The sequence below is a fragment of the Pogoniulus pusillus genome, chromosome 10 (genome assembly GCF_015220805.1).
Source record: "Pogoniulus pusillus isolate bPogPus1 chromosome 10, bPogPus1.pri, whole genome shotgun sequence".
Classification (NCBI taxonomy): domain Eukaryota; kingdom Metazoa; phylum Chordata; class Aves; order Piciformes; family Lybiidae; genus Pogoniulus; species Pogoniulus pusillus.
The window spans coordinates 15,204,566-15,276,654 of record NC_087273.1 but is presented as its reverse complement, the minus strand read 5'-3'; the positions used below and the strand labels follow the sequence as shown (position 1 = coordinate 15,276,654).

General features: G+C 40.8%; 1 long non-coding RNA gene across 2 annotated transcripts; it reads left to right on the top strand.

Annotated features, from left to right (window-relative positions):
• The first annotated feature begins 40,667 nt into the window (after nucleotides 1-40,667).
• Nucleotides 40,668-53,323, top strand: LOC135178998 (uncharacterized). 2 transcript variants are annotated; one of them, XR_010303831.1, is made up of 3 exons: nucleotides 40,668-40,716; nucleotides 52,997-53,057; nucleotides 53,237-53,323. It is a non-coding gene; the product is annotated as an uncharacterized LOC135178998 (long non-coding RNA). The 2 variants fall into 2 exon arrangements; XR_010303832.1 differs by lacking the exon at nucleotides 40,668-40,716 and adding an exon at nucleotides 51,078-51,205.
• The last annotated feature ends 18,766 nt before the right edge of the window (nucleotides 53,324-72,089 follow it).

Genomic DNA, 72,089 nt, shown 5'->3' with positions numbered 1-72,089 from the left:
CTAAGTGCCTCAGACAGGCTTTTCTTGAACACCTCCAGGGATGGTGCCTCCACCACCTCCCTGGGCAGCCCATTCCAATGCCAATCACTCTCTCTGGCAAGAACTTCCTCCTAACATCCAGCCTATACTTCCCCTGCCACAACTTGAGACTGTGTCCCCTTGTTCTGTTGCTGGTCACCTGGGAGAAGAGACCAACCCCCACCTGGCTACAGCCTCCCTTCAGGTAGTTGTAGACAGCAATGAGGTCACCCCTGAGACTCTTCTTCTCCAGGCTAAACAACCCCAGCTCCCTCAGCCTCTCCTCATAGGGTTTGTGTTCCAGGCTCTTCACCAGCCTTGGATGACATGAAGTGTTTCTGCTTCCAGGGCTTAAGGCATACTTACTGAAGATGTAATTGCATAAACATTGTCATTAAAGAAGTCATTTTAGTAATGAAGAAGCTATGAATGCATGAGATTAATAAAACAGAAAAAGGCTTTATGAGGTAGCTCAACATTTAGGGGGCAGACCAGAAAGAGGAGTGTGGTGTCATACACTTTTAAAGCCAGTGTGCTAGATCTGCATCTTCAGTTTGGGCTAATGAAGATAAATACAGACAATGAATTAAAGTAGATGATGATTGCTTTCAGAGAAAAGTACCAAGTAATTTAAATGTGATGTAAGAATTGTAAGGAATGGAGGCAAGTGTGCTGAAATAAAAAACGCAGCTGAAAGAAGAAATCAGTCATGCTCAGCATTTGCAGGCCCACACAGTAGAAAACATCCTGTGAGAATTTACCATCCTACTCTGCAGGAAACAGGTGGGAAGGAAGGGCACAGGCATTATTTAACTGTATAGCTTCACTAAAGGCACACAAACACAATTCCTCTGCTGACCATCACTGCTAATATAAAAGTCTCTGCAGATAATTAGCTGCTAATGTGTTTGCTGCTTTGCAGTTGAGGTGGAGGCCATCTCTGAAAGCTGCATACAGAGTCCTCAAAGGTACTCTTTAGCACAGATATTAGTGACACATCTCCTTTTTCTTCACCTGTTGTTAACCTCGGAAACGTCTTGTTTCCCTGGGAATTTCCAGCTGTCATTTTCACTCATACACTCTCATACATTGTTATACATCTGCTTATTTCCTGTTCCTGCATTTAACATCCCATCTGTTTTAAGTAATGCCCTTTACATGTGCCATAAAATACCACTTATTGTTTTGGTCCCACTATAGTTGTTTAGAGCTGTTGCTCTGAGTCAGTTGCACATTTTCTTCCTTTAACTCTCTGCTTTTGTATTTTTTGTGTTTAATCCTTTCCACACTGTTATCCTTTACCATACAATAATCGAGCTTCTTCCTTTGATTTAATTAACATGCATTCTCCTTCAGGCTTCTCCTTTATACTCTTTTTTGTTACCAGTATATCTATTTTCTGTGGTTTCAGTTCTTGGGCCTAACATTTAAACCAGTCAATGGAAAGGTTGGTCAGAAGTTAGTCTGTTGCCAAGTACAGACAAAATATCACCTGCAGCTGTACTCTGCACTGGTTAGACCACACCTTAAGTACTATGTTCAGTTCTGAGCCCCCCAGTTTAGGAGGGACGTTGAGATGCTTGAGCGTGTCCAGAGAAGGGCGACGAGGCTGGTGAGAGGCCTTGAGCACAGCCCTACGAGGAGAGGCTGAGGGAGCTGGGATTGCTTAGCCTGGAGAAGAGGAGGCTCAGGGGTGACCTTATTGCTGTCTATGACTACCTGAGGGGAGGTTGTGGCCAGGAGGAGGTTGCTCTCTTCTCTCAGGTGGCCAGCACCAGAACGAGAGGACACAGCCTCAAGCTACACCAGGGGAAATTTAGACATGAGGTGAGGAGAAATTTCTTCACTGAGAGAGTCATTGGACACTGGAATGGGCTGCCTGGGGAGGTGGTGGAGTCGCTGTCCCTGGAGCTGTTCAAGGCAGGACTGGACGTGGCACTTGGTGCCATGGTCTAGCCTTGAGCTCTGTGGTAAAGGGTTGGACTTGATGGTTGATGAGGTCTCTTCCAACCTTGGTGATACTGTGATACTGTGATACTGTGATACATGGCAAATCTCAGCTCAGGACTGAACACACACATTCTGCCAGTCTGAAGGCTGTTAGTTTAAAATGAGGATGTTGACATTAATTCATTCCAAGTTATAGAATGAAAATACTGGAAACAAGAAAGCTAACAGAAAGCAAATTGGCACATGTATCTCACTAACATCCCTCTATTGCCTTCCTATGCTTCAGTGTTTAGCATGTGTCCAGCTTCTTAAGCAGAAATGAAAATTGGAAACAATACCCTGAGTAAGTTATTTTCCAATAAATAGGAATGTCTTCTCTGATTAAAGAACAGTAACTGTCTGTTGTATGTTAACAGTGTGGCCCAGAGCAATTTCATAATAACCTTCTAAGTACTTGCAAAAGCTCCAGCAAAATGACTCTCCCTTTGAATAAACTAACAACACTTTATTACTTTCAACAAACGCAGTTACTGCATTTCTTAATTCATTTTAGTGAGCTGTCAATAAATTTTAGTCCATTAGACACAGAATTTAATTAGCCAGGATCATGATCTATGTGATTTCTGACTTGCTTGCTATTTACAATTCCTAGTAAACGTTGCCCTTGGCAAAATAAACATACTTGATTTATAGCCAGTGGTGAGCAATTAGTTTTCATTTTGGTGTCACTAAGTGTCACTAAAATGCTGTCTGGTTTAAGGTTGTAAATACACTGTTCCACTGCCAGAGCCTGCAAATGCGTTAGAGTGAAACTTCCCAAAAGTCTTTCCTCGTTTACGGAACAAATGGATATTTGCATCTGGGGATGAAACTTCCTGATGAAACTTCCATGGAGGTAAGAAGTGTCCATCACAGGAGGGAGCAGTGTGTGCTCAGAGGACAGGCAGAACACTCCCTACCATTGGAACGGATTCTGAGTGGTCCACTTTTGTTAGACCATTAAAGCTGTGAGCAGGTGAAACTTGAGGGCAATGAATAGGAAGTTAAAAAACGAAGGCAAAAATCAAATCTTTATCTGGAAAATAAATGTGAATAAAGATCGGTAAATATAGCAGATTTAGGAAATCAATATGGCTACAAAGGAAAGCTTTGGAGAAGGCTGTAGAAAACTGTGAGAGGAAAGATGTAGATTCAAGGATTTTTCAGAAGGAGAAGAGTCTGCTAAATATTAAGGTAAGAATCCTGCTTTTCTGCAACAGAAAAGAACTGCAGGGCTCATAGGCAGAGGAGATCAGGGAGTTCTTTGTATTTACCACTCTTATTCTCTGTTCAGGTAAACATGGTAATACAATTTTCTGACTGCATCATATTGAGTGAAAAGAAGAGGCTTGGGAGGAAAAATAAACCAAAACAAAACAAAACCAACAAATCAACAAACAAAAAACCCAGGCAAACCAGGGATCCTGCTCTGGGAGAACACACGGCACTGGTGTTTCAAGACCTGTCACAAGCTACACTGAGGAATGAAGACCTGAGGAAGATTACAGTGTGTCTTGAAACAGAAAATATAATATAGAATCTTCCTTTTTTTTCCCCTTTTAAGCACATCAAGAACAGCAGTGCATCATAAAGAAAAGACAGTATTAAATCCTCAAGAAACCAAATCTAGTGGAAGAGTATGAAAAATGCAGTTTTCTTTCCACACAGCAAGTGAGAACACACCAAAGTACAGGTTGCTAAACTGCTAAACTCAACAGTAAAATGATCCAAAAGACAAGGAGGAGAGAAGATAAGAAAAATATCATTATCGAAGTAATTTAAGATTTGTGCTACTCTGAACAGTAATATATAAGGAAGAAAACTGAAAAATAATTTAGAGGAAGACAATATTTAGTTCTCCAGGATGATGATTAAGAAGGCAGGAAGCAAACAGAAAGGAGTAGTTAGAAGGTGAGAGAAAGAAGAAAGTGTGTGGGGAGGGGATGGACTAGAAAGTCGTGTAGGGAGGAGTCCTTGAGTGTCACTTGAGCTTTTTGGGCTGGAGAAGATAAGACTCACAGGGGATCTAATCAATGTTTATAAATACCTGAGGGCTAGGTGTCAAGAGGGAGGGCACAAACTTTTCTCATTAGTGCCCTATAATAGAACAAAAGGCAATGCATATAAACTACAGCACAAGAAGTTCCACCTCAACATGAGGAAGAACTTAGTGACTGTAAGGGTGACAGAGAGGGAACAGGCTGCCCAGAGAGGTTGTGGAGTCTTCTTCTCTGGTGACTTCTCAGCCCTGTTTAGATGTGTTCCTGTGCGACCTGCTGTAGATTCTATGTTCCTGCTTTGGCAGAGGGGTTGGACTTGATGATCTCTGGAGATCCTTTCCAACCTCTAACATCCTGTGATCCTATGACTTGAGAGCCTGGTCCATTGGATGCTACAGGGCAGTTCCCTGGCTTTCTGGCAGCAGTAATAAGAGGTTTATTAGCCAGAGGCAAAAGCTATGATGTTTATCTGGAAGTTATGTGTGCAAAGAGAAATGTCTCTCAAGGGCTTATATAGGTAACTGAGAACTTTCATGTGAGTGAAAAAATGACATAAGCATTTAAATGAACAGGTAACAATTAAATCTAATAGTGTTTATATATTGAATAAAAAATAGTGTTTATATATTGAATAAAAATACGTAAAGTTATAGCAGGAGTTCTGTACAGACAGACTTGTAGTGAGAATTTTAAGAGAAAAAATTGATACACAATTTCTGGCCAGACAGGTAATAATTATTTCATAAGAGGTAACAGGTAATTTTACACAAGTTTTGTTAAGAATTATGTGCAGAGAAATAACCCCCAAAACAACAATTAAAATAATTACAGTATCTTACTTGTCACTTTACTAATTTGGAAATGGTGGTTGCTGCATGGATGCTTGTGAAAGGATATTCAGCAAAACAGGGTAGCAGAGCTACCTCTGTACCCCTGTATCTTCATTTTCTGCCACACCCAAAGACATTTGCACCACTGGATTGGTATTTATTGTGATCGATCACGCGGGAGACCTGCTTTCTTGGAAGAAAGGATTTTTATAATAGCCAAAAAGGAGAGACTAACTGCTCATAATACAGATCTGTTTAGTGAATAAATGCTGATAAAGGGATCTAGGGCAGTGTGCTGGCAGATAAATTAGAAAGCAGTTAGATATATGCACCTAGGTCAGCTGGGAATTCCCATAGACTATTTGCAGATACTATTAGGTGTCCTGGACCTGCTGTACAAAAAGTAGTTCTTTCATTTGAAGCAGAGGAGGTTTTTATTTGGGTAGAATGACAATATGCATACAGCACATTAGGCAGGCACAAGCTTTAGAAATGCTTTTGACAAGAACTCATAAAAAGTACAAATGTGGAACTTGAGAACTTAAAGTGCGTGCAGATTTATTGCTGAAAGGTATGGGTAGGAAAAGTGAGTAATGGGAGAGTCAGATGGGTGAGAGAGAGGAGCTGGAACAACAAAGAGAGGGATGGAAATCAATATGCTTATTAATTTACAAACTACATTACTGGTGATGACTGGCAAGCTGGAATGCATGCTACCAGATACTGATGGATTAGGTGTGTCTGAAGACTTCAAAGAAACCTATGAGAAACGAATCACAATAGCAACTCTTGAGATGAATGACACCAACCTGATAGCTTTTTGGTTGTGTCTGTGGGGATGTTTCAAGAGTGCAACTCTCTGCATTGTCTTGCATTCTGCAAATCTGGAAAGTAACATTACTCCTCCAGTCAGTAATATGGGTTCTCTTTGTGCTTAGTGCAGGTTCACCAGCTCCCAGTCATCCTAATCATGGGGCTTGTTGAGAATTTTCTCTTTCACTTTTTTAGTGGTGGATTTTTCTTTAATTTTCTCTTTTTTTTTTCCATTTGGTTTGTCCTTCATATATATTCTTTCAAGTTGTTACTACTCAGGACTTCTGCCACCTGAGTCTAATACCATTCTACATGGTTATGCTTATGTTCTGTATACAGTTATGTTACATTTTGGATAGTCAGATACAGTTTAAAAAGAGAAAGGCTCAACCCTGACTCCTCCTGTGATTAGATGTGTAACCCATTTTTATTTTTTGTAAGGTAAAAATTGTAAGGCCTGCCTTTCTCTACAAAAGCTTTGTTGCTTCATGGTTCGGAAAATGAGCTCTTAAAGCACTAATTTGTGAAACTTGTAGGAGAAAATCAGGTAAATATTGCCAAAACTTTAAAGGTAAAGATAGCAAATGGACTGATTACGTGCAGAGGTGGAGTCTCAGATGGGATTAGCTTTCTTTTCTTAGTTCAGTAGACCATAACTCATCTAATCAGCTTGCTTCATATTCTCCTTTTCATTTCAGGAGACCAGATGGTTTCTTTAACTGGAGTATGTCATTGCAGTCAAAGGAGTTGGAATATCTAGCCCTCTTATGCCTGTGAGGGACATGTGCATGTTTCTGTGCTTTCACAGACAGCAGAAAGGAATAAGCAGCATTAATTTGGTGTGTCAGGTGTTCCCTGCCTGCCTACTGCAGTGAGCTTATACACAAAAAATATGAACTCTCTTCAAAATTGGAAGGCAATAAACCACAGAAAGTTGGCATCTTTCTACCAAGGAAGGGTCCTATAGAGAAATTAAAATGTAAAGTACCTCAAAAATATTTTCAGGCTTTTTTTAGTGGAGGATGGATGAGCTGAGGCAGATGTCAAGAGAAGTGTATTTTACACCTCAAAAGCTGTCACAGCAGAAGTGCTAGCCTGTGGTTCAGTGATGGAATATGAAGATAGCAGATGGTGTCAGAACACAGATATCTGTCAGAACAGGGCTGGAGAAACAGAAAGCTTCAAATAAGTAACAGTTTTGACTGTGTAGGTTTTAGAAGTGAACCAGGGGAAGGCAAAATCAATATGCCACATTGTAGACAGTCAGTGAAAAATGCACAGTGAGTTTAACATCATCCTAACAGATCAGTCAGCAAACACCCAGGTTAGCATACTGCTGGCAAGGTGAAGAAATAGGCTGGTTGAAAACACATTTAAAAAGGAGTTCAGCAGATTTGTCCGTGTACCTGTGAGTGTAGGTTCTACAGCCACAAGGATGCTGAAACCGAACCAGGATAGAAATGGAAGGGATTTTTGTGCATCACATCCAGATCATTCCTTTCTTCATTGCTTTTTCGTCAGACTCCCCAGTTGTATGACTCTTAACAAAGCTTGGTGCTCTGAGTGGGCCTCTGCAATATACAGAGACAAAAATAAGTATTGAACTGAACCAGAAGTAATGCTTATTTTTCCCACACAAGATGAAAAGTAACAGACTCCATCCATGAGAACAAGCCACCAAGGCAGTCACTGGACTGGATGAATCATTAGACAAGGGCAACAAAGATGGTGAAGGGCCTGGAACACAAACACTATGAGGAGAGGCTGAGGGAGCTGGGGTTGTTTAGCCTGGAGAAGAGGAGGCTCAGGGGGCATCTCGTTGCTGTCTACAACTACCTGAAAGGAGGTTGTAGCCAGGTGGGGGTTGGGCTCTTCTGCCAGGCAACCAGCAACAGAACAAGGGGACACAGTCTCAAGTTGTGCCAGGGGAAGTATAGGCTGGATGTTAGGAGGAAGTTGTTGGCAGAGAGAGTGATTGGCATTGGAATGGGCTGCCCAGGAAGGTGGTGGAGTCACCATTCCTGGAAGTGTTCCAGAAAAGCCTGGCTGAGGCACTTAGTGCCATGGTCTGGTTGACTGGCTAGGGCTGGGTGCTAGGTTAGACTGGATGATCTTGGAGGTCTCTTCCAATCTGGTTGATTCTGTGATTCTATGATTCTATGGCCTATCCCTGGAATGTTCACCTCTCCCCTATGTCTGAGCTAGAAAATCTACCCCAACGGCCACAACGACTGTGGTCAATGCAAGATCAACCTTAAAGGATAGCACTGCCCAAGATGCCATTCTCATGTGAGTATCCCTAGAAAAGCAGCAGGATTGTTCCCCACTTAAATTCTCTAGTTGTTCCCATGGGAATATCTAGTCTTCACCTTGTAGAAGACTTGCTGTGTATGCTATTCCACAATGTTAATAATTTATCTCCCCCTCCCCCCTTCATCTATGTAAATGTCTTATCCTTCAGTAGACCTTTCAGAGGAAACTTGGTGTCTAAAAAGACAATAAACTCAACAGTAATGCTTTTTTTTTTAACCTTTAAGCATAACATAATATAAAGGTCAATGTATTTGTCAGTGTAATATTTAAATATAAAGGCAGTAATTTAGTTTCCTAACTGCTACAGGTTATAGTTCTTTATTATGTTAATATGACTTGATAACTAACTACCATCTATTATGTTCTAAATGCCATCAAATTAAAGATGTGTTGTACCAAAAAAACATGACAAGGTTATTTTAAAATTCATCATTTAGCTTCTGTTCCTTCTTTTTATATCTTCTGTTTTGATTATGTACAGGCAGGTAAAATGATTGTAAGTCTTCCTTAATTGTCATATGTGTTTCTTCTAAAGACTTCAAAGTGCTACTTAATTCATTCATGAAAAAGAAATGGTAATTAAAATATGTTTTTAAAAATATATGTTTGTGCTTCCACAGCAGTAGCAGCTTTGTCTAATTCTGTGCCCTTGAAATATTGGATGTCACTCATAATAGCTGAAGTGGATGCAGGGACAAGTTTTGCTTTGGGATAGTAGAGAACATTGTGGCAAAGTCTAGGAGTCTTAATTCCCTCCTGCATGGCATAGTACAGCATCCCAGAGCAGAAGTACAGAGCAGAACACAGTCATGGGGATGGTCACCATTTAAAAGCTTTTACAGACACTACTAAGTGGATGCAATTTCTGTTAGATGTTCTGATTTGAGGGGAGGTGGTGGAGTCACTGTCCCTAGAGCTGTTTAAAAGGAGACTGGATGAGACACTTAGTGCCATGGTTTAGTCAATAAGAAAGTGTTAAGTGATAGGTTGGACTCGATGATCTCAAAGGTATTTTCCAACCTGGTTAATTCTGTGATTTAATAGTAAATAGGTAGGGAAAATCTACAGTGCTTTGAAAATATAGGACCCAAAATCGGGAAAGAAATGGCCTTTTAAATATGAAGTAGCTTTATGTCAGCAAACACTTCAACTGCAGTCTGAATAATATATTCTGGACCAAGAAAACAAACTTCCTTCCCAATCAAGTCTCCTAGCCAAAGCTCCCTTTCAAATAAAATGATGAAAATAAAAAAGCAATTAAAATAAGTCAGCTCTCATCAGGAACCACAAACAACCTGACCATGAAGGAGGCCAGCATCCTGCACCGTCTGAGGCTCAGGCCAGCACTCAGCCCTCTGGAGGCACCATGACTGACAGAAAATGCTCCCTCGGGACTGCTGCCTCTGCTGCCAGCTTGTGCATCTAGCCGTAAGGTGCAGAGCAAATCTGTGTTGGCACAATTCCTGTGAAATTAATATCCCAGACATGAAATGGAGACTAGCTGGCAGCTGTGGCAACTCCTCTCTTATCTTGGGGCATTGTGAGCTTTCTTACTGCTCTTTGTGAAAGCTTCTGCTAGATGGGTGCCTTCTTTGCTTACCTAAGGATCCCTTTTGCTTTAACAAAAGGACAGACTTCTGTATTTAGGAAGAAAGTTTAGCGATGTGAATACTTGGAAAATCCACTTTAAGAAGACAGGAATTAGTTCCTTTATTAGTGTTAAGGACCTGTTAATGACTTGCTGGAAATATTTTCTGAGCCTTAACCAAAAGGGAACAAGTAAGACAGAGGAGGTGGTTGAGCCTTACCTCTAGTTCACTACTGCTGTCTTCCACTACAGTCATTATGCACCTCTGATTTATACCTAGCATCTACGAGCACCAGAGCTGTAGCCAGTTCCCTGTGCCCACTACTCCTGAGCGTGGTTGGATATAGCTCTAAGGTTCAATTTCAAGGTAGCATTAGCTGAGAAAATCAGTGGCAGCTTCTTGGAAGGAAAGAGTTAGCTCTGAACCCAAGAAGTGTGGAGCCAAGATATAACAGTTACAGGACAAGAACAGCCGCTTAGTGACAGGAAAGGGTCCAGGAGTGACATGAGGCCCAGTCAGAAAAGGTTCACACACTGCATAAAGCACTCCTACAGTGTTCATCTGCTGCAATAAACATTACAGGAATCAGAACTAAGTGACTACAGTACTTTCTTGTATATAACTTCCACTTTTAATTTTAAATCCATTTAATCTCACTATAAGAATTCTATCATAGGGGTAGAAAAAAAAATACTGGTCATATATGAGGACTTCTGATATGTTGTTATTCCTAATCTACCACTCCTAAAAGGGTTATATTCCTCCAATACATGGGTTACACTTATACTACTCTGTCATCAGACTCATCTTTTAAATTAAGCCATGATGCCCAAGTCTACAGGCTGCATTGGAGGAAAATCCACATTTGCGATTTCAGTCAATGCAAATACATCTTTTCAGTGTGATTTGTGTTTTCCATCTAATTTCCTCTCAAAGTCATTATTCCTAAGTGATACTGTTCTTCTATGATTATTCAACAGCTTTCAAATATCTAACCAGAGTCTAAAAGTGCAGTGGTTTGTTAGGTGTGTTCTGCTTGCGCTGAGATATATGTCTGCTTTGATTTAACGGGGATTCAGGAAGAATAGCTGCAAGAATAACCCTCTGTGCAAAGGTGAGAGAAATTTAAACTACTCCATTTATTTATAGCAAAGCTGTCATCCAGGCTGGCAAACTTTATCATCAGGAGAGACTGATAAGTGAAAACTTGGAAGATAAACATGGAAAAGACTTCACAGTTCTACAGAAAATTTCCTTGAGAGGGAGAATGAGGACATCTCACTCTCCTTGTACAGCTCTGTGTTTTTGTTAAGGAACTTGAAAAGTTGGTGAACAGTTTGGTGACCTATAGCTAAGATGCAGAAAGTTTTCACAGTACAGAGTGATTTAGGTACTTTAAATAGTAGACAGTAATTCAGCACTAGCAAAATTAACATAAGGAAACCTGCCCTGTGTATGCCATGCTGATATGCTGTTACTGCTTAATGAAAGTGTTGGGGAAATGGCTGGGGGCAATGAGAAGAAGGTCTATCAAAGCAATCCAATGATTCTATCATTCTATGAATTCAATGCAAGGACTTCATCAGGCTGTGAGGTTCAGTAAAGTAAAAAGTGGAGTCTGAAGCCAAAGAGAACCTCCTGCACCGGTCACTAGATGGAAAGCAGCTTTGCAGAAAGGACCCTGGAGGTCCTGGTGGACACGATGGTGAGTATGAGCCAGCTCTGTGCCCATGCAACAAAGTTTAACAGCCCTGCAGGCTGGGTTAGAAAGTGTTGTCAACAGGTCAAGGAAAGTGATCCTTCTCCTCTGCAAAGCGCTGGTGAGACACATCTGGAGCCCTGACACTAGTGCTGGACTCTATGGACTATAGTGAGTTCAGCAAGGGGCAGTGAGGATTTTGAAGGGATTGAAGATTTATGAGGAAAGGCTGAGAGCTGGAACTGCTTACCCTGGGGAAGAGAAGGTTTATCAATGGGTATGAATAGTAGATGGCTGGGAATAAAGAAGTCTGACCCAAAGTCACCTCAACACATCCAATGACATGTCAAGAGGCAACGGGCACACAGTGAAGAAAAGGAAGTCTCATTTAAATGCAAAACAAAACTAATCAAAAAGGTGGGGTTTTTGTTTGCTTGTTTGTGTTTTTTTTTTTTGTGGGGAGATGGGGTGGGGTTTTGTTGTTGCTGTTTTGTTGTCAGATTTTTGGTGGTTTGTTTTTTTTTTTCTGTAGTCAAGCACTGCAGCAACTGTCTAGAGAAACTGTGGAGTCTCCATCCTTGGAAATACTCAGAACTCAGCTGGAGGATATGGCCCTGAACAGCCTGGCCTAGGTGACTCTGCTTGTGCAGGAGAGTTGAACTAAGTGATCTCAAGAGGTGCCTGCCAATTTCAGCCAGCCTGAGATTCTGTGAGTGCCAGAATGTTAGTGAACTACTGCAACATTCAACATTAGAAATCTTAGGCATATCAAAGTTACTTATTTGAATGTTCCTGGCCAGAATAACTATGCATTTTACTAAACCCCCTGAGTCTTCTGTTTCACAAAACCAAAAAGACCCTAGGTGTTGTTGCAAATACTGGCAACATCTTTGCCCACTTGCATCTTTCACTTATATGCTGCAGACACATTACAATAGCGGCACAATACTGGCACCCAACAGACTCTCTACTCAATCTTAAGGATTGAAAACCAGATTTCAAAGTAAGTCACATACACACATGCTCACACTTTCTTGAACTCACACAAACCCAAACTCCTCATAGCTGAAAACACTTTGCTACCTCTTCTTTTAACTGACTGCTTTTTTTCCCTTGGGGAAAATAAAGTCATTGGTGATCTGCACCAAAAACCTGTAGCAAAGCATACTGACAGCCCTTCTCCTAGTCTCCTCTTGGTGCAGATGCTGTCTGGAGACAGGGATTTGATTTCCTCTTCCTTTTAACATTCCAGTAGATACTGTCATCTTTTTTTTTAACATGGTAGGCTGAATCTGTCTGCTTCTAGTACCTGTGGTTTGCTCCATTTTCCTAGTGTCTCCTAGCAAAACACGACTTCCTTGATCATACAACCATGCTCTCTACATGCTGTTTACTGCATAATGATATGCTAACCAGATACAGCTAAAACTCAAACATATGTAAGTGTTACAACTAAATTAATGATCTAAAGATGAAACTTTTAAGTCTGTTGTCTTCTCTGAGGATTATTACTTTCCTCATTTACACATGGAGATAAACTGGCTGTCTTCTTATCATTATGGTGAAGATTTACTCCCTGGTGCTCATTAAAATCTTTACCTTTTTAAAGGGAAAAAACCCACACCATATAATACTATTTCTATAATATAACCTTTCTTAAACCCATCAGATAGAAGTTTATAGGAATAGTATATGCTAAAGTATGAAGGCTTGGGGATTTTGTTTGAGGACTCTTCAGAAACATTATAATAGTTTGTGAACATATTTTGGTTCTGAGTACTGACTGAGAATCTGTTGTACAGACTACATTTACTGGATCTTTGCCATTGTGTTTGGCACCAGGCTTATATGAAGACTACAAAGAGGAGAAAAACATTTAATGCAGGCCTTTTTGCAACACAAATCTTGAAGAGAATAGAGTTCTCTTCCATGTGTACATTTATTCCTCATGTATTATCTTGTATCTCCAATGAACAGTGTAAATCACAGTAATTCAACGTAACACTAAAGGCAGGGTTGTCAACTGACCTAAGTTAGCCTTGCTTTACATTAGGCACCAGTTTAAGCCTATCTTAAGATTGAAAGATCGAGTGTTCAGAATGGAGTGAGTACAATCTGGAAGTGTTTCCATGAGATACAGTGGACTCTTTGGGCAAATTTACAGAATCACAGAAACACTGAGGGTGGGAAAGCCCCTCCAAATCACCAAGTCCAACTAATATCCCTAGGCTACAATGGTACACCCTAAACCATATCCCCAAGCACCACATCCAAACAAACTTTAAACACATCCAGAGTCAATGACTCCACCACCAACCTTGGCAGCCTATTAAAATGCCTGACAGTTCTCACTGGGTTTTCTTTTTTCCTAAAATGTTCTAAAATTCCTAAAAAAATTCCTAAAAATTCCTACATGGCATTGGTTTTAGTTTTGAAAAAAAAATAGGTTTACAATGCATATACAGTTCAAAAGAGTATTTTGTCTTTGAGATGTTGAAAGAGGTTTGCATTCTTCTGTGGTTTAGCAAGCCAGGGCGGGTTGCTACCACTTGAACATCTCGTTAGGTGGATGGAAGAGTTTCTGCTGCTATTTCAGTCACATTACACTACCACTTCCATTTTTGAGTTGTCCTTTACAAAGCTGTCCTTCTGTGGTCAGATTGATTGAAATGCAGTGTTACTGTTTGACTACTGCCATTACCATCCCTATGAATTTTTAAGATGTTAAACAGAAGGGCATGAATAATACCAAGTCAAAACTTGGTTTGTACACCACAGAGTATTTGCAAGTAACGTTTCACGTTATTTGCTCAGTCCTGATCCAGCTTTTCTCCCTATTGCATTGCTATTACCATTTCAAAGGAGAGAAGAACAGAGAGAATTTACAATATGCAGTACTCTTTCCCTTTCTCTGTAATAAAATACAAACAACTTTATTTTCCACAAGGCTATCACTGGCTTGTTTTAACTCAAACATCATACCCATTAATTAATGTTAGATTTAATTATTCATCAAATTATTATAAAGTAGTTCTTGATGATGCACAGAGGTGCTTCTTGAACTGTCCAACACAGTTAAAAATAAAGAAGGGTGTGAGAAGGTAGCACAGCAAAAGTTCCCCATTAATGTCAGTATGAAAGGACTTGCCATGGGTTATTTGCATTAAGTAATGATGACCTGAGATCAAAGTCAGAGCCCACTCGAACTTGAGGTTCCAAGGTAGCCTAACTCTGAGATGTCTACTAAAATCTTCCCAAAGTCAAATATAAACTACTGTAATGGGCTATCAAAACTGTCAAGCTGGTTCAGCAGGATGAGTGATGTGTTTAAGTCTGATCACTTTCAAAAGCTCCATGAAACTAGGATAGCTCCATCCAAATGGCCACAAGCAACTTCTATATCCAATTATCAAAAACAAGCCCAACAAAAGCTGTCAAGAGCTGAATTGTGTTTTGGAATTGTGCTGCAAAGCGATAAAATGATTACCCTTAAAGAGAACTTTGTAGGTAGATTAATAAACATTTCTTCCTACTTAACAACTCCAAAGCAGCAATTAATTATCAAAAGGAAGTAATTCCATTTTTAGCTCAGGCATACACTAAAAGTTTAAACGTTACTTTTGTCGACAAGTTCTCAACAATGCTTTAAAGTGTGCAAGCACAAAAGGTGAGGATTCAACATTAAGCAAAGCCTGACAGACTCTAAGTGCTCACAAAGCTGCTCCTGTAGCAAATCACTGATTATGTAAAATTAATTAGTATAATTCCGATCAGTGATTCTCTCTCAGTAATAGTTTAGCTGGAATTAATAATCAGCCACTCTTTGTATTTTTTAATGTATGCTTCTGACTTCACTGCGTGCATTAAAAATAGAGCCAAAAGAGGGTTTTTGGGAGTCTTGCTACAAGCTCTTATCTCTTTAAAAATAAAATAAAGGCAAGAAAAGCTTATGAGAAGAAATATAATTAAAGCCACAGATGAAATTAAAGAGGGTGGGAGAAGTGATGACAGCAAAGATTTCTCTCTTCTCTCCCCTTTAGAATCTAAAGCACTGGGGTAATGAAAACAGGGAGCAGAGAGGAAAAAACTGAAACTGCTTTCTTTCTAGCTCACATAAAGCTACCTTTCAAAAGTTCAACTCAACTGGAGTTTCTGTTTCCCAGGCTTTTTGGAGCTCTGCTGAGACCAAGTCTCTCCTGTTCCCTAATTTTAGCAAAGAATGACATAAACAGGAATATGAATCTAGGAAAATGCTGTGAACAGAGATTCCTGTTCTGACAGGTACTCTGGCCCTATGCTGCAGCATATTCAGTTTATTAATGAGTTTTGTGGTAACTTGCTGGTTTTCTTGTTGCAGTCAGTAGTGACAGAAGAAGCTGTTTTAATCTTGAGGAAAACCAGATACGATTTTTATCTCTTAAAAAGAAGAAAAATGTAAGTTGAAAATGTAAATGAGTGTCTCATGTTAGAAAGCAGGAGTTGAGTGAAAAAGGATAAAACACATGGTTTTCAAACACTTTTATGGAGTACCATAACTTTCAGAGGGAGTTGAACTTCTCTTATTTAACATTTGTGTTGCTTCAGGAAAATTGATCTAAAAACTCAAATTGCTGCACACTAGGCTCTCTGAAATAGTTCTTGTAACTGAGAGCAGTTCAACAACTACATTCCTTTGTGTTTTGGTGACACAGTAAGATGCATTCAAAGAAAGACAGAATCAAAGAATCGTTCAGGGTTGAAAGGGACCACAAGGATCATCTGGCTGTCTACACCCTCATCCAACCTGGCCTTAAACACCTCCAGGGATGAGGCTTCTACCACCTCCATCGGCAACCCATTCCAGGGTCTCACCACCCTCATGGGGAAGAACTTCTTCATAAGACCCAGTCTGAATCTACCCATTTCTAGCTTTGTTCCATTCCCCCAAGTCCTGTCACTACCTGATATTCTAAAGTGTCCCTCCCCAGCTTTCTTGTAGGCCCCTTTAAGATACTGAAAGGTGTTACAATATATCTAAAGAATAATATACTTTGGTGTTTTAATGTTTAACTTTAAATTGAAATTGGATCTGTTGGAAGACAGAATTATTTCCTATTTTAAAGAGGTAACAGCATCCGTTCAAAATTGTTCACATGAGGTTTTCTTTTACTCTGTTTCTTGAGTGTTTACTGGGAGCAGCAGGTAAAGACAGACATTAGCTTCAAACTTCTCTATTAATGTTTTCTTAGCTAAGACAGAAAACAGTACCCAGATTAGGAGCACCTAATGCACACACACACACACATATATATATTTCCTTTAAATCATTTTTTTTTATACTTTAAGTGTTACAAATCCTTTAACAGCTGGAGTTTGGAGAACTACTTTTATGCCAAGACCTCCATCTTTCACCCTTCTTCAGACTCTCCACTTACCTGACTCTAATCATTGCCTACCTTACAAGTATTGTCAAGGATCATCTATCTTAAGGATTGATCACTGCTTTTAACACATACATTTTATGAAGTAGAAGATGTTCAGCGTCTCTTAAAGGCATCTAAAATGTGTTGTCAGAATGGAAGGCCAAGTTATGGTAGCAGAAACATAATTTTTTTCATTGATTCCTGATGTTGATATTGTTGGGTTATATGTTAAATGGTATGAGATGCCAAGTATTATAAATGCTATCAAAATAAAGTGCAAAGCATTCAGAAGTGTTTACAAGTGAATTTTCTCTTACATAACAGTACCTTCATGAAACACCTTGAGCTTTATGGGGAACTTTGCTGATACAGATGAATCATAGAATCATAGAATGGTTTAGGTTGGAAGGGACCTCAAGGATCATCCAGTTCCAACCCCCTGCCATAGGAAAGGAAGCAGACATCACCACTGTTTTCCTTTCACAGCCTATAATGTACTTTTTCTCACCAAAACATTCTAGCCTGCTTCAAACTAGCACAACCTCCCACTAAAACAAGTTGTTCAAGGCCTCATCCAACCTGGCCTGAACACCTCCAGGGAGGAAGCAGCCACAACCCTCCCTGGGCAACCTGGGAAGCAACCAGTGTCTCACCACCCTCACTGCAAAGAACCCTTTCCTAACATCTACTTTCAATCTCCCCTCTTCCAGTTTAAACCCATTACCTCTTGTCCTATCATTACAAGACCTCGTCAATAGTCTCTCCCCAGCCTTCCTGTAGGCCCCCTTCAGATACTGGAAGGCCACTACAAGGTCTCCTTGAAGCCTTCTCTTCTCCAGGCTGAAACGTCCCAACTCTTGTAGCCTGTCCTCAGCAGGGCTGCTCTAGCCCTCTGAGCATCCTCATGGCCCTCTTCTGGACTTGCTCTAACAGTTCAATGTTCTTCTTGTGCTGGGGGCTCTAGAACTGTACATATAACTCCAGGTGGGGTCTGATGAGAGCAGAGTAAAGGGGGAGAATCACCTCCCTTGCCCTGCTGGCCATGCTGCTCTTGCTGCAGCCCAGAATATGGTTGCTGTCTGGGCTGCACATGCACACTGCCGGCTCATGTTGAGGTCTTCATCAACCCAGACCCCCAGGTCCTTTTCCTCAGGGCTCCTCTCCAGCCATTTGCCACCCAGCCTGGACTTGTGCTTGGGATTGTGCCGACACAGGTGAAGCTTGATATGGACTTTCAGAGATACACCTGCAGCACATGAGATTAAAATGTCCTTAAAGTGTTACGGATCAAAACCTGGCCAGTGTGCATTTGGATTATGTCATTTGATAAAAGCTGTAGGTGTTTTATGCTGCTGAAGCAAAGATCAGAGTAAGCAGTAAATACTTACTATACATTCTAACAAGGAACCTGGCTGTGCAGTTTGTGACCTACCTAAGGGTCCAGTTGGAATACAGGCTTTTATTGATATTATGCATACACTATTTCATGCCTTCCTTAACTGTTTAAGCCCTGTTCAGACTTCTAGAGCAGAAGTGGGGTCAGAGTGCATCTGCTGAAACTTGTAAGTTTTTGTTTCCTCCCAACTAATTTGATCCTGATCAGTTGCTATATAAAAGCACCTTTTACTGTGTTCTGAGTAATTGCCCTTCAACAAAAAATGTATCCCAAAAAGCTTAAATATTTTGTAGAGCATCTATAAAGGGCAAGTAGGTTTTTGTGGACTGCCCAGTTCCTCTCAGTCTGCCATCTTTTAACATAAACTGTCAAGTGTAATGGTGGTTGAGATGGAACTTTGAATGGATCAGGTTTGCTTATATGATCACAAATAGTAGGGGTAAGTCAGATACGTAGCAGTAATGTCTGTCTCTGACAAAAAAGAATTCAGAGTGGAAACAGAAGACAGATACTGAGAAATTAATGTCCTGGGCAATTGTTCTGACTTATCACAGTATCACAGTATCACCAAGGTTGGAAGAGACCTCATCGACCATCAAGTCCAACCCTTTAACACAAAGCTCAAGGCTAGACCATGGCACCAAGTGCCACGTCTAACCTTGCCTTGAACAGCTCCAGGGACGGCGACTCCGCCACCTCCCCGGGCAGCCCATTCCAGTGTCCAATGACTCTCTCAGTGAAGAACTTTCTCCTCACCTCAAGCCTAAATTTCCCCTGGCGCAGCCTGAGGCTGTGTCCTCTCGTTCTGGTGCTGGCCACCTGAGAGAAGAGAGCAACCTCCTCCTGGCCACAACCACCCCTCAGGTAGTTGTAGACAGCAATAAGGTCTCCCCTGAGCCTCCTCTTCTCCAGGCTAAACAACCCCAGCTCCCTCAGCCTCTCCTCATAGGTCTTGTGCTCGAGGCCTCTCACCAGCCTCGTCGCCCTTCTCTGGACACACTCAAGCATCTCAATGTCCCTCCTAAACTGGGGGGCCCAGAACTGAACACAGTACTCAAGGTGTGGTCTAACCAGTGCAGAGTACAGGGGCAGAATGACCTCCCTGCTCCTGCTGACCACACCATTCCTGATGCAGGCCAGGATGCCACTGGCTCTCTTGGCCACCTGGGCACACTGCTGGCTCATGTTCAGGCGGGTATCAATCAGCACCCCCAGATCCCTCTCTGTCTGGCTGCTCTCCAGCCATTCCGACCCTAGCCTGTATCTCTGCATGGGGTTGTTGTGGCCAAAGTGCAGCACCCTGCACTTGGAGCTATTGAATGCCATCCCATTGGACTCTGCCCATCTGTCCAGGCGGTCAAGGTCCCGCTGCAGAGCCCTTCTGCCCTCCAACCCAATCGTACTCCATATGCTCAGTGCTTTTAACTACAGTAAAATCTTCCCCTGGGCACTGGATGTGTTTCTTGCATTTTGTTTCCTTTGTTTCACTTATTTCACTATCTTTCTTCATTGTATTTTCTTACATTTTATGGGGATACCTTAGAGTAGAGGTGAGTGGGGAGTTGGTTAGGTGGATTTTTGTTTATTTTTTTTGGGGGGGGGGGTTGTTCATTTGTTGGGTTGTTTCTTTTGTTGTTTTGGGACTTTTAAATGACAACTGTAAAGCATAAGATGGGGATTTTTAAATGACAACTGTAAAGCATAAGACTCACTGAAGAATCCTGTTATTTGATCACAGCTTCTGTAAGCAACTAAGGCAGACAATAGCAATAACAATTATACAGTTCTGGAACATTTGTGACCTGCCATAGGACATGATGTACTCAAAACAGTACAAAGATGAAGCATCTATTTTAAAGGAACCTGCCATGTTGAAGAATTATAAACAAATAAGAGGAACACTCACATGAACTTCTGCAGACGTTATTCTGCAAACGCCACTCTAGGCAGACATACCTCTATGAACAGCAACCTGACATTTATAACTCTACTAAATAATGCAACAAAAGAATTTCCAAGGTTCATGTGAACCTTTCTACATGCAGACTCTGCAGTTTCTTCAATTATTTACCGTGTTTAGAAACCATCCCAGTGAATCAGATTTTTGAAACACAAAGCAAATATTAACTGTTGAGTTACATGAGAATTCTGAGTTTGTGTCGGAAGGAAGATGTAAATCTTGTGTGACTTGTGGTTTTACAAAACAGTGAGGCAAGCTACTTTTCCATTTCTCTCAGAACAAAGCAAAGCTCTTGATCTAGTTTTTAGAGGTAAGAAATTATTCTCTAAATACATTTTTTTTTACACTGAATTGGAACATCAGGGTAATATTTCAGTAACAGGAGACCTATGAGTGGCTGATTCTCTAAGGTCTTGTAGTAGCAGCTGTATATTTGATACTATCATGGTAAAATTTCCTCTTTATTGTGGGCAGAGCCTGCAGATTTTAATGAAAGTGGTTATTTTTGTCATTTTAACTAATAGCTATATTATCAAGAAATTCTCATTACTAAGCTTGTTATGTTGTCTTACATCGGAGGCCATTACCAACTTGCTTTAGTCTGACCACAGTTAATGAGATGTTTACAATCAGCTCTCTCATCACAGATAGTTTCTGCCTAGTTCTACATTTTTAATATCTCCCTGTTTCAAAAGAATACATAAGAGCTTTTACATACATGGAAACACCTGGATCACAAACACACGGATTTTGGCTATAGGGACTTCTGCAATGCATGAACTATTTGGCTCAGGCATCTCGGCAGCTGTGTTAGTATCCTGCATCTCTCAGTGAGCCTCTAAATCAGGGGTCCTCAACCTCCGGCCCGTGGGCCAGACACTGCCCCCCAGGGTCCTCAATCCATCCTGCTGGTATCTACAGATCCTCCCCTCCACCGGGGGGTGGGGGGGAAACCAAGCAGCCACTTCCTGGCACTCAATCCGCTCACCCCACCGGGACTGGGCTGGAACCAAACTATAGTCTGGCCCCTGACAGTGTCTGAGGGACAGTGAACTGTCCTCCTGTTTAAAAAGTTTGAGGACCCCTGCTTTAAATAATAACAACTTTATTTGTTAATTAGCAACCTGACTTCTACAACAAGCCTGCTGAAGTCACATGCAGTTATTCATTTAAGGAACTACTGAATGGTACAGAAATTTCTGATGTCTACCAAGACAGAACTTAAGCTCCAAACATTGAAATTTCTCTTTAACGACTCATGAACACCGCTTCAGCCATAATAACTCATAAAGGAAACTGACTTCCTACTTGAACTCTCCAGGGAGCTAGACCTGATGACCCTTATGGGTCCCTTCCAATCCAAGATATTCTATGAACTTTTATCAGTATGACTAGGGAAGAATTTCTGAATATTCAGAGGTTCTTTTGCTTTGTAGCAGAATACAAGAGAGCAAAACTCTGGCAAGTGTCCTTTTGAGCACATACCCCAGAATGACTATTAATAAGCACACAGTTACTGGAAAGATCCTTTATCATTCTTTCAAAGTCTGTGAATATCTCTGGGGAAGATATAATAGGTAATGGGAAAAACAGTGATATTTACCTCAGACCCTTGCTGCCCTGATAGATAGTCTTTGTAATGGAAGTATTAGTGTGTGTATGCTGAGGCTTAGTGTCAAGGATTAAAATTATGTTGTGCAAACACTTCTTTCCTCATATTTCAGGGATTTGTAGGACAAGACTGTTTTGCTTGCACAGATTTGCTCTCAAAATGAACCATTCAGGAAATTAAACTAAAGTCAAAACCAAATCTTCACCTAGTGCACCGTATCCCAATGTGATTTATTTACATCTGAAACACAGGGATCAAGACTTCTGGGGCTGACCACTGACTTTTTTGTTTGTTTTGTTTTGTTTTGTTTTGTTTTTTATCAACCAGGTTGGAAGAGACCTCCAAGATCATCCAGGCTAACCTAGCACCCAGCCCTAGCCAGTCAACCAGACTATGGCACTAAGTGCCGCAGCCAGTCTGTTCTTGAACACCTCCAGAGATGGTGACTCCACCACCTCCCTGGGCAGCCCATTCCAATGCCAATCACTCTCTCTGCCAACAACTTCCTCCTAACATCCAGCCTATACTTCCCCCAGCACGACTTGAGACTGTGTCCCCTTGTTCTGTTGCTGGTTGCCTGGGAGAAGAGGCCAATCCCCACCTGGCTACAGCCTCTCTTCAGGTAGTTGTAGACAGCAATGAGGTCCCCCCTGAGCCTCCTCTTCTCCAGGCTGCACAGCCCCAGCTCCCTCAGCCTCTCCTCATAGGGTTTGTGTTCCAGGCCCCTCACCAGCTTTGTTGCCCTTCTCTGGACACGTTCCAGCACCTCAACATCTCTCTTGAATTGAGGCGCCCAGAACTGGACACAGGACTCAAGGTGTGGCCTGACCAGTGCTGAGTACAGGGGAAGAATAACCTCCCTTGTCCTACTGGCCACACTGTTCCTGATGCAGGCCAGGATGCCATTGGCTCTCTTGGCCACCTGGGCACACTGCTGGCTCATTTTCAGCCTACTATCCACCAGTATCCCCAGGTCCCTTTCTCCCTGGCTGCTCTCCAGGCACTCTGTCCCCAGTCTGTAGTGCTGCTTGAGGTTGTTGTGGCCAAAGTGTAGAACCCTGCACTTGGCCTTGTTAAATCTCATCCTGTTGGCCTCTGCCCACCATTCCAGCCTGTTGAGATCCCTCTGCAGGGCTCTCCTACCCTTCAACAAATCAACATCTGCTCCTAGCTTGGTGTCATCTGCAAACTTACTGATGCTGGACTCAATCCCCTCGTCCAGATCATCAATAAAGATATTGAACAGGACTGGGCCCAGCACTGATCCTTGGGGAACACCACTAGTGACAGCTGCCAACTGGATGTGGCACCTGAATTCAGGTCTCTGTGTAAATAAAGTTCCTGGACAACTAAGACAACAGAACACACAATGTACTTTGGGCGTGAATATTTATGATGCTCAAAATTATCTTGCTGCTGTGTGCTGTGCTGTGTCAGTAAAAGAAACACTAATCAAACGGCAGCCACTGTATTGAAGTGTGTGAACATTCCAGCCTGCAGTAGGGAACATAGCAACACAAGTCTGATAAAAATGGGTGAACGTTAAAGAAACAAAGAAACAAAACACCAGCCAACCACCCACTAAACCCAGCACAATGCTGCTGCTTACCCTTCACCAGTTTGCTTTTGCAAAACAAGATGAACTGGAAACTTCTGGGAATATGATGCTTTCTTCTAACAAAAGGTAGGAGGCTGAAATTGTTTGTACTGGAATTTTAAGCACTCAGTTCATTACAGAAGATGTAGGACAGCACAATGACCTACTGAGATTTTCTAGTTTATTATTTAGAGAATTAATTTTCTTAAGGATTAGTTCAGATACTGCTGGAGGCTGTGTCAGACTCGCAGTGTATTTGCCTGATAGCTGCACTCACTCTAAATAGGCAAACAAAAAACCAAATAAATAGCAACATGACGATCAGTTTGTGAAATGTCAGCTTTAATTTCTTGATTGGCTCACCAAACTGCTCTCCCAAGAAAGGATAGGAAGGGGAAAGCAACAGTTATTTTTGACATGCCCCTAGGTAATTACATTCTTCTTCATCAGACAAGAATGTGTATGCCTGACTGAACAACTCAGAAATTAAAAGCTGCTGTGCTTGTTTGAAAGGCAATGTTTTCTCCTGGGGTTTGTGCCACCATTTAGAATAATCTTGGTCTCATTTCAGTTGTGATCCTCTCTTGGGAGATCAATGGGTGTAGGGTTTTTTAGCAGTATTGATGAAGATACAGCTGATCCTAAACATAGTTATGCACCTTCTAATACAAAATTGAGAGGAACTTTCAGTGGGCTTTTAATTGTAATATAGTAACATGGAAGGCAGGAGCAGCACACAGGCTAAAAGATCCTACTGGATTTGCTTCCCTGTTGGAGCACACTTGGCCAGTGTTTCACTTGTAAGCAGAGTGTTAACATGTGAGAGTTAGACCTTGTCCCTGATGAGTGATACTGCTTTGTTTGTGCCCTGGGAAGCTGCCTGATGCTGGACTGGTACAGGGGACACTGATGCCAGTGTCCTTGGTCACCATATCACAGGAACGTGGGACAAGAGTCTGCTCTAAGAGGATGAGGAGGAAGGATTCCAGCCACACACATACCCCACTTGCTTCCATCCTCAAGTTTGAGTGCCTGTAAGACACTGAATGTGTCTGTAGGGAGCAGCTCCCTGCTCCTAAATCACCTTTCTGGTCCAGATGGCAAAGGACATAATTAATTGGGGGATGCAGAGGTGGTTCTTTTTTTTTTTTTTGCTGGGAGATGAATGAGGACCAAATTTGTCAAACACAGATGCTTGATGTTGGACTCAAATTTTGGAGTTTAAATCAAAACTGCTTTGTTTTCTGAGCACTGAACCTGTACCTCCTGCAGCAGCTGTACGTTTTGTGGGTGCTTACCTGACTTTGAAATGAGGCTTCCATGGTTATAGTGCTAAATATGCATCTCAGCAGCTAACCCTGAGCATTAAAATTTGGAAATTCTGGCTCAGGCTTTCTATGCAGTAAATTTATCCACTCTGTTTTATATTTGCACAGCTCTGTTAATCAGTCAGCTGACAAAAGAAACCACAATAATAAACTCCTCCATCTCAGACAGGCAGTACATAATTCCTGCTTCTCAGCCAGCTCATCTATTTCTGCTTCATGCTACTGACCAAGTCCACATCAGTGTTTCTGAATAGATTTTTTTCCATTTTAAACTTCACAGAAGGGAGTTTGAGTTTATTTGTTAAAGCTTTTTTTTTTTCACTTAAGGAAAATTAATTTGATCCTCTCTGTAGCTCACCAGTTTTCTAATCTCCAAAGCTGTATTATCACTAGCTTAAAATAAACTATGCACTGATTGATTGACTGACAGGGAGAAGTTTTTCTCATTTGGCTGGAAATGCATCCCTTGCCATAAATAAGCTCACTCCTTCCCCCTTCTTTTTTCCCAGTTATTTCTTTTATGAACATTCCATTCCACTTAAATGTTAAAATATTTGTTTCTGTACCATTATGCAGGGAAAGAGCTAAGTAGTACTTTCCCTGTATTAAAACGCCACATGTGCAGAACTGCTTGCAGTGAATGTCTGTGAATATATGTTCAGAGCCTGCATATTGAATATCAAATTGGAAGTCACACTCAGCTATGTGCAGAATTAAGCTTTCTGCCTTTTACTAGTTCATGGTGTTATTTATCTGCCTCACCAAAAAGCGAGCTTTGCAAATGAGATCATTTTGCTGCAGTCTACAGCCAAATCTTAACAGCTGGCTTTCTGTTGTGTTCTGATTCAGATCTGAGCTTTTAATGCAGCTCCTCTTCTAGAATGCCCTTTATCACCAGGAGAAAGAGAGAAACAACTGCTTTGCATTTTTCAGATGTAATGTCTTCTGGGGTTTTACCAAGACTAAAGTCTCTTGATAACAGCTGGGCATAAAAGAGAAAGCTTAATATTAAATACAGGAGATAAAACTACAGCTAACCTTTGGTAAGGAGCACCTGAGTAACACGTGGAGTAATGTCTTTTAAAAGATCACCTTTTCTTTTTGCTCTTGGTGAAATGAAGCAGTTTACGATTCTAAGCGTTATGAGATATACAGTTGCTCAGCAGAGGTGAGAAATAGTTTCATCACCTACAGGTAGAAAATTGATTTTTACTCAGTATAAGGTGATGTGTAGTATTTCTTTAAATCCATAGTCGGAAGCAGAACGCATCCGCTCATGCTGCACGAAAATCAATTTGCCAGAGTAGAAGGAAACTTCTATATATTCTAAACTGAGAAACACACTGGAAACAAAGCAGTTCTGGAGATAACACTTGGTACTAACTGCAATAAGGTTTACTTGAGAGCTGCAGAGAAAAGCAGCCTCTTTTGTAATTCCATTCATTGTTGCTGCTGAATTCATAAAGCAACACATCCAGAACTCCATTTGCTTTGCTTTTTCCTCTCAATTCTTTACCTGATTTTACTTTTTGAAAGCAGAACTGTTTCAGTGTCTGGATAGTAAGAGGTCACATTAAAACAGCAAGGGAGGGCATCACTTAACTTCGAGTGGTCTTTTTACTGAGGTGTTAATCTCTGTGATGAGTATTCTACGCAGGCACCTAAGAGGTAAAAATCACCAGCAGCGTGACTTTTGCAGAACTGAAGTGTGTCAAGATGGCAGCTGGGGGGAGCTCAGTGCCACGACAGTCAAGAAAGAAGTCACAGCCTGGCTGCAATGCAGGAGGTGCAACTTCAGAACGAAGGGACACAGTCTCAAGCTGCACCAGGGCAGGTTTAGGCTGGATGTTAAGAAGAAGTTCTTCACAGAAAGAGTGGTTAGCATTGGAATGGGCTGCCCAGATGGGTGGTGGAGTGTCCAGCCTTTGAGATGGTTAAAAGGAGACTGGATGAGGTTTTAGTTGATTAGATAATATTGGGTGATAAGTTGGACTTGATGATCTTGAAGGTCTTTTCCACCCTGACAGACTCTGTGATTCTGTAATTGCAGTTTTTGTAGACACAGTCAGCACTGCCAGACCAACGCAGCAAAGAATGAACTTGAGGAAGTGAGATCTTCTGCCACAGACTGTACACCTTCCTGGACAAACAGATCACACTGAGCTTGGTCCCCAGCTCAAGTAATTAAAGCTTGCACAGATACGGCAACAAGAACTGTAGGCACAATTTTGGACCATGGTTTAAACATATGAATGACTAAAAGAGTCATTGACTATTTCTCCTCTAAAATGAATAACAACACAATTTTCCCATGTGCTGCTGATCTGTGCTAAAGAAACTCCATAAACATATGAACAGCAAGGGCAGTAAAATGCCCACAGCTCAGCCAGCTGTATTTCAGTTGCTTATACATTTCTCTTTATTATCTGGGCACTGTTTAACTACAGCTGCATTTTTAACTTCATACAAATCCAGGTTGCAAGCACTGTTCCCACATTAGACAGTGGGACCTGGAGCAAGTTCAGGTTAGGCAACTTGCACGAGAATACCTCTGCTTTTCCTGCAATTTTTGTGAGTATTTTTCTTTTTAAACAAACTCATTAGATCAATCCTGATCATTTCAAAGGATGTGGTATCCCAGCATATCACACAAACTGACTTCATTCAAGTGTTCTCAGAAAAAAATTAGTTGGCTTTCACTGCTTGTACGCCTGTAAAGATAACCTCCCAGGTTGTGGTCTGCCCTTGCTCAGCACAAGCTACAGAACATACCTTTTTGACAGCTTGGTCAGGTAGATTGCCTCATCTCTGAAATCAAAGAAGAATTGCCTTGAGAGAGATTGAAAAATGTTACATATAATCTATTCAACAAGCAGTCATTATGCTTTGCCTTTGGGGAGACACCAAGAAAGCTTCAGAGTAACAGAATGTTATTTACGTTTCATAGCAGAGGAAGCACACCACTTCAGTGATGAAACACAGCTACTTCACCTACCAAATAGCCCTTTAAATAATTGTATGATAAGCAAATAATTCTACAATTACATTTACATGCTCCTTGTGGCAAATTAAAGCCTACATGTAAAATCAAAATATACCTTTTTATCTTATCCAAGCCCAGTGACACATGTACCATCCAAAGCCTAATTTAGGGGATCAGGATTACAGTTACCTATCTTCTTGGGCAGTGCTTTGTTGTTGTTTTATAATTACCAAGTTTGCTTCATTAAGATCACAGGATGTTAGGGGTTGGAAGAGATCTCCATAGATCATCGAGTCCAACCCCTCTGCCAGAGCAGGACTAGAATCTAAATCAGGTAGCATAGGAACGCATCCAGACAGGGCTTGAAAGTCTCCAGAGATGGAGACTCCACAACTTCTCTAGGCAGCCTGTTCCAGTGCTCTGTGACCCTTACAGTCAAGAAGTTCTTCCTCATGTTGAGGTGGAACTTCCTGTGCTGTAGTTTATACCCATTGCTCCTTGTCCTAGCACAGGGTGAAACTGAGAAGAGTTTGTCCCTTCCCTCTTGACCCTCAGCCCTCAGATATTTATAAACATTGATTAGATCCCCTCTAAGTCCTCTCTTCAGCAGACCAAAAAGCCCCAGGTCCTTCAGCCTTTCCTCACAGGGCTGTGCTCCAGCCCCTTCATCATCTCCATAGCACATTAAGTACTGTCATCAAGTAGGTGCTCTCCATCTGCATATAGTATCTTTATCTACAAAGGTATTGGTAAGTATGGTCAGCAAGAGGAACAACTCAGGAAGCTGTAACATCAGACGTTTAAGAGAGTGATTGTAATTGTAAAATATTGTTTTTTCCTGGATTTTTACCCTTCTGACACTGTCTTCAAAGTGTCTTTTTTGTTGCTGAGTAAGAGAGTGCATTTTCTGAACTAGACTTATTTAAAAACAGTATAAATTCTGAATTCAAATGCTGATTTCTCTGTTAAGCATTCCTGTTGAAAGTGGAATCCAGCCTGTAAAGGTATGATGCAGGACTTAGTGCCATGGTCTAGTTGACTGGCTAGGGCTGGGGGATAGGTTGGACTGGATGATCTTGGAGGTCTCTTCCAACCTGGTAGATTCTATGATTCTATGACTCGGTCATTAAGATTTTACATTAAAGCAACAGAATTACAGGAAAACATGACTACCTGGTGCCCTCATAGTACTTACCACAAATGTATAATAAAATAAAGGTTACTGAGATGAACAGCTTGATATGGAACTGTTTATTCCTCCTCTTGGCACAGCTGTGTGCTACAGGGGCAGATATATTGACAATTTTCAAATGAGTATTTTTCTATGTGGGCACATAGTACTGCATCTCTGAGCTCTTACTCTTGTCTACAGGTCTAGTTTAGTAAAGCTGCTTACTTGTGCTTCACGCTTCTCCTTCTTCCCCTCTCTCCTGGCCATGGGATCATCCATAATTGGAAGATCTTTCCTGAGAACATATCTACCTCACTGTGTGGGCACTGTCACTTCTACCCATGCAGGCTTTGAACTTTGATGCACTGAGGATAGTGGACAGGAAATTTTTGCCTAGTTTAGCTATGGGACAGCTTGGGCTGGGATCTCTGTTCATTAGTGTGGAGTTAGGGGAGTATAGACTGGTCAGGGCTTTACAGACTGATGTACGGCTATGAGAACTGAGGAACTTGAGCACCACCCACACAAAGACAGAGACGCGGAGCTGTTTAGTCTGCAGAAGAGAAGACTGAGTGTGTACAAATATCTGAGGGGTAGGTGTCAAGTGGATGGGGTCAATCTCTCTTCGGTGGTCAGCAGTTGCAAGGAGCAACAGAGAAGATCTCAGCTTAACATGAGGGTGATAGAGCACTGGAACAGGCTGCCCAGAGTGGCTGTGGAGTCTCCTTCTCTGCAGACTTTCAAAACCTGCCTGGATGCATTCCTCTGTGAGCTACATCGGGTGATCCTGCCTTGGCAGGGGGGTTGAACTGGATGATCTCTGGAGGTCCCTTCCAACCTCTAAGGTTCCTGCTACTGTAAATGTAGCAAAGGTGCTTCTTGGACTGCAAAGTACAGACTGACTTATTTCAGCTTCAGTCAGTTCAGCAAGCTCTGTGCTGCGTATCTTTGTGCTGCTGTGTAGACATAGGCTAATGAGGTACAGAGGGGGAAATACACAAGAAAACTACACAGAGACAGAGTCCAGTTCTCCACGGCCTCCTGCACTTGTGAAAATGGAAGTTCTGCAGGCATAACTTTATTTTCTCTTATTTTCACACAGTATCACAGTATCATCAGGGTTGGAAGAGACCTCACAGATCATCAAGTCCAACCCTTTAACACAAAGCTCAAGGCTAGACCATGGCACCAAGTGCCACGTCCAACCTTGCCTTGAACAGCCCCAGGGATGGCGACTCCACCACCTCCCTGGGCAGCCCATTCCAGTGTCCAATGACTCTCTCAGTGAAGAACTTTCTCCTCACCTCGAGCCTAAATCTCCCCTGGCGCAGCCTGAGGCTGTGTCCTCTTGTTCTGGCGCTGGCCACCTGAGAGAAGAGAGCAACCTCCTCCTGGCTACAACCACCCCTCAGGTAGTTGTAGACAGCAATAAGGTCTCCCCTGAGCCTCCTCTTCTCCAGGCTAAACAATCCCAGCTCCCTCAGCCTCTCCTCGTAGGGCTGTGCTCAAGGCCTCTCACCAGCCTCGTCACCCTTCTCTGGACACGCTCAAGCAGAACCAGAACTGAACACAATACTCAAGGTGTGGTCTAACCAGTGCAGAGTACAGGGGCAGAATGACCTCCCTGCTCCTGCTGGCCACACCATTCCTGATGCAGGCCAGGATGCCACTGGCTCTCTTGGCCACCTGGGCACACTGCTGGCTCATGTTCAGGCGGGTATCAATCAGTACCCCCAGATCCCTCTCTGTCTGGCTGCTCTCCAGCCACTCCGACCGTAGCCTGTATCTCTCCATGGGGTTGTTGTTTCTATTTTGGGGGGACAGTATCTTAAACATGTGACTGCACACATGTGCTCTCGCATTGGACACTGCTGCATGGAATTATGAAGGCTCATTTGCTCGTCTTTAATCTCCTTGTCTTTCAAAATTACTGTTAACATTTAGCTAATGTTTTCTTCCACATTATGTAACACACTAAACTTGCTGTTTAAATTTGGAAGACACCAATGGGAATGGTATATTTTAACTTTTAAATAACTTCAGTGCATATTAGGGAATGCTTCTAAATATTTCTCAGCCTGATTTAGACTTGACTTCTGCCTTTTCTCTGAAACACTTGTGATAATCTAGTGTCCTATTTATCCTTATTTGTGTAAAGCTTTTTTTCCCCTCTTTTCACATTACTGTTCCCTTTGAAACCTAGTCCTCACTTAACACAGAACAAAATTGTATTTTTGATTGACAGACGTAATTTAAAGGAAATATCCCTTTGAGGGAACTCTTTGTATTGGCTCAGAATATTTGCTTTCTTAAGATTCAGCATCCACTCTCACAAAGGGTACGATGTTTCTTAAGAGGTTTACCTTGTCAAACGTTGTTAAGATGTAAATCAAGTAAATAAAATGGATTTGAAGCCACAGAGTGCCTTTAATAGCTTTTTGTCTCAGATGTGAAATAAATATGAACTTTATCTAAACTGCAGATTTCTTTGAGATTGCAGAAAATGACAGTTATACTCCTATGCTGTTCACTACGGCTTTGTCTGGCTTTAATTTTTGGAGTCAAGGGGCAAAAAGTGATGCCTATGGATTTTGTGTTAAGAAGAGGTTCATAAATTATGGATGAAGTGGGACAGTTATTGGTATTTAAAGACATCATTCTTGTAGATGAATATTAATAGGGGTAAAAACCTGAAGGAATTCCAAACAAAGAAAAAACTTTCTGAAATAGAGCAGCTGAGCAAAGATTGCCTGATTCAATAAATAATACTACTGATACCAAAATGATAGATTATTGAAGCATGCACAGTTATGCACCAGATTCTTCTTGTTGTTTATATAAAGGAATGGCTCCTCCTAGCACAACTCCTTAACTGTTGAGTCAGTTTTCAGAGTTCACTTTCAAGGTGGTCATTTATATGGAAGTAGTTATTTCTACACAGTAAAAGTATAGGAACCTTTGTGTTGTTAACTCCTGCTGTCTGCTCTAACCTTTGTCTGAGGCAGATTTATGCAGTAGTTTGAGATTGTCCTGAGTTGGCAAGCAACCAAAACTAGGCAAACATGGATTGTTTGCAATCCAGTTGTTAGGGCCTTTTTCTCCAGTAGAATAGAGAAGTGTAATATCCACTCCCAAAAGACTGCATGAACTTGTTTACATTTCACACATGATTAAAAACAGTTAGGAACTTGAATGCATTTTCTCTTCTTAACAAGGAATTGCAACAGTGTAATAAAAATATTCCCAATTAAGTATCCAAACTGCTAAGCAAGAGTAAACTGACAAGGGCAGTGCAAGGCAAGTGGAAATGCAGAACAAACATGCACAGTGACAGCGAAAGTCAAGAGAAGAAGAAACTAAACACAGGCATAACTTAGGGCCTTTAGGTATGCAGGTACGTTTGGACTCAGAATCCACTTATGTTATCTATTTAGTCTCCCTCCCTGTGACATAATGAACAGTTCTGCCTCTTTGTCCAGCCCAGGTTTGAAGTTTTGGCTAGATCTTCTGATCATTTCTTGGCCTTAGGTACCTGCACTTTGCACAGTACAGAGCTGCACGCATTCTACACAGAGTAATAGAAAGAAATCCATTCTCTTCTGCTTCTTTTGTTAGGTCATTTTGTTGTGCTGCCTTAGCTTTCTGGAGGATCTATGCACTACTGCATAAGGTTTTAATGAATTTTTAAATAAATTGCTGAGTTTACTTATTATTTCTAATCCTTAGCGAAAGAAGTGTAACCAATCATTTTAGAATAATTCTGGGTTTGTGAGCGCTCAAAGATTATTGGTTTCAGATAATTTATTCCTACTTACATCAGCTAATTCTTGCCTTTTTTTTATTTTGGGTGAATCATGCACAGTATACAAGAGATCTGATATGCAGAGGCTGAAACAGTAATTACAGAGTCACTGTGTGGAGCCTTGTGAGATGATGCCCTTACTGTGAAGCATTCTGTTTTGTCAATAAGCTTACATCAATACTTGGCAGGTCATTTATGCAGCTTTAATGTTTCAGAATATAAACTAGACAAAGTGACTAATATCAAATTGGAGCTGCTTTGCATCTGCAACTGACAAATCCTATTTTGAAAGCGTGCATGAACATGAGGATCAAACTTAGCTTTTAACATTTACATTTTTTTTCCAGTGAGGAAGTGTCTGATCTACTTCTAATTTACCTGTTGTTGATTTCCTGATTCTTTCCTAATCCCTTGGAGCTGAGATGTCCTCACTATTGGAGAAGCAATTAATGAAATCCCTGACCAGAGCATATGAAGCATCTGTTATGGAAGCATAAAAGGTTAACCTAAATCCCAGCACACAGAGATGTCAGACTAGAACAAATCAGCATGGAGAACTACCTGGAGGTGCCACAAGGTTAAGGTGGAGCATATGTATGGTAAAAAGATTGTTTATGACTAGCAGAATTAATTTTTCAGGATGAGAAGGTCAGACAGGTAGAAATTAAGACTGCCTATGATGAGAAAGATTGTTTAAGACTGCAGATTTCACCTGACAAACACTGAGCTGGAGTACTTACTCTCTGATATGTGCAAACTGACATATTGCTTGGCCAGGTTTCACTGGGACAGAACCATACAATCAATTGCTGCTCAGGAAAGCTGCACTTCTGAGAAGACTGTGACATCTGTTTTGGTGCAGACAAAGTTGCTAAAACACTTGAGTTTTGTTTGTGGTCATACATGGTGCACAGGCCTCCACAGTGATCAAAGGCTTTATCAGTTTTGCGTTAGGTGCCGAACTGAGGAGGAGCAAAAGCCAGGGCAGCTGACAAAAGCTAACAGTATTCCATATTCTGAAAGGTATGCTTGCTGTAGTTTCCTGGCCATGGTTTCTTCTCAAGAAGGCTATTCCTTTCTTCCCTATCTGGCAGCACAATCTGTTTTAATCCTTTACAATTAGAGTGGTTTAGCCTGCTCCATACCTAGGGCATGTATTAACTGTTTAACTTCCAACTCTAAATACTGTGTTTGTTGTATGTGGTCTAGTGTCCTAAGCTAATGAAATACATACATACACCTGTGTAGATAGTCAGACAGATATAGATATATGTCTGGTAATTGCAAGGTTTTGAAAACATTCAGATTTGATCTCCATATGATATAAACAAACATTGTCCTACTGCCTCTGCTGCTCAAGATAGGTGTAAGTCACTGCACATTCACTTCCAGCTGTTTCCAACACCAAAGTTTAATTCCAAGATATTTGAGTGTTCACTAAATGATTTTCACCTGGAATTTTGTCTACAATCTGGTTTAAATTCATTCTATTTTGTACTCAACATTTGCATGTATGTTCTTCAATAGATAAACACTCATGCAGCAGCCTACGTATGCTAGCACTGTTGGAGCTGGCACAACAAAAATGTGAATATGCTGGAAAGAATTCAGGGGAAAGAAAAAAAAAGGATACCAAAGAGATTGGAAATGGAAGGGACCAATTAGTGGGAAAAGATTAAATGGTCTGATTATGCCCTTTTCACGCAGGCAAAATTCAATGCAAGATTATGTATCTGGTTTTGGAGGCAATAAGGGACAACAGCCAAAAAAGGAGATGTAGTCAGGGAAATGGTAGCTGAAGGGATAACCATCTCAGATGCTTGAATAGAGAAGAAATTAAACATGTAGTTCAGAGCTATAAAATGAAAATGAAAAGGTTAATTTAACTTATAGGAAAAAGGAAGTTGAATAGCAATAAAAGGAGAAGAAAAAGAAGTTGATGAAAACAAAATTCTTTAGGATGTGCAAAAGTTAAGAGAATCCATTGCTGGCATAATTTAAACCATAACTATCTCAAGCCTTGAAAGAGGTGAAGGGTAGAAGAGACAGGCAGCTTGGAAGAATGGAGTCACAGACCATGGATGCTTTTACAATCTCTCATCAATGTGTGTGTTCATGCAAGTATGAACACAGCAGTGCTTGAAAAGCATTGCTTGTGGGGTTGTTGCCTGGAAATTTAAATGCTTAAGTGTGCCTAGAAGGAGGCAATGCACGTTTCTATTCTCATCCTAGTTTTGTTTGCTCTGTATTTTGTTCCTATTGCCAGGTACCTAATGCATATTTTCAGTTATCTTTTCAGTAACAACTCAGTCCTTTTTTGGATGTGCATCTACAAACACATGGCCTATCCAGATAGCTGTTGGCTTGCACTGTTAAATGCAAGTACTGAGTCCCTGGAAACACTGCATTTGCTTAGAACAATGCTATGTGGCCCAGTTTGCTTCTAGATCAACCTTCTGACTTCCATGCATCGAATTACCAATATTTCAAACTTAACTATTTCAGGAAAGAAGTTTGGGTATTTTTTCCCAATTTTTGTTGTGTGTGTATTCTCCAGTAATCTGGAAAGATATTTTGGTTTCTGTGTGTTATTGAAATCAGTTTTGTTATTTTCAACTCAGCAGAAACCACAGCAAAAAGATTTTCTATGATCTTGATTATGTAAGCTGAGATGTTTACTTTCATTACTCTGTGCTGTCTTCAGCTCATTACTTAAGCATTTGACAGTTACTAGAATTTTTTTAGGTGCTTTCTTCATTTTATATCCTGCCTGTAAACAGTTCTACACAAAATGCAAATTCCCTTCTTGAAGCAACAAAAAGAATGTCAGCATCAATAATGAAGTAACTGGTTATTAGATTTGCATACCAACTGATGTGTTTAGATGATTTAGATTATTTCATTACTTCTACCTCCTTCCTGAAGGTTAACACTCTAGTTAGACAACCTTGCTTACCACTGCTAATATGTCCCATGATTGACAGAGTCACCTTATCAACACCTCTGATTTGGTTTTATTCCATTTCATTTAGGGCACACCTGCCTTTTAGAAATGGGCTATGGGGGGAAATCAGAACTAAGACAGAGCTCTTGAGTATTTAATCCCGTTCAAGACTGGATAGAAATGCCCTATGTGCATTTTCTCATCATTGTTTTTACAAGTACCTATTGTGCAACTTTGTGGTCCATGACATGAAATTATTCTTTGAACTCTCTCCTTTTCTTCCTTTCTATGTCACAAATTCCCTGTGTACCCAGAAGTTGTTGTATCCTAGACAAGAAAGCATATTTTGGCAACTGATCTCTAAAAACCAATTGCTTTAAAATTTGCTTGCCACAGCTCTACCTATGAAAGGGAAAGATTCAAATTTCAATGCACTGTAATTTTATAATGGATTACACTTAATTTTGTCCCTATTTTAATCTTCTACGGATAAAATGTCTATTTTCATCTGAAACAGCATTTGCAGTGTCCTTTTTTAAGGAGGAAAAAAAAAGCACAAAACACAATTCACAACAATAAAATCCTCCAAATATCCCAAGTAAAACTGAAAATTTCCCAACTGGGAGAAGAAAAATAGGTTAAAAAATATTGAAAAATAAAGGTTGTCTACTGACTTGAAGTATAACCACACTGTGGCTAAACAGTTCAGCTTAAAATTTACACTTGAGTACATTATTTTTTTTTTTAATCTTGCCCAACTGATGTTGTTATTCTTAACATACACATAAATATAAGCTGGATAATCAGAATTACAGAATGTTAGGAGCTAGAAGGGACCTCCAGAGATCATGGAGTCTGACTCCCCCCCCATCCCCACCAAAGCAGGATTACCCAGAGAAAGCTGCACAGGAACACATCCAGGCAGGTTTTGAAAGTCTCCAGAGAAGGAGACTCCACAACTTCCCTGGGCAGCCTGTTCCACTGCTGCATCAACCTCACCACAAAGAAGTGTCTCCTTGTGTTGAAGTGCAGCCTCCTGTGTTCTAGCTTGTACTTATTTTTCCTCGTCCTAACACCATGCACCAACAAAAATAGCCTGACACCTTCACCCTGACACCCACCCCTCAAATATTTTTAGACTTTGGTAGAATCTCTTCTCCGCCTTCTCTTCTCAAGACTAAGCAGCCCCAGGGCTCTTAATTTTCCATACTCTGCTTGCTCTTTTCAACTGCTAACAGGCAACGTTTAGGTTTTAGCAGCTAGACTTTTACATCCATACCAAAAGCCTTGAGTGTTAAACACCTCTGAGGAACAGATGTACCTGCTTTTTATAATCCTGCTCTCATACCTAGTGTTCCAAGTGACTCCAGGACACACAGCTTAGCAGCTGATTATATTTGTGTTTACACTCACTGCCACGTGAAGGACATCTGTTATAAATAGTAGTCCGAGGAAGAATGTGTGGAGAAGTGAAACAGTGTAAAAATTAAAACTGACACTGTCTTTCATCAATGTTGAGACTGTCAGAACTTGTACGAGCCAGACCTAACTATCCACAGCAGGTGACCTGGTGCCAGCCTGCTGTTAAGTAACCAACATCTAACAAGAAATAGAGTGTAGATGTACTGTGTGGTTTAAAGCACTGTGTTAAGCATCATTAAAACTGAGTCTCCTTAGAGCCTTATTAAAAAGAGGCCTTTCTCTCTCTGTAATAAAACATTTCTCTCTGACTGTTTCAATTAAGGCCCTAACAATACAAACAAAATGCCTCCTAATTCAATACTGCACTGGAGAACCATTGCTACTGTCAAGTTGCAACGGCAGGAAGAAAAAGGGAACAATCTTTTCAGAGTCCTGTCTAACCAACAAATGAGACTCATCAGATGGATGTATTTGTCTGGGTTTCTTGACTCCACCATCCCTGTTCAGTTTTCTATTTGCAAATATTTCATTGCCTGTGGTTCACTGTTTATGTCAGCTGCAATCCCCTTCATGTCGCTCACTGGCATGAAGGTTTAGGATTCACAGAACCTGACATGCTGAGCATGTCTGCCTAAGCTGGCAAGCTCACTGTGGACAGATAGACTTCTTCCTAACATTATTTGGCTCACTTTTTAAAATACATTCCTACAAAACAACCCCTGCTCATGTGGAATCTTGCAAATTTTCTGTGGGTTGGTGAATCTTAGTGAAAACTTTTATCATTTGACACAGTGGCCAAAATTATCTTGCCCAGTTACATTTCCTGGGGTCTCAGGTCTCACAAATAAGTATCACAGTATCACCAAGGTTGGAAGTAACCTCATAGATCATCAAGTCCAACCCTTTACCACAGAGCTCAAGGCTAGACTATGGCACCAAGTGCCACGTCCAATCCTGCCTTGAACAGCTCCAGAGACGGCGACTCCACCACCTCCCTGGGTAGCCCATTCCAGTGTCCAGTGACTCTCTCAGTGAAGAACTTTCTCCTCCCCTCAAGCCTAAATTTCCCCTGGCATAGCTTGTGGCTGTGTCCTCTTGTTCTGGTGCTGGTCACCTGAGAGAATAAAGATTGAATCTCTATGTTAAAAATAAAAGGGCTTGCAGACAACCCTGACAAATGAAAACCCTAAATTACTTCCACTCTTGGACTCTTGAAATACACTGAAAGTGATAAAATATTAGGTGCAGCAAGTAAAACATCTAAGGGCTTGATGTGGTGAGACTGAAAGGAAGAACAAAGTGGATGTAAGCTAAGAGATGGGTTTTTTGGCTGTAAATCAAAAATAAAAGCAGTGAGCAAGGTAAAACACTGCCAATAGCATGAAGGAGGCCATTGCATCTTATTCACTAAATAATAATTGTTTTTTTAATTATATCTATTGCAAATTAATTCAATACTTAAGCCATATAAGCCCAGTTACTACTGACATAATTATGAGTTTTCAGCTCTTAAAACCAAATACCCCAAAGCCAAAGTTCTACATATGAACTCCCCAGGATTAACCCAGAATGCTTCTTTGAGTTCCAGCCTAGCTCTTGTGAGAATAATGAACAAGGGGAATTTCAAATACAATTAAATGAAAACTATCTTTTTAACCTTTTAGTATTTGTGCTGGTTTGAGGCTAATTGGAATATTCCACTGAGAGAAATTAAATTCTTAGCTGTGAGAAGAAAGAAAAAAGAACAGCAGTACCCTATATCACTCATTCTTCTGCTGAGAGATGCAACTAGTCAAAATAGAGATAAGACATTCACTTCTCACACACTTCTCAGCTCTCAGTTCTGTTCCTTTTCTCTGGCAGTCTGTGTGGCTGTATCTGCCCTAACTCTTTAATCTGACCTAACCCCTTTTCCTCTAACCTCCTTGTCGTCTTTTTGACATCTCACCTCAGATCTCTCCAGATTTATCTCGTGAGATATACAGAGATTGATCTGATTATTTCCAAAGTGAGGGAAAGGGACATGAGGGGGAGGTTTAGGTCAGGAGTCCTTCTGGCAATCTGATTGTTTTGGGAAGGATATTGTGTTTCTGTTATTACTTTTAACTTGTATATGACTGTAAATATTTGTGTATATATATATATGCTTATAAATTGTGCTAAGCTGTACATATAGCTTAATTCCTTAACTTCCAGCTGCCTGTGTCTAGTCTGGGTGATTTCTTAAGTGGGGGAGGGGTGGGTAACTCCCAAACATTCACAGCATTGGTGGCCAGGAATAGTGATGTGCACTGACCTTACTTATTACTGCCTTTAAGGAGTGCTCCCTCTTTGGAGACATAATGCCTTTGAAAGAGTTACTTCTACTGTGTCAGTGGTGCCTCTTCCACTTTTAAGGGCCATAACAAGGTCTCTTTCCATAGACAGTGCCTGTTTTTACTGCTTTGGTCAGAAAACCTGAGACTTCATGATCAAGATCTTAAATCCCACTTTTTCCTATTTGCAATACACAATCACAGAGCCACAGAACCTTAGAGGTTGGAAGGGACCTCCAGAGATCATCCAGCCCAATCCCCCTGGCAAGGCAGGATCACCCAGGGTAGTTCACAGAGGAATGCATCCAGCCTGTGCCAGGGCTCTGTCACCCTCATTGTAAAGAAGTTTCTCCTCATGTTGAGGTGAAACCTTCTCTGTTCCAGTTTGTAGCTGTTGCTCCTTGTCTTACTGCTGCTGGCCAGTGAAAAGAGCCTGACTCCATCCACTTCACACCCAACCCTCAGATATTTGTACACAAAGATTAGATCTCCTCTCAGTCTCCTCTTCTGCAGACTAAACAGCCCCAGGTCTCTCAGTCCCTCTTTGTAGGGAAAATACTCGAGTCCTCCAGTCATCCTCATGTCTCTCTATAATTCTATTCAAGGAAAAATTACATGTAAAAATGTTTACATGTAAGAGTGGATCTTCCTAAAATAGGGTGTCAAGAGGTTTGGTAAATACACAGAGCATTTATTCCACATGCATTTATGGATATTTGATACTTGGCATCTTTACAGCCTAAGTGTAGTCAGTGACACCCTGTTAACACGGAGGTTGGTGCTGTTGTGAGTTGGTGATCGTATATGTACATTCTAGTGACTCTGTTTGTTTTCTTTATTATGAAAACAAAGATATTAAAAGAGCTTTTTAGGCTGCTTAATGTCCATAATTTTCTTTTTTTTTTTTTGTACTTTAGGCATAGGTTTTAATTGTTGCTTAGCTGAAGTTTGTGTCTGTTGAAATGCAAATAATATTGTGGAGAGAATGAAGGGCATCATATATTCACAACATATTTTGCTGCAGACTATAGCAACTGGTTTAGATCAGGCTATTAAAAGCTGAAATATTGATTTCTCATGGTCTCAGAAAGGCAATGTATTTTCTCCTCTTCTAAGTAAAAATAAACCAATAAATGGCTGCATTAATGATGTTATTACTGGGTAGCAGCAGTATGTTTCGTAATGTCTCAGGCCTCAATCATGCAATCACTTACTTACTCATATGTTTTACTCTAGGCAGCTTCAGAGAGTCATTACACTCAATTGGGTCATTTGTCTCAGAAATGAATTCACTAAAATCAGACTTGGTTCAAGTCACACATTGGCTTCTGAGTGAATGTGAATTTGCTATGCATTACGAAAGCCTAATCTGGAGGAAGATATTTAAAACTCTTGGAAGCAGTGCAAATTGCTATACAGTGCCTCACTCCCAATGACTTTTAGACTGTCTTCATTATTAAGAAGATTTATATTTCATCTTTTATAGGAAGAAGATAAGTGACATATGCCAACACAACAAAAATCACAGCCTGGGTAAGTCAGTAATTTCTTCTATTAGTTACTTAATGTCTCGTATCCATATATTTCACTTCTCCTGGCCCTCATTCTCTCCATACCTGACCCTACTAAGTTTTCCTTGTGAAAACTAGAGCATCATGTCTCCCTTGGGGTTTTGTAATGGAGCAACTGACATTTCTTTGGTAATGAAAATAAGTCATGAAATGTCACTAAAAGAAAATGGAGTCAATTGTGAAGATTATTTTTATGTATTTATTTAAATTATATTTTAAGTCACTCAATTTATGTGAAGAGGTCTCAAAATATATATGGAAACAATCTATTTTCATTTCTGGGACAACTGACTTTTTTATCACTGACAGGTTTTGCTTATAGCAGTACATTCTGCCGTATAGGTAATAAGAATTTCATAGAGAGGCTGTTAACTACATTTGCACCTTTGTATTGGGCCTCAATACACACTCCAAATTACCTGGCAGTATTGCATCAACTATGTTCCAATGCTCCTTGATTTATTAGGAAGTTTTGGGTAGGTATGAAGGTCAGACCTCCATGTCTGCAAGTCTACCAAGATGGCTTTCACTAAAAGCCTCCAAATCAGGAGTTAGAGAATAGAGAAAGAACGATCAGCTGCACGGGATGTATTCCTTCCCACTCCAGGCTGTGACCAGGCAATTTACTGACTTACAAGGATTTCTCTTTGACTCTTCCTAACCTACCACCATTACTGGAACTCTCCCACTGTGCAAGAATTGGAATCTAAATCCCAGACCAGAGCTCTGGATGCCAGATGGCACTTTGCCATTCTTATTACAGGAGGTGGTGAAAAAAAAAAAAGAGTCACCTTTAGATTCCAGAGCTGTCAGAAGGAGCAGTTCCTCCCAGCATGAGAGTCAGCTGGTGAGACAAACAGAGAGTTGTACTCCCTGTTCAAAAGTCTTGAACATAATAAATGTGTGTTGTGTGCACCGGCAGCAGCAAGGAGATGACCTTCTCTCCTTAGATGCAGAAAGAAAAGGCACAGCAAGGAAAGAAGGGAAAGAGTTTATTGCACTGAGCATTCCCTCAGCTCTTCCCAGCCGAGAGATCTCTGTTGCTCTGCTGCTAACTCTATGGCTCCAAACCCACCAAAGTTCCACCCCAGCTACTGAAAAGACAGAGAAAACAAATATTTTGTTTTAAGTAGATCTGCATTTGAAACGATAGCTTAAGAATAATCGTGCTTTAGTGCTAGATATAGTCTCAGCACAGGTGTGCTGGGCTTTGATTGCCTGAATAATCAGCAGTTAAGTCACAGCTTAATTTCTGCAGATGACACAGAGCTAAAATAATATGGTATAGCTCTTAGACAACCATTTGTTCTTACTGGAATTATTCCATCCATAAATGGAGGAAAGATAGGAGTGAAAAAAAAATCACCTGGATTGTTAAAGTGACATCAGTGTATCTAAGCCTTGCTAAGAGTGTCATTGTCAACAACCAGTCGAGGATTGCAACTGTTATTTTTTTCTAGACCTTGATGGTTGGTGACAGATGAGTAGGAGTGTGCACACATATTACATTTACTCCATCTTGCTCCCCTGCAACAAGTACAGCCTGAGCTTACAGTTAACAGGCTTCTATTCACTGCATTTTATTTGCAGATATTCACAGCCTTGAATTTAAAGTGTATCATGCGGATGTCAGAATGTTTACAATTAAAATGTCTTAAAATAGGACTTACACCATAGTCACTAGGGGAAAAAAAAGATGAATGATGAAGATACATGTCCTTAATTAGGACTTTCAAAACATGTTTTAGATTAACAAAACAATATCTATTTAAAATCTTGTCTTTAATTCATGTTTAGAAAGCTAAAAGTGATTTTATCAGATGAATATGTTTTTAAGGAGCTACAGGCACTGATAATGCTGCACTTTGGCTACAACAACCCCATGGAGAGACACAGGCTACGGTCGGAGTGGCTGGAGAGCAGCCAGACAGAGAGGGATCTGGGGGTACTGATTGATACCCACCTGAACATGAGTCAGCAGTGTGCCCAGGTGGCCAAGACAGCCAGTGGCATCCTGGCCTGCATCAGGAATGGTGTGGTCAGCAGGAGCAGGGAGGTCATTCTGCCCCTGTACTCTGCACTGGTTAGACCACACCTTGAGTATTGTGTTCAGTTCTGGGGCCCCCAGTTTAAAAGGGACGTTGAGATGCTTGAGCGTGTCCAGAGAAGGGTGACGAGGCTGGTGAGAGGCCTTGAGCACAAGCCCTACGAGGAGAGGCTGAGGGAGCTGGGATTGTTTATCCTGGAGAAGAGGAGGCTCAGGGGAGACCTTATTGCTGTCTACAACTACCTGAGGGGTGGTTGTGGCCAGGAGGAGGTTGCTCTCTTCTCTCAGGTGGCCAGCACCAGAACAAGAGGACACAGGCTCGAGGTGAGGAGAAAGTTCTTCACTGAGAGAGTCATTGGACACTGGAATGGGCTGCCCGGGGAGGTGGTGGAGTCGCCGTCCCTGGGGCACTTCAAGGCAAGGTTGGACATGGCACTTGGTGCCATGGTCTAGCCTTGAGCTCTGTGGTAAAGGGTTGGACTTGATGATCTGTGAGGTCTCTTCCAACCCTGATGATACTGTGATACTGTGATAATGAATTAGAATAATTCTTCAAACTGGTGCATGTGTGTGGACTTCTGTGTCCTGTTGCAGTCAGCAGCAGCTCTGCACAGAGTTAAGGTTCTGCATATTCTCTCAGAAGCAACTGTGTAATTTAGATCAGGGTTATAGATCAGCTAATACTTTAGCATCAGATGTACTCTAACAATAAAGATTTCTGAAATAAAGTACTGAAAAATGTTATTTGAATCACTTGGAGGCAGTTGCCAACACCTCAATAACTTGAATTTCTAGGAAGTTTTCTCAGTCCCTTTATAAATTACCACCATAGGCAATTTGTTTTACTAATAATAGAAATCTAGGTGTAGGCAATGCCATGGAGGCTTTGATACATGGACTAGCGTTCACGTGTCTCTTGGGGAAACGTGGAACAAAGTACAAAGAACTGAGTTTCTTTTGGATAAGTCTGAACTGGAAGATGCAGTCCAAGAGTGCGCCCAGCAAGCCACAGCTACTAAACAACATTCAGTGAATGGGACCAGATTAGAGGTAGATTGGAGAGAGGAAAAAAAAAAAAAAAGGGAAAAACAAAACAAACTTCAAGCAAACTCAAAAGAGCTAAACCAAAGCAGAATATCACTAGTGCTCCTCAACATTTACTGATGTTCTCTTCAGGTTAGATTTTTCTGGGCTCTATACTATTTACTGCTAGAGAGTCATTGATGACTGAAAGGATTTATTGAATATGACAGCTCTGTGATCGGAGTTTATTTTCATGCCAAAATGAAACTCAGAAGAGAGATGTAGCCTGAAGTTTCTGGCTTGAGCTGGCATGGTCATGGTATTTATCAGCTGTGGTAAAGGAAGGGTGGCAGAAAGGTATGTGTGTGAAACGAGCATAAAATCTTCCTTGCCTCTGTAACTGCCAGACTCAGTGTCTGTAAAATTCTTGATGGTTCTACAACGATGTTTCTTAAAATCTGTTCACCTCCAATAATTTCTTCCATTTACATTTCCTTCGTTTCAGAAATGTACTTTCTTGTGCTGTCCTACAGAAGGAGAACCGCTTTTGGTAGAGGAGGCTTTATCAGTCAACATCATTTTCCTGGCAGATAAAACTGTATAAATTAATGCTACATTTTCTTTCATTGTAGGGAGAAAATCTGGTGGGAGAAGTATGCTTGGACACAAAATAAATGCCCTGTGGCAAAATCTTATGTACATTATTTAGACAATGATTACATATTGCATAATTTCATTTTTATTTCACTGAAGATGTAAAATATCATAGGTTTAGTTCTGTGTTTCTTGTTTATTTGCTTGTTTTCCTAAGAACATGAGCTAAACCAAACCAAAACAGTTGCAGCCTCATGCATGCAAACTCTAAACCACACTCATTCCCATGGTAGAAGGGCTTGTCACTAAATTTTAGTATTATAATCTAGGAATGCATGGTCATGCAGTTTTAAAATTGGAATAGCTCTGAGTTACCTGATAATACCTTTTTGAGTCTTTTTTTTAGAAAGTAATATTTTAGTACAGGTTCATGGCATGTTAAAGTCTCAGGCAAGGAATAGAAAAGATGTCCAATATGGCATTATTCCCTGGAATTACTGATGGAAGCAGATTCTCACCAACTGTGGTGAATGCAAGTGAAGTATTGTTGTCTCCCCAGGAGAGAGAAACTCATGGTCCTTTTTGTTTAAAAAAGAAATGCAGACATTTTCTTTTACAGCAATTAGTGATGATGCATGGAGCGAACTGCTAAGTATTCATGACTAATCTAGATAGACAGGGCTGTCCCTTGCTAATCACAATGAATATTGGCCTGTCCATAAAGAGCAAGGAGTGATGATATCAAAGAGAACAGTCACCTATTACCAGGGCAAACTCTTGGCCATGAGCTTCTGCAGATGATAATATGAAAAGACAGAGATGAAATTAAAAGCAGTGTTAACTACCCAGGAGGCAGAAAAGCACACAATTGTTTCTTCGCTGTTACTTGTGTACGGTACTGCGCTGAGACAATCTTTTCCAGTTCCATTATATGTATCTTGAACATACGAAACACTTTGGAATTATTTTTATTTGGTGGTAACTGTATGCTGCTGACTTCAGCAACACAGAGAATAACCACTGCACTGAATGTAGCTGGGGTGGATTTCTTATACTGTTTAGTCATTCTCTTTGCTATGGAGACATTTATATACATATATATGTGATGAGTGACCATGTTCTTCAGAGAAAATGATTGAACACAGACTTTTTCTTTCTGCTGAGTTGATAAAGCCTCTCGTGCCCTTCTGCACCAAAAACTCCCCATGAAAAGGATGCCCACTGGTGAGGTCCAATGCCTCTGTCGCCACCTCCAGCACGTCCTTCTGAAGGTGTTACTAGTGTGAGTGTCCACAGTAGGGAAGTGAAACGGTCTCTACATCTTTGTCCCTTCCCAGTCTGCAGGAATTTTGCTGCGTCACTAAGGAACATATGTTTAGAATGGTTGTAAACTCAGTTTGTGGCACACAAACCCCTCTAAACTGCGGCAGCTGTTGAAAACTTAGTGCATCTTGATGCTATTGTGCTGCAGACAGCATTAAAGTAGAGAAAACTTCCCAACCTCTGCACAAATCCTCAGGGGTCCATTTTGGTTTGGGGAATTAATTGCCTTTTTCCTCTGAGGGGAAATCTTTGCAGGTATGGTTTCTCAGAGTGTATCTACATTGCAGTCCCCACTGTGACTGCTGCTCATGCAGAAATGCTTAGCTTGCCTTAAGAAGAGTAGCTTGAGGGTTTTTGCCAGTGCAGAAACCTAACAGCCTGACCCTGTGTATCTGGGTAATGCATCCTGGGCTGAGTTTTGTACTGCTATTCAATCCTGCCTCTTGCTCTTTCACTTAAGAGTTTTAGCAGTGTTGGGACAGAAACCAAGTCCTCATCAGAAACATGCAAGCAGTCTTCTGCAGCCTAATCACGCTTCACCTCAGTTAGTTTTCACATTACTAAATGCTGCAACAACCGTATGTAATACAACACAGACAAATGGCTCTAGTAAAGCTTCACGAGAACAAGCAGAGCTTAAGAACTGGGCCAGCTGATGAATGACAAAACATCCCTAAGTGAAAAGACCTCCACAGCAGTCCACCAGCAAAAAAAAAAAAAAAAAAAAGAAAAAAAAGAGAAATGTTGCAAGGGACAAAAAGCTTATCACTGCACCTCACACACAGAAGTGTGCAAGGAATGAAGAAGCTGAAAGATAATCAAATACTGCTTCATCCCTTGCATTTTACTGAAAATCCCTAAAATAAGTCTTGCCACCATTCGTTATGTTGTTGGACATAAAATACTTCCTCCGTCTGCAATGTGCTGCTAACAGAGAGCCATCTTCAAACTATCTCCTAGTACACTCATCTGACCAACAGGAGGAATATACTTATCTAGGACACAAATATTCCACAGTGTATCAATTTGTTATCAGTTCTGCCCACGCAAATAGAATCATTTTCCTTAGATTGCATCAAAGAAAGTTCCAGATCTCAGGCTCTTCCCAGATTTTGAGCTGCACAGTTCTCTACTACCTCAATGAAAACAGCTGAAGAACCAATTTTATATCATTTCCAAAACTGTGGGGGAAAAAAACAAACTAATACCAAAATTCAGATTATCCTCTCGAAAACAAAGCAGAATTCTCAGTTACTCCAAAATTAGAGGATACATAAGAAAGTGATTCACAGATTTCTGAGGAAACCCAAAATTCTTCCCTCATGCCACTCTGCTCAGTGATTTTGAACAGACACACTTAGAGATCACTATCAGTCTGGAGGTAACACAGAGTCAGCTTTGTACTCACACATGTTCCCTAGACCTGGCTTTCAGAGTCTTGTCTGCATTTTCGTATGCAGAGATCATGCTGTCAAATCTACTACGTACATGTTTCAGCCTTCATTTCCTAAATGCAGAACCTTCTGCACGTGAAATGAGATCTCTGAGTGATCAATACAGTGACATGGACAGGATCTCCTTTTTTCCCTTCTTATTTCGAATGGAGGGGAAGAGCTTTTCCCATCTGAACAACCACAGTGCAGCTATTTGTTCTCTGAGATCAGAGAACAAAAAGTACTTTTTAAATTTCAGCCAGTAGTTCTCTGGAGGGAGCAAACTGCTTTCTGGAGAATAAATTAAGCATTCAATTAAACTCTACAACAGGTAAGTACTGTTCTTAGGCTTTCAGGGAAATATGTTCAATGCTATTATTACAATCCCCTGCACATAACTCCAGTAAGTCACATCGAAATGAGAAATTTTCTTCTCAGCTCAAGCAAAGTGTTCAATATAAATAACACAGATTACATAAGCAAGAAAAATGAAATAAAGACTCAAGTTAGATCAAAAAATATTAGAAGATGCAGAATAACGGCACCACACCAGACCTCATCCCACAACTGCAGGGCTAGATCAGTGGACACCTCCAACTGTGTGAAGGCTTCCCATCCCACTTCTCATTCTCCACTTGCTAGAAAGGCAAGTGCATATAAATGATCACTGAGGCACTTCTATATATCGTAGAATGGTTTGGGTTGGAAGGGACCTCCAAAGGTCATCTAGTTCAGCTCCCATGCAGTGAGCAGGGCCATCCTCCACTGAATTGGGCTGCCCAGGGCCTTGTCCAGCCTGACCTTGAATATCTCCAGAGGCGGGGTTTCAACTACCTCCCTGGGTAACCTGTTCCAGTGCTCCATCACCCTCATGGTAAAAAACTTATTCTTAACATCCAATCTAAATCTGCTCTTCTCTCATCCTATCTCTATAGGCCTTTGGAAACAGTTCCTCTCCAACAGCCTTGTAGGCTTCCTTCAGCTACCAGAAGGCCTCTTTTAGGTCTCCCTGGAGTCATCTCAAGGCTGAAGAACCCCCCGCTACCTCAGCCTGCCCTCGCAGGAGAGATCTTCCAACCACTTGATCACCTTCATGGCCCTCCTCTAGACCCTGGCAGAATCACCTCTCTTGATCTACTGTCCACACTTTTTTTGATGCAGCCCAGGATGCCACTGGCCTTCTGGGCTGCAAGTGCACATCATTGGCTCATGTCCAGCTTCTCATGCCCCAAATTCCCAAGTCATTTTGCATAGGATTACTTTCTATCACCTCATCCTCCAGCCTGTATTGAAAATAATTGTTCTGACCCAGGTGCTGGACCCTTCACTTGGCCATGTTGAATGTCCTGAGGTTGACCTGGGCCCACCTCTCCAGCTCATCCAGGTCCATCTAAAGGACTCTGCTTCCTTCTAGTATATCAACGGCACCACTCAGGTTGGTGTCATCTGCCAGCTTGCTGATGGTGCACTCAATCTCACCACAATGCTATAGAAATATGGCATTACAGAATCGATTTGGCTCCATTGATGGAGCATCTAATTTAGGTTAAATGACTATGTTTATGAAGTAGCTTTAGGATTTATTGTTCATAGCATAACAACTCATCAGCTACAGTTTATCTGGCAGGAATTTAAGCAGAGAAGTTAATTAACAATAATTTCCAAATGCCAAAAGCTGATATAGGTTCAGTAACTGGGGTTTCTTTTAATATGTGTGTATATATATACACATTAAAAAAAATCTATATATATGTCATGCTCATATATTTAGGTAATGCTCATACATACATAAATAAAAATATACTGATTCCAGACTACTGAGCTTATTACTAAAATTAATTGAGCAATATTGACTTGGATAATTTAATCATATAGAATAGTATAAGACAAATATTCCTTAGCCTATCTATTTAAACAGTGATCACAGTGTTTAAATCATGTGAATCTTTAGCTTCACTGCATTTTAAGTAAATATTATGCAGGACAGTAGCTACCATGTTGAAATGAGTTCTCCCAGCTTGACAAAGTGTAAACTGAAGCAGTGAAGCAATTTTTAAGGTTTTTACTTGATTTAGTATAATTATTTTGGACGGTTTAGTAAAGGTGGAAGAAACTGTGGGACAAAGTCTCAAGTTTTGCCAGGGGAGGTATAAGCTGGATGTTAGGAGGAAGTATTTCACAGAGAGAGTGATCTGCCATTGGAATGGGCTGCCCAGGGAGGTGGTGGAGTCACTGTCCCTGGAGGTGTTCAAGAAAAGACTGGATGAGGCACTTAGTGCCGTGGTCTAGTCGATCAGATAGGGCTGGGTGCCAGGTTGGACTGGATGATCTTGGAGGTCTCTTCCAACCTGGTTGATTCTATGATTCTATGAAAGAAGCAAACCCAGCAATATCTTTGCCTGAGCATAATAAAGTTTTTTACATATTAATAGAAAACAAAATATTGTATCACAACACCATGAAACAGTCAACTCTTTAGCAACAAAACCTGTTAAGTTTCCACTGAACATCTACTCTATATCACTCTGTATTTCAGACTGTATTTCTTTGCCCCTAAAGATACTGTGTCATTTAACATTATTAATGACCTTACTGGGTCCATGCCCTCTTGAACTGCAATGCTATTTTAATAAGATCTTACAACAGTGTTTTCATCCAAGCAAATCATTATTACAGGAATGATCTCTTTACCCAAAGCCCCTTTTCACTGTTAAAACAAAGACTTGCTATAAAAGAACAGATGCAAGAGTAAACAACAAATAATTTATAGTAAGTTACTCTGAAAGCAAACATCATTTCAAAGCACTAAGCAAACAACAAACAAGAAAGTGTAGCCACTTGGGGAGGATTATTAGAATGAGCAAACACTACTTGTGTAAGCATTACAATATTGTATCCACAAAGTACATCTATTATCAGTGTAAATCTAACAGGGAAATTATGGGAAGACAAAAGTGTGTGCATATATATATACAGACAGGGATGTGTGTTCATTACATACACATTTTTTTCTCAAATAGAGCCTCTGCCTTGTTGACCTCCCAGTGTACTGTGATCTAACAGCATCGTAAATCACAATCCCAACATTACTTTCCTAGCTGCAGTCACCAGCATCTTTGAAATGTGTAAAACCCTATAAAACAAAGACATGCTACAGCAGGTGAGAACAGCTTCCAGCTTAGCACTGCTCTTGAAGCAGTGAGACCAGATTTGCCGAAGGGATGTTGGTAATTGGTTGATCCTGAAGGAACCCCTGTAAGTTGCTCTCTGCTGGAAATCACTTACACACGATACCAGGATGGGAAATCCTGCTAATTGGCTATGTCTACTCAGAGAATCTGAGCTGCAGTTGGCAGCCAAAGTAACTGGCAACAAGAATATTGTTAACTTCAACACTTCCTAAGCTTTCCACCCAGGAAACACTAGAGGGGAGTATTTCAGGGTATCAGAACATTCATTTCTGCTCCTGGAGTCAGGGAAAAAGATGTCAGGCCGATTTTCCACAATTCATTTGGCCCTACCAGAGTTTCTTGTGATTTGTTCCAGTGTAAACCCATAACTCACCATCTTTTGTTCTGCATGTGCTAAGCTCAAGGATGAGGTATTACAGCCCTTGGCTAAGCATTTTGCCCTTCAATGACCAAATACCCATTGCCTGACTGCTGCACAGGAACCCTGCAGTTGTACTTCTGCACAGACCTCTGTGACTGCAGCACCTACAGCCTGAACCACAGACCTAATCCAGAAGCCACATCCCTATCAAATTCAGGGCTTCTGAGCAGAGGTAGCTTGGGCCTCAATAATGCAGCTGCATAATAATTTCTGGAACAAAACTTGCCTTTTTTTTTTTTTTTTTTTTTTTTTTTTTTTTTTTTGAGGAGGAGGAGGAGGAGGCAATAAACCTACTCACATAATTTTAACTTGGAGTGAGAAAGTGACAGATGGCTACAAAATGAGAAGGATATAATCAAGAAGAAACTGCTTTCTTGAGATACAGGTTCTTAGACAGAATTGCTGAGGCAGAATATAAGGTATGAATAATTTTAAACTATCTTTTTCTCCCAGAAGGCTGGGTTTATGTGAGAGCATGCCTGTGGTACAAAGGTGTGACTGCCACAGCTGAAGTGCTGCGTTTAATGTAGTTGACTCAGACACCATAACCTCTGAATTCACATCAACTTGGATTTCAGTGCAGACCAGTGTGAGTATGAGAGATTGTACAGCTGGACCCCAGAGCTGCTACTTCTCTGGGAACCTAAGCAAGTGTAGGTACACAAAGCCAGGCTGGGTAATGCAACATAAAAACAGTTTAAGATTAAAGTATAATTGTGAGGATTGCCTTTAATTACAGCCAACCACAAGAGCTCTCTGACCTCAGCTGCACACGTCCCCAGCACCCTACTTGCTCCTTCGGTGAATTCTCTGTCTCTGGACAACTGCAACCACTTGCCACCATCAAAAGTCAAGCAAGAGCTTGATAAGCAGTAAGAACCTGGCCACAGAAGCTGCATTTAAGATGTCAAGATTAAGATGATTTCAGTGGGAGTCAACTAAAATTGTGAATTTAATCACAACCATTAAGTCAGTAAAATTACACGTCAGTAGGTGTGATAATTGTCAGATGGAGGGGGGGGAAAAAGGGAAAGAGAGCACAGATAAAAATTACAGCTTGGGCGTTCTGCTAGAATGATAAAAAGATGTGGGATGGAACTGAGAAATGAGCTCCAAAGATGACCTAGACGAAGAGAAACGTATGAAGAATGTAAATCTGCATTACTTGAAGACTTGGCAGCTAATTTTCAAGATTAGATACATTCTCTTTCAGCAATGAGGTGTTTGGGTTTTTTTTAAGGTTTTATTAAAGAAGTGATATTGTGTCAGTGGTAACTCAGAAGATTATTACACATTTACATGGAAAGTGCTTTAAATACTACACTTTGTCCCTCTAGTGCCTAAGTCTTTAGACACGTGCAGGTCACACACAGAATGCTACAGCTCATATTGGTTTAGAAAGTGTCTTTCAGCTGGCAATACTTAATGTAAAAAACACAGACACAGGCTGCAACGTTTGGAAAAAAGCAATTTGGAAGATTTTTTTATGCAGTCACACTGGTTTAGAGAGGGATAAACATTTAAAAGCATAAATCCACATATCAGATTCACAGACTGTAGAATTTGGGTCACAAAATGCATCACTCAAAAAAATCAGCATTGGCAATGGCACTGCAACTCCTTTTATTCTGTGCAAGTCTTCAAAGTTCCTCTACACCCACATCTTCAGAAACAGTCTCAAACCTCTGAACATTGGAGAGTAACACAAAGCTATATATGGAGAAGCCTTCATACGTGTGTGAAATTGCATGAAGGTATCTTTTTAAAATGGAGGAAAAGAGGACTGCCAAGGTGAAATGCAGGCAGAGAAAAGAAAAAGCTAATCCATTTCAATTTCAGGTATTTGCCTTATTCACAGATTTCAAGCCAGCCTGATTGCCTAAATCAAGTGTTGCCTTTCTTGTTTTCTCCCACATTAATCGCTTCAGCTAATCTATTTACACATGAGGCCTGATAGGACAAGTGTAGATGTTGCAAACCAAACATGCAGGTCTTGTATCCACATTGCTTAACCTGTGAAAAGAAGAACAAATCAGATGTCCCCTTTGAGTTTTGGACATTCTTGCTGGGTTTTGCTTCATTTTGTTGTTTTGGTTTTGTGGGCTTTTTTAAACCTGTGGAGGGGGTGTTTTCCCAACTGTAGAATTTGAAATGTTTTGCTCTCTTCTGCCTGCTCACTGATCCTGTGATTTTTGCATTTGATCTCCCAGAGGAAGATACTCTCTGCTAACCCTGGATGCATGAAGCAATTAAAATATCATGATCAAAAAGGTAAACTTCCTAACAGCTGGCTTCTTTAGGAAAGGTGTAAGTAGTGCTTCATTAATTTAAAAGTATTAGTGGGCTCCAACCCAACTTTGGAAGAAGCTCCCCAAGCTCCCCGAGACACAGTGTTTAAGACCCCCCTGTATGCACCTCGCGTTTAGGCAGCTTCTGTTCTTCTATTTTAGTACAGAGCTTTTGGATTACCATGCACCCAGTGAAGGATCCATCTTCTGCTCTTGGAAACATGACTAAAACCATGACATCCTCCAAAAATTTAGCCCAATCATTAGAAGTATTGGCACACTACTGAGACTCCAGAGACTTAACATTTGGAACTATCTAAAGGCCCTGTTTAATCAACCAAAAAAATCCAAGTATATTAAAATATTTTAAGTGTCTATTATTGTTGTTGCAGTTCCTACTTTCCAGCTATAACTACACAAAACATAAATCATAATTTCATGTATCACAACTGCTCTTGTATATCATGATTGCCCAGATGATCCTATATGGTAACACCTGCTAATTCTAAGCAGCCTGGGAGTAAAAGAGGAGATAGCCATGGTTGTTAGCCAATGGCTTTATGCAGCTACTTAGTTCCTCCCACTCCTCAATTACATGAAATAAACTACTTCTTGGTAAAGATACTTGATACCTTGATATGTGGATATATCTTAAACAAAAGCAGAACGTAAGCTGCTTTTTTACAACAGAAAAAGGAGATTGTAATAGTACTGATGAGCTTCTTAATCATTATTAGAGAGTGACAGCTGTACGAGGTGCAACAAGGATTGCTGATCTGAAGAGATGAAAAGAAGAAGCTGTGGAGGATAGGGAGGGAGCAAAAAGGCAGAAAAGTGAGATCCAGTAGGAGGAAGAAGAAAAAAAAGATAAGAAAGGGTAGTCAGAAGAAAAATAAGAGAAGCTGCCAGCAGGATTCTTTACTAGAGGGGGGAAGATGAGGAACATATGCATTTGGTAAGAGATCTGCAATGTACATGCTGTTATGGAGTAACTGCAATAGCATCCCAGAGCAGTGCTAGCCAGGGTTGTTTGGCTTTCCTAAAAGTGAGCTAAAAACATCAGCAACATGCTTGTATTATTTAAGAGCTTCTTTCAGCTCCTTCTTGCCTTGTTCCCTCAAGTCTAAATACAGGATAAATTAAATCTTCTGAAGAATATTTCAGCTCTGAAGCATGCTGTCATCTGCTCACCAGTGGGAATTAGACTTCATTAGCAGACCTGGAGAGCATGCTGCAAGGCACTTTCATTTTTACAGCCTGCTACACAGAGTAAGGATTTGATCAAGGTGAGATCAGCATATGGGAAAACAGGTTAATGTGGCTGAATGGTTGAGTTCTATCTATCCCTGCAATTTGTTTCAGCAATAATGAAGATCTGGAAAACAGTTCTGTGTGAGTGAATTACAGATACTCATCCTACTGAAGTGTCTCCGTGGACCTGAGCAGGATATTTTGTGTAAGCCTCAAAAAAGTTGCTGGAACGTACAAGGTAAGGATCAGGTTTTATATGAGAGTGTAGAACTACAGACAGATTTAAAAAAAAAAAAAAAAAAGAAAGAAAAAAAAATCACAGACTCATTCAGGTTGGCAAAGCCCCTCAGGATCACCAAGTCCAACTGATAACCCTGGATCGCCAAGTCCAACTGATAACCCTACTCTACAAGGTTCACCCTAAACCATATCCCCAAGCACCACATCCAAATGACTTCTAAACACATGTAAACACAGAATCCATCAGGTTAACAAATTGTTTATTTTTTACCAATGAGATGAAGTCCCAGAGAGCAAGACAAGCCTTCAGCATGCTCTATGGGGATAACACTAGCTATTGATAGTTGTTCATCAACATGAAAACATTTCTCATTTTAGTAATCCATCAATGTTCAGCAAACCTTTACACTCAAAAGGACCTGACCCCTGGTGTTCAAAACACCAGATATTACTATGCTATTGCATTCAAAATGGGATTTACAAGTAGAAGAGTCATTGATGTCCTACCCTGTGCATTGATTGCTTGCACTTGCTTTCATATAACTAAATACGCCCAGATTTTCCAAGGAGAGCATCCAATGTATCCCACTATTATTAATAGAGGCAAGCACTTAACAATAAAGCACTAGCACAAGTACACATATTTACTCGAGTTTGGGCTTCGAAATGGAAGGTATCAGCCTTCACCTACAGAGAGGCTTTTGAATGTATTAGCTCAGTTTTCTCATTTTTAAAATATCTGTTTCATATATACAGGCTTGAGAGTCTATCAATTGCATGTTTACATCTTCAACAAAATAGCACAAGGTTGGAAGAAGTCTTGGTTCTCTGCTCTTCACACACCTTTACAAATCTGAATACCTAAATAGCAGCTTCTCAGAACTCTCATTCAGTATTTGTAGTATGTAGAAAACTACATCCAGCAAACTAACCACCACTTTTCCCAAAGAAAGAGGCGTAGTTATTCATAACAGTAAAAAGATTTCACTTGCACTTTAAGGTTTATTTTTTTCCCTACTTGACCCAGGTTTAAATTGCATTTGGGAACAGATCCAGATCCTTTAATTCAAATTCTACTTATGAACCTCATCCTCTTCTAGTGAAATCATCTTTTGTTCTGATTGAGTACTTCAAGACTTAGCTGAATTGCATGGCATCGTCCTCCTCTACTGCTACCCAACTGCAATGGTGCCTGCATTTCTCAAACAGCAAGTTAAACTATCCTGGTGTCTAGAACTCCATTCCTTCAAGTGTACAGATTTGGCAAAGTCTGGACAGTACTCTACAGCCTAACATCTGTTTTCTGGTTGTCCTTTAATAATTTCAACCTTGTAGTGTAACAGACCACAGACAGTTTCTGACAAGCAGATTTAAAAAGAATCTCCTACTCATCAGCCAAGATATACCCAACCCATTTGTAGCATTATACAGAGATGAACCAATGACAACTTTGTTAACATTTTGTTGTTTCACAGACCATTTTACTCACTTTTCATTTAACCTGTACCTGCCTAGGAGATTTAATCAGTTGAAGAGGTTAGATTAAGCTAAAATGAACACTTCAGATTTATGTTTAAACCTCAGTTGCTATAGGGAGAAAAAAAAAGGTTTTCAACAGTTTCCATCATTTAGACAATCAGCTCAGATCAGAAAAAGGAAATTATATACCAGAACGTTTACTGAACCCCTACTATTTACCAACCAGGTAGCTTGTGCTAAATGTTTGTCCCAGATTTTCAAATTTTAGAGTGGTTTTTAGCAAACCGTTGTAGCGCTCAATCTTCCCTGAAGCTGGTGCATAGTAGGGTATGTGGTAGATCCACTCAATGCCCTGCTCTTTGGCCCAGTTTTTCACAAGATTGTTCTTGAAATGAGTGCCATTTTCTGACTCAATTCTCTCTGGAGTTCCATGTCTCCACATGATTTGTCTCTCCAAGCCAAGAATGGTGTTACGTGCAGTTGCATGTGGAACTGGATAGGTTTCCAGCCATCCGGTGCTGGCTTCTACCATCGTTAGCACATACTGCTTGCCAGAACGAGATCGAGGTAAAGTGATGTAGTCAATCTGCCAGGCTTCACCATACTTGTACTTTGACCATCTCTCACCGTACCATAAGGGCTTGATTCGCTTAGCCTGCTTAATAGCAGCACAAATGTCACAGTCATGGATGACTTGGGTGATAGCACCCATGGACAAGTCAATTGACCTATCACGAGCCCACGGTATGTTCCATCTCTGCCTTGATGTCCAGATGAGTCATGGGCCCACCGAGCTAAGAACAGTTCACCTCGGTGTTTCCAATCAAGGTCAAGATCTGAGTTGGCATCAACTTGAGAAATTTTAGCAGCTTGGTCTGCCTGCTGGTTGTGTTGGTGCTCCTCAGTGGCTCTGCTCTTAAGCATGTGTGCGTCTACGTGCCACACCTTCACTGGAACTCTCTCCAGCCGCGCATCAATGTCCTGCCATAGATCAGCACACCAAATAGGCTTTCCTTTCCTCTGCCAACCATTCTTCTTCCAGTCCTTTAGCCAACCCCATAGAGCATTGGCTACCATCCATGAGTCGGTGTAGAGGTAAAGGATAGGTCAATTCTCACGTTCAGCCACATCAAGAGCAAGTTGAACAGCTTTTACCTCAGCAATCTGACTGGATTCACCTTCACCATCTCTTGCTTCAGTAACTCTCCTGGTAGGACTCCAGACTGCTGACTTCCATCTTCGTGTGTTCCCAACAAGACGACAGGAACCATCTGTGAACAAAGCATAGTTCTTTTCCTGATCAGAGAGATCACCATAGGGAGGAGCTTCCTCAGCTTATTTTCTCCTCTGGAGGTTTGGAACAGTCTGTGCCTTCCGGCCAGTTGGTAATCACCTCCACCACACCAGGTCAATCAAGATTACCCATTCGTGCTCATTGGGTTTTCAAAGCCATCCATTTAGACCAGGTTGCATCTGTGGCATGGTGCAGTGATGAACCTTTGTGTTTGAACATCCAGTTTAGAACTGACAATCTAAGAGCTAAAAGCAATTGTGACTCAGTTCCAAACACTTCAGAAGCTGCTTTCACTCCTTCACAGGCTGCTAGTATCTCTTTCTCTGTTGGGGTGTAATTTCTCTCTGAACCTCTGCAGTTACAGTCCCAGAAACCAAGAGGACGACCACGTGTCTCATTTGGAGCTCTCTGCCAAAGGCTCCAAGTTGGACCATTGTCACTGGCAGCCGTGTACAGAATGTTCTTAATGTCCGGACCAGATCTCACAGGTCCCAAGCCCACTGCATGGACTATTTCTTGCTTAACTTGATCAAAGGCTGCTTGTTGTTCAAGTCCCCACTCGAAATTGTTTCTCTTACGAGTCACATCATGCAGAGGTTTGACAATCTGACTGAAACCAGGAATGTGTAGTCTCCAAAATCCCACTGCACCCAAGAAAAGATAGAGTGTTCTTCTTATTGGTGGGAACTGCCATAGTGGAGACTTCGTTTATCACATCCTGTTGAATGTGAAGGTGACCATCTTGCCACCGCACTCCCAGAAACTGAATTTCTCTGGCAGGTCCTTTGACCATGTCCCTCTTAATGGCAAAACCTGCTTGCAACAGAATGTCAATGATTTCATTACCTTTCTTGAAGACTTCCTCAGCAGTTTGGCCCCAGACAACGATGTCGTCGATGCACTGGATGTGCTCTGGAGCTTTACCTTTCTCCAGTGCATTGTGGATGACTGAGTGACAGATGGTTGAGCTGTGTTTCCACCCCTGAGGCAAACGGTTGAACTGGTACCGGATTCCTCTCCAGGTGAATGCAAACTGAGGCCTGCACTCCTTTGCTAAGGGAATAGAGAGGAAAGCATTAGCAATGTCTATTGTTGCATACCATTTAGCCTCCTTCGATTCCAGCTCGTACTGGAGTTCCAGCATGTCCGGCACAGCTGCGCTCATGGGTGAAGTCACTTCGTTGAGGGCACAAAAATCAACTGTCAGTTGCCAGTCTCTGTTAGGCTTACGCACAGGCCAGATGGGACTGTTCAAAGGTGAATGAGCTTTCTCGATGACAGCCTGACTCTCCAGTTGACAAATCAATTGATGAAAGGGCAAAGAGTCATGGTTAGTTCTGTACTGCCTGTGGTTCACAGTTTGCATAGAAACTGGCAGTTTCAGATTCTCTATGTCATGATGTCCCACAACTGCAGATTCATCTGGAAGTTCAGATCTGATAGACAACTTCAATTTATGATCCTCAGTTTCTACAGATGCTATTCCAAAAGCCCATTTGTGACCTTTAAGAACTTTGAAACAACCTTGTCTCAAAAAGTCAATTCCCAGAATGCAAGGGCACATCAGAACCCATTACAATAATATGTTTCTTCCACTCTTTACCAGTTAAACTTATTTCAGACTGCAACTTGGTTAACTATTGATATCCACCAGTGATGCCAAAAATAGATACAGACTCTGTCTCTTTGCAATTCAATGGCAACAAAGTACACTGAGCACCTGTGTCAACTAAAGCCCTGTATTTCCAAACTTTTGAACTGCCAGGCCACCTAATGAATACATTCCAATAGATTCGGTTCTCTCCACTATCCCTTTCCTCCTCCTGGCTGGAGGCAGGGCACGCCTAATGCTGAACATGGCATGTGCAGTATGCACAATGATTGGTGTTGTAATGAGATAAACTGCAATTATATATAATAATTTCAGTTACTCTGGGGAGTTGAAGAAGTGACAGCTACTTTTCTGGCATTGTTGCCTCTGTTTCTGTTACTCTGCAGTTCCCTGACTCCCTTCAAAAGAGCTGAAGTAGCTTGACCATCCCACTTGTTCATGTTCTCACCAAATTGGTCATGCAGGATTATCCACAGTGACCCACGTGATTGTTGCCCTCTGGATGGAATGTGTCTCCTCAGCTGGCATTGCCTTGCAAGAGTTGGACGCCTATTCCTGATGGCAGAAACACACACTCATTCAGGTGGTGAAGGCATGGTATCTTTTGCCATATTGGATATGCAGGTTTTAAGTTCCTCCTTCAATTCTTTCATGGTATCTTTTATCTCTGTAAATCATAGTTTTTATAGCAGAGATTATGGCAGAACGTGACAAGCTGTCCTCTATCTGCCTGAGCTGGTCAGTGAATTCACCAACAGTGAGAGACCTTCCATTATCACTCCTTGATAGAAACCTGCTAGCCAAGATGTTAGTATAGGATGAAGGAGCAAGCTTAATCAGCTTCTTTTTGAGACCTGTTCCAAGAGGAATGTCATCAGGCTCATGTGTGCCATGATCTCCATAAAGCACTTCCTTCACAGCAAGCTCCTTCAGAAGATAAATTCCCTGCTCAGTTGTGTTCCACTCCTAGCTGCCCATGGCAAATCATCTCAGGAAGGGTATCTCATAGCCACCGCCAACAGAAGGCGTGTCCACAAGCTAACCTTACCAAGAGGACTTGCTAGGTTTTTGCCCATTCTGCTCTCCTTTGTGAGTGGCCCTAGCTGTTTTGCAGACTTGTCTCCTATCTGTAGGGCATTGGTACCAATAGTACGGCATCTCACCAGACAGCCTAGGATTGGCTCTCCTGATTCCCTTGCATATTCTTTCCTAGCTTCCCTGATCTCTTTGAGGGGATCATTGGAATCCTTAATATCATCCTTCTCTTCTTCCTCTGGCTGTCCTTGGCCTAGAAACAGAACTTTCCTAAATGCACTCTTAAACTTTTCAGAGCCATCCTCTTTCTTGGCAGTCAATCTCACAAAGCTCCTCTTATCACTGTATAGCGATTTGAGTGTATTGGCTAAGTCTCTAAGGCTGTATTTCTCCTCCTCTTCCTCTTGTGTACCAGAGGTCTCCTCTCCTAAATCCTCTCTTGAATCACTCCCTGTCAAATGTTTCATCTTAGCTTTCGCCTTCGCTGGACCCAGAAAGGCTTTGGAAGTCCCTTCTAGCAGGTCTGAATCACTGAGTGTCTGACTTGATGCCTGTGAGTTTGAATCTGGTTTACGGTTAGAGGCTGCTGCCTGAGGATTTGAACTAGGTGAAGAGCCAGCAGCCACTTGGACAGTTGGACCTGTTCTTTGGCTACCTGCCATGTTATTGTCAACAACCGAGACATTGGCAGTTGTCCCAGAACCTGCAGGAGGAGGTGCAGCTGTGGACATGCCAGCCTCCTCTCACTCTCCCCCGAAACAGACATTGTTTTCATTGTCTGCAGGCCTTATCTCTAACTCTGTTTGCAAGGAAACTTGTCCCTTTTTTTTTTTTCTTAAAGCACCCACATTAGAACTCCTCTTGCACAATGCCAGCAGTAGTGCTAAAACCAGAATTATTGGGGCTAAAATCACACATGATAAATCTACCACTGTATTACATTTGTAAAACTTGCTGCAGGGATTTGGAAGTTTGGTTCTGGGCAAACTTACCCTCATCAGAGATGCTGAATAAATTCCAGCAGTTGTATTATTTCCTGACTTAGTAAAAACAGAGTTGGTAACAGTTTAAGTAATATTAAAGCCTACCCAGCCAAGAAGATATTCTCTGAAATAAAAATGCATTCCTTTAATCTTCCTCCACAGTAAATCCAATAGGAGGGAATGAAGCTTTGCTGTCAACCAACAGTCAAAGTTAAAAGCAATAACTGGCCATGCAAGAGCCCACAGTAAGCAAAATAGCTTCATTTAACTTCCGAGCCTAATTAGCAATCAATCCAATTTAATTTGCCCCACTTGGAAGCACCAAAATAAAAGATGTGACAGTTTAGGTGTTACTTGCCCCCCCCCCCCCCACCCCCCTTACGAAATCACTCAACTAGACTCAGCTGGCTAGAAATTAAGGAATGAAGCTTTACACTTACAGATTAGCACAATATACAAGCAGACATTTACAATATATACAGCTATATACAGAAATATACAAGTTAAAAAGCAATACAGAAACACAACACCCCTCCTAGAAACCAGAGTCCCCAGGAGTAGCTCCCAACTACCCTTCCACCTCCTTTCCACTGCTCTACCTTATCCCAGAGTTTGCCTTATGTGCAAGGTGAGTTTGAAGGATTGGCCAGGGGAGTTAGAAAGCAGAAGGATTAGTTACACAGACAGTAGGATCACCAGCTGCAACAGAGACCCACTGTGTTACACATGCTTATGTTCTGGTTTTATTACATCTCAGCAAGCCTATGAGTGAAGTAGACATCACCACTGTTTCCTTATCACAGCCTGTAATCTAATTCTTCTCACTAAAATATCCCAGCTAGCCTCAAAACTAGGAGACCATCTCAAATCAGGAAAAGGATATTACATACCAGGAGGGGGAAAAAAAGGTTAAAAAATAAGAAAAAAACCCAATAATCTTTTTAAAAAGGTAAATAAACACCTACAAATATAAAAAGCAAACAAACAAAAAAAACCCACAAAGGTTAAAAAAAACAAACAACACCACAGTTACCACTACAAAGGTAAAAGACCACTCACATTCAAAGCAGCTTGAAGTTCAAGAACAGTCTAACCTGACGGTACCGTAAAATGACACTACATTCTGGAAGTCAAAGTATCATTGATCTAGATCATGCTTCATCGTCACCCATGACCAGGATACAGTCCACTCTCATGGCTATACTATGCTCCCTATGTCCTTCAAGGGTTTATGCAGGTTATTAAATCTGAATGTCTTTTATTAAGTCACCAGAGAGTAAGTAATTAACCAGAGATAATATGAAGAAAAATGAAGAAACAAACTCTTTAATATATATGTCAAATTTTTAGGTAGATGTAGGATGGCTCCTGGGACAGTGCTTTGAAAAATTTAATTATCATAAGTCTAGATTCATGTGCTTGTTTCCAGACTCGAGATCATTCAGAGGTCACTTGTGAAATCATCATGGAGCATCTCCCTCATTACATAACTGACACTAGCTATGTTTTCCCAGTAAACCTGGGGAAAAGAAAATATACCCCAAAGAACAGCAAGGTAATAAAATCTGACAGTCTGACAATAAGAGAAAATTTATCATTAAAAAAAAAAATCTAATAATGGCTCCTAGCACTTTTTAATCACAGCTACTGAACTGTTGCATCCTGAGGAACATGGCTTGTTTTAATTATTTATTGGGTTTATTTAGAAGATGATGCAATTATATCCTGACACTTTAATCACTACCAGTTTGTTTTCTTCACCTGCTACTGCTAAGAAGAAGGGTACCTTCCTATGGAAATTCTGACATTTCTATAATTGGTTTTGCAACTCTTCCAAGAGACTGAAGTATTCATACTATTAAATTTGTGCAAAAATTGAGAGTTAAGATATTATTAAGATTGATGGCTAATAACACCAATAAACTGAATCTCAACTAGATTTAATTTATTTTCTCCTTTCCTGTTAGACGCATGCTATATACAGCCTTTGGGAAGTAAAATCTCCACTGACAACAAAGATGGAAATCAAACTTCATCACTTAAAAGATCCATTCAAATAGTTCTAACATTCAGAGGAGAAGGGGGGTGGGGGGAAGAAAAAGAAAATTTAGGGGTAAAAATTTAAAACAAAAATCAAAGGCTAGCAAATCAAAAGTTTACAGGATGGAGAAGAACTCTGCTCTACTGAAGTCAAAGGGAATTTTGCTAAATTTAGCCTTCAAGTTAGGCGTTTGTTCTTGGCAACTGATCAACCCAGGAAAAATAAGTGACTTTCTTGAAATGCTGTGGAAAGCTTTGGCTAGTGTCAGCATTCAGTGTATTTTGGAATATTCAGGTAAATATCCATCCAGCTGTAAGCAGATGATTTAAGTAGTTAGCTTCAAGAACAAGTTACCTCATTGTGCAGAGATTCTAGCATTGTCTAGATATAACCACATGATGACTCTGCTAACCATGCTTTAAGGATGCTTTAACACAGCCACAAAAGTGGAAGAGAAGAGGAAAGGAAAACACCATAAGCAGTGAGATCGGATCATATCAACATCATTCAGACCAACTTTAGTACTTGTGCATCTGCACTTCTATCCTTCTATTGTACTACCCAGGGACTTCAGCAACACTGAGATATTCTGCAAACAAGAGACAATCTTGGTTATCACTTCTGAGTGACCTGAAGATGGCCAGGCTATCAATGAGCCCAAGCTTCAAACCACACTTTTCATCAGGACTTATGGTCTGGCTTAGTGCAGAATGAGCAGTTGCACAGCTGCTGGCCAGCACAGAGCAAGCTCAGTCCTCTCCAACCCTCAAGAGGGTCTTTTTATGCTCTCTGAAAAGCACAGACTTGCTGAGGCTAGTGAAGCATATATTAAGTTTCAGACATTTAGATGCCACACCTCAGAACAAAGGCATACACTTGTTTTCCCTTCCACAAAAGTATTGTACAGTTCAAGAAAGTGTTAAAACACCAAACTGCTTATCTCTACCAGCCCCATGCTCTGTAGTCTTAAAGGCTTACCTGTGACAACCAACAAGGTAAAAAGCAGGAAATTGGATGGTCCAGATGCTCAAACAAACCCTCATGTCCCAAAAGTGGACAGTGTTTGGACAGTCAGCAGTTATGTCAAACATAGCAAAAGCAGAGTGATTTAAAGTTCTCTCTGCAGAATTTGAAGCTAACAGAGGAAAACACACATTGGTGAAGCTGTGAACAAGGAAACTTCCTGTGCCAACCCAAACAGCAGGAACCCTTCAGAGAGAACTGATTTAAAACACGCTTAGCTAATATTGAAGTGGCAACAGGTTATCTGAAGAGGAAGATATACTTGTTCATACTGTCCCCCCAGCTCATAATTACCTCATTCTGTGCCCTTAGAGTTTATCAGTGCAGTAGAAGACATTTATTGACTTTTGCTTTCCCTTCCGTTGCCAAAGCACTCTAAGGTTAATGCAGTTACTCAGCATCTCTGATTCAGCCAGAAGAACATTTGACTTTAAAACACATACTAACAAATAGCTTAAGGAAATAGCAACAAGATTTGCTTCCAAACTGTTCCAGTTAGGAAACAACAATGAGAAGTCTGCTCTTTACTTACCGTAAGGACTAAAACTAACAAGGAGCTGAGCATCAGCAGAATCCAAAGAAATTCAGTCACAGAATTAGACAACATCCCACAAAACATCAACAAGCTCAAGTAGGTTCTCAGAAAATTGATAAATACTCACCTCAGGGATCTTAAGGGAAAAAGAGAGGCCCTGCTCAGGTTTCCATGTGAATTATTCAAATGACTTCTCTGTTTTCTCTGAGTCACATTTAAGTCCTGCACCACAAGAATGTTCGCATTCAGACTGCATGCTGCATGAGTCTATAGGGGACAAAATACAGCACACAAAAAAACAAACCTAAGCAACCAAACACATGAAGGAAATCAACTCCTTTACATCAATCTGTCCCTTTTTCCCAATATTCAGTGTACCATATGCCTAACTTGGGAAGTTAAGCTGCCCTTCTGTAGTCAAGACTGTATATGCTTTCCTACAAGATCTAATGTGCTGCCATACACTTGTCTATCCATGATCCCAGACCCAATCCACCTCCATACAGCTTGTTCAGGTGAGTAACAAGATTCCACTTGCTCATTTTCCAGTCTTCATGGAAAAAAAAAAAAAAAAAAAAAAGCAACAGATTTTCTTAACACATGCACTACAAACACTGTAAGCATACAAAGCATACATAACTGATAAATTTTCATCAATCACAAAATGATTCTTAACAGCTAAGTTACCCCGGGGGTAGACGGCTTTCCAATGAAATTTCACAGTTCTTGTGAACATAAGAAAGCCTTGGTTAGCACAAATCACAGACACTCCTTGCTCTTGAAAACATGATTTGAAATATCCTGTATGTCTTCATGGAAATCTCAGGATAGGGGGAGCAGGAAATCTAATTGTGTGAGGATTTTTTATCCCACTTTAGTCGTATATACCTTGTGCCGCCAGACTCACCAAAATCCCTTATAAGACTTGCTTTATCTTTTAGTTCCATTTTTTTTTCATTCCAGCTTTTCATTTTCAAAGAGGACTTTGTAATCTACTTTATTATTGCTCTTATTAGACAAAACTATTGTATTCCCAGGGCAGGTCATTTCTCACAATCTGCTTTTAGTATTTCCAGGCCAGCAGTTCCTGCTGTAGTACAGTGAGCACAGGAGACAGACAAACAGTGTAGTAAAGCAAAAGATCCCGATGTGGCAGACAGACATTTTCTACACTAAATAGTGTTGTGCCATGCCTAGTTGTGGTAGGTTAGGAACTTACCACCACCACCACCAATTAAAATTTAACAGACCAGCTAAGATGGCTTGGAAGTAAGCTCTATCTTGAGCAAAGCCAAATTTACAAGCATATATGCACAATATATTCAGAAGTATTTACAGCTGGATAGGATTGAGAAATAATCCAGAAATCAAATCTTCCCCCTTCCCTGACAACAAAAGCTCAGAAGGGGCCAAAGCTACCCTCTCTCTCCCCAGACAGATAACAGGTGAGCTTCGCTGGTTGTTTTCTGTCAGCCAAGGTTAGTGGAGGAGATTAGAGAGAGAAGCAAAGGGATCCAGTGCCCAATGTTTACACATTGAGTTTTAATACCTCTTAGTAAACCAATGAATGATAGACTTTATCATTGTTACTCTTTCACAACCAATACCCTGCTCCTTCAGATTCTGCACCAATTTCTTTTATTAGAATATTCCAATAAGCCTTAAACTACCACAAAAGTGTAAATGACTACAGCTAATTCTATCAAGCATGGATACATATCCATTTGTCTTTAGATGAAAGATTCTCACAGAAGTTTATTTTCTCTGTTTTCTAATGCACTAAAACATAGAAGAATATTTAAGCTGACTCCTAGCTAAATAGTAAATTATTTGGAACAAGTAAATACAAGAAGGTGTTTATTTGTCCAATATTTTAACTGCCTGCTACACCACCCAAAAGCTTCTATGAACAACTGTTCTGCTGCAAAGACATAAACCCACTTGACTCTATTTGTAATTTTTTTTAACATGACACCACTTACATCTGTGAATCTCTACTAATATTATCACAAGCAGAAGAATAATCAGGATACTGATCGCTACCAGAAATTGAACACAGTCAGAATCTTAAACCCAGACATTAATCTCCTACAATTTAAACTTTATTCCTTTGCTTGTTGATCCAAAGCTATTCTTTCAGTCTGTTTGGTGCAGTTTAAAGCCAAAGCAGGATAAGACCTGTTTTCAAGATGTACTTTGAAAGTTAGCCCAAGCTGGTTGAAATCTCAAGAGATTAATGCTTCTTTTTATTTTCCCTTTTTAATCAGTATGATGATATTTTCAGTCCTTCATGTTTAACAGATTATTTCACTGCAGTTGTCAGCCATTTTTTTCCCCAATATTCTCCTTATATGGAATGAACCTTTCTTCTACCTTCCTTGAATTCAGCAGATACAGAATATCTAAAGAACACATGTGTTTTCACCTTGAATTTGCCTTCATATTAATGCATCTGTACTTTGTTGTAAGAAGCATCTGGGACAACTTCAGGCAGCCTTTAAAAAATATGGTAGTCCATATGGCAGAGCAAATGTCAGATGAGAAAAATAAATTCTCTTGTTATTGCCATTTAGTTTCACTTGTAGTTAAATGAGAAAATAACAAAAGGTGTTCCTAGAGCCAGCAGCCTGATTTTGTGTGCCTCCAAGCCAGAAAACACAAGTACAGATCTTTCCCCCACCTAATCACGTTTTACTGACAAAAGGCTACACAAATATTGCTCTCTTAAAATATAGAAAGAACCATCAAGCATAATAATCACTATTACAAGCCATACTCCTGAAGTACACGATCTACTGAATAGGAGACACCTATTAGACATCTAAGGCACAAGGGCAAGAACATGCAGGCCTGGCATGGAAATTAGGCACTTTGCAGTGAATACACATTATTCAAAGCTCAGAAAATCCAGTCAGCATGGATGGGGAGCCCAGGTCTTCCCACCTGCAATTAAACATCCTCAGAACTAGCCACGTCAACAGACAGCCCCAAAGAAGAGACAAACCACTGCAGAAACTCCCACCACACTTGGAAAAATCCTCAAGGCATAACTCTTTCATGAGTCCATTTACAAGGAGATAAAGAAGTAGCTGTTGATATACCCTGGTGGCAGGGTGTATCAGCAGACAGATGACTGTCTTTTCTGAGCTGGTTTCCCTGTGGTGCTCAGAGCAGGAGGGAGCGTGAATTGCATCAAAAAGATGTTTTCTGGGGCAGTGGAAAGTTGCAATGGCAAATAACACAATCATGAGCTTGTGGGTCATGAACAAAGAGAAAGGGTGACGATGGGTTCCCCTTATACAATCACACCAATCAAATTTATATTTCAACTTAAAGTAGTGAGAATTTAGTGCTTCTTAACTGACTGTCAAGATCTGCCTAGACCATGAAATTTCATGATCCTGCCTCAAGTTTCACTCTTACTTGCTATAAATATTTTCCTACAAGAAGCAAGTGCTGGTAAAATAATAAAATGCTATTAGTTACTACACTTCACAGACTGTACTTCTAAGACTTGTTAGAATAGCATTTGTGCCATTGGCATAGCTATGTCTCTCACTGGAGGCAACTGTGTACAGTAAAACTTCTGCTTCCATTTAAAGATGATAACGTTCGTAGCAGTTTATGCAGACATTTCATAGTCATAAGAACGCAACCAGTAGACTTCTTTCTCTAAAATGATTTATGAACATTCAATATGCCTCAGAAGAAATCATGCTGTATCTTGTGTCACACTTTACATAACATTGCAGGAAGAACCCTTTAATACCGCTAAAGAAAAGAATAGCAATTTTAAACTCCCCCTTTATTTCCAGCATAATTTAAACAGTAAAAATTTCCATACTAATCAAAAAATGGTTGGTACTCAAACTTCTCGGACAACAAAGTAGCTAGCTTTCCAGTAGAGTCCCCAAATGACATTTTGAACAAAGTGGAAGTGTAAATCTTGATTGGATTACCTCTATCACTGACCTTTCAACCTTCCTGAGCATCTTTGTGGATTTTAAAGTTGCTTGTTTGTTGGGGTTTTTTTGCCAGGTTTCAATTACAGTCTTAGTGGAGTATAGTGTTAATCAACAATCTAGTGTGCAATCCCCAGGTAGCCATTTGTACCAATTTGTTTGCCAGGCTCACCCTCCTGCTAAACCCAAGCAAACCCACCCATTTAGGACTATCTGTAGGGCACAACAAATCAAAGCACTGGGTCATGAATGAACCCCCTTTCTTCAGACAAATACCCCGAGGAAAGAGGCTCCACATAGTGGCTTAGTACCAGCGCTTTGCTTCAAGAAGGCAACGGCTAATCTAGAGAACATTTCCATCAGCAGAAGCTACAGATCTGCTCCCAGAGGCATTTTGCTTTCCCCTTTTCAGATTCCTCCTTCCATGTCTCTCTTCTCTCACAGGCTTGTCAAGGTATGACCGACCAAGCTCACCTCTCCTATTAACCCCATTAGAGGCTTACGAAAGATAGGCCCAAGTGCATCTGCCCAAAATCAGAAGATAACTGTAAGTGAATTTGGAACTAAATCAACTAAAAGGCCCTGCCGTGTGCTAGCAGGCTGCTCCAGGCTGCCACCTGTGAGCTGCACACAGCCCAGAGCACCATCAGAAGGCAGCAGGGGCCTGTTAAAAATCAACTCTGCTTCCTCACCATTTAAGCACAGGTCATCCTCAAGCAACCAGCCTGAAAGTCATGCTTGGCACCTAATCAAGCCAGAAACTGCTTTCCTGGTATCAGCTCAGATGCAAAAAAGGAACCTGCATGTCATGCCAACAGATAACCAGATGGAGTTTTATTTCTGTACAATGGTGACTTTAAGTAATACACAAACAGGAGAGCATGAGCCCAAATATATTCCCTGTAGGATTTCTCAGGTGACTTTGACTACACTAGGAGAAAAAGCCATCTGTAAAACTTATGTTTACTGCATGAAATAAAAGTTAATATTACATCCTTCGTGCAGATACTGAAAAGGGTACTGAGGAAAAAATGCTGCTGAAGAAATAATGAAAAATCAATTGTAGAAGATGTTATAAACTAACATTTACAGATGAATCATTAACACATTAAAGGCACATTGAGCTCTGGAAACGTCTGAATCCTAAATGAAACACCTTTGAAACAAGTATAATAATGTTCAATGTACTGTAACAGCCAAAAAAGTAATACATTGCTACTTCACATAAGAAAGGGAACAGAATAAGGTTAAAGATACTATGAAGTCACTGTAGAAATCAAATTTATACTCAAGTGGTATACTGCCTTCACTTGAAAATGCTTCTTTTCAAAAGGAACAGATGATAGCTGATTAAATCAGAGACAGGCAAGAGATGTCATTAAAAGTGTTTGGTCTCTATACACAGGTGGCAAGGAAGGCAAAAGATTCGTGAAGAAATATAATAAAGCAACACAATACAACTAATGAATCTTTATTAATCTCTACTTGCAAGAGGTGACCACAGAGGTAGGAAAAGGAAAATTCAAAACTCCTGCTTATGATCCCTTCTTCCCCACCTAGGGCATTTAGTCTATGAAATTTATTGCTACAAGGTTACGACCTAAATGACAACAGCAGAATAAATAAGTGGTATAAGTGGTCAAAACAAATTTTTGTAATCAGTCAGGAGCAAAAAAAAAAAAAAAACAACAAACAGAAACCAACAAGGTCAGCTTTGTCAGTTCACAAGTTTAGGGAATTAAGTTTCTTCTGTCTTTTCAAGGAATATTTTTGAACTGTCTTTGGAGAGTTCAAATTCAAACACTCAAGTTTTAGGTATGAAGATTCTTTATCATGTTGGGCCTTTTTAATTTTACTGTCTTCCCCAACATTTGGTTTTTTTAACACACGCAGACTCTATACACACACACACACACACATTGGATTTAGTGATTATAGACTTAACCAGTTTCCACTCTATTAAGTTTACATGGAGGAGGTGGGATATCTTATGGATATCATTTCATTTACCACACAATGACAATTTTACAGTGGGAACTACACATACCATAAACACATTCTTTCCATGCATTTCCCTTTCCACTCAGGGAATAAAGATTTCTTTAAGCATCTTTAAGTATTAAGTGCACAGATCCACCCATGGACAGGAACCCTTCTGTTACAAAATAGAATCCAGAAAATAGAGCAACAAAGCTGAATGTTTAAAACAAGATTCATTTACACCTAATCAGCTGTTTGATCTTGAACACATCTTGCTCTGTCTTCAGAGGAGCATGTTCCACTACAATCTCTCACTACAATGTATTATCAAATTAGTCGTCTTTTTTTAGTTCAACTGTTTTTCAATTGGAAGTCATTATCCACATTTCCCTTCATTTTGAATTCTTTTTCTTTTCCTGCATGGATCATTATTCCCCTAGTTTGCATATGAGATCAGTCTTCCTTTCAAACTGGGAATCACCTCTTCTTCCCAGAGCGGGCAGAGTGCTCAGCCTGTAATGAACTTCCTCCAACTGCTTAGAGTAAGGCCATACAATACAGAGCAGCACACTTTAAAACATAAATATCTCCATACACTTTATTTGAGGTCAAAAGTAGCAACTGTTTTAACAACTGAGAGATGAAACTGAATAATCTTCTACTATGAAAAGAGTTGATGCTACAGCACAAAACAGGCTCAAATTATGCCCATCACAGTGAAGTATCCTCTGAAGTCAGGCAGGTGGGTGGGCTATTAACTCGTGCTCCTGCCTGTCAGTTTTTCCACGAGGCTACTTAGCTGCCCAGCAATGAGCAGAACAAAGCAAAAGCAACAAAGCAAAAGCCACAAAGCAAGCCCCAGAGCAGTGTTTTTATGCATACCTTGAAGTGTTGTAACCTAGAAGCTGCCCCCCTAGCCTAAACTGACCTTCCTAGCATAATAGCAGAATTGGTGGAGATGAAACAGGTACCGCATGGTATTGGCATTGGCTGCACAAAACCCAGCAGCCCCCTGGATGCTTTGTTTCCTCCATCTGCCTTTTAAATACCAAAGGTACCTAACATTACATCTTACAGTACACAAGAAACCAGCAAGATCTAACCAGTTTGCATGAAAGACCAAGTAAAGAACAAAGAGGGAGTTCATTACCTACCCTTTGGATACACAACATACACCTAAAGGACAGTGGCTGGCAGACAGCAGCAAGACTGCACCCTATGCTCAACAACTGCAGAAGCTGGCAGGGCACAAATCATGGACAAGGCAGAAGCTGAGTGAAGGTCCCAGGCAAAGCTGGTCAAAGGCATTAGGGACCTGACAGCAAGCTCAAGAACACAGCCTTCCACTACACCTGCATGACACTACCCTCTCTTCACAGCAACAGCTGCTCACAAGCCATCCTGTAGCCATCACAGCCCTCCTTAAGGATGCTTCAGCCCATCAGTGCACCCACACAGCTGCTCTGTGCCTGGCTAGGGCAGTACAGGGTGTCACAGTCAGGTACTGGACAATGCTGACGTGCCAGAACACCACTAGTGATTACCACTGAATAAACAACAAGGAACACACACCAGCCAAC